The sequence below is a fragment of the Perna viridis genome, chromosome 14 (genome assembly GCF_037379345.1).
Source record: "Perna viridis isolate PV_CMFRI_1.1 ecotype Kerala chromosome 14, ASM3737934v1, whole genome shotgun sequence".
Classification (NCBI taxonomy): Eukaryota; Metazoa; Mollusca; class Bivalvia; order Mytilida; family Mytilidae; genus Perna; species Perna viridis.
This window is the reverse complement of record NC_142458.1, coordinates 32,459,739-32,531,827: the sequence shown is the minus strand read 5'-3', so window position 1 is coordinate 32,531,827 and position 72,089 is coordinate 32,459,739. Positions and strand designations below refer to the sequence as shown.

The window sequence follows — 72,089 nt, the reverse complement described above, 5'->3', positions numbered from 1 at the left end:
AATTCATTCCCCTTTATATAACTGTTGTAACGTCACATAAACGTTACCGTTAACAACGTAGTCATATTATTCACCTGAAGATTGCCACAAGGCATGAAAGTACTAGTGACTAAAATATTGTGATTACTCAATCATGTTGGATTATTATTGACAAATATATATATATATATTTTGCAAGCAACTGACAATAGGTATCAAGCCTCATGCTCATTTTCCCATAAATGTTTCTCAATAGACATTGAGTAGTTAAGGAAGAATGCCATTATTTATAATGAATTGTTCACGAAAAAACAACTGTTATTCTAATAAACACAAAAAAGAGGAAAATTTAAAACATTCTTGAATGAAAATATTTCTTTTTTCAGAACAAATGGAATTGAATCGCAATTCTACTATGATGGAAAGAAAACTACTAAAATAATTTATATTGAAATAACCAGAATGGAAAGAATGGATATACCAAAGGGACAACAACCGCATTCGTACAAAATAAAACAGTTCAAGACCGGCCAAGGATCTTCAATGAAAAACAAGGAGACTGTCACATCACAGGACAGGTTGCATCTGGTCCCAAAAACAACATTATAGGCAGGTACAGCAAAATAGTTGCCCTCATATATCCCAGGAATATGATAACGAAACAATTCATAGAGAGGCAAGAAATTGGAACAGACGCGGAATTAAAATGACGTATCTTTAACCTATTTCGTGGCAGTATTTCGTGTCACCTTTCCTAAAAAGATTTGAAGTAAATGATTGTTCTATCTACGAATATTTTCCATGGACCATATATTTTCAAATGTCATCATTATGACAACTGTCTGTCATTCATGCAATTTACCAATTGATGCATTTTATCAGATAACGTCACATATGATTTATAAAAGAGCATATATAGACGGTCTGGAATTTCCCCATTTTTTGTCCTCTTTGAAATTCAGAATTTACCTAAAATCTCCAATCGTTTACCTGTATACATAATTGTGAAAATATAACTGACGTGATGAACATGGAATCCGTTTAATGTGCATTTCCCTTCGCAGTATTTGAAGGGGTAGTCATCTATTTATACACGAATTCGCAGTATTTGAAGGGGTAGTCATCTATTTATACACGAATTCGCATTTTGTCACAAATCTCCAACCTCTATTGTAGATACGAAGGGAACAAAAACCTTTATCAGAGATGGGATTGCATTTTGTGTATGCTAGAGCTTCTTTGATATCTTTACCTACCATTTACTGGCGATCATGGTATAACTTTTCAAATTCAAGGAATGTATACAAAATATTTCAAATGACAGCCCATGAGAAATTGGGATGCTGGACCTTTGAAAACTAGTTTTTTTCAAAAGAAATCAGGTAAATGTTTCCTGCTCGTATCAGAAAAGCACACATTTTTCATGTATTGTTAAAGGTTCCTGGCCTTTGCTGCGCGATCACTACATCTATCATACGTTCAGATATCAATTTACATGATATATGTTTATTTTAATAGAGATTTTTTTATTATTAAACATTTGTAAGTTGACCTCAGTATATATTCCCTATAATACATATCTCTTAGCAAAAATACATTGGTTACTTATAAATATGTTGACTGTAGATAGAACCAGCATCGTTTTTCGGTGAGTTTTTTTCTTCAGTGAATGACCTTTTTGCAATTTTGCATACATAAATGTCCACTTCGCTACTTATATATATGGGGTCGCTTTTAATTTTTGTTATATACTTTCCATGTCCTGTGAAGAATGACTCTTCTTATATTACTATTTTTGTGCATTAACATGCAGTTGGACCAAGACTCTTGATCCCACTGTCAAATATGCAGCCGTATTAGTTTTACTGTTTATAGTGCTATACGGAGCAATGTCATGTTGGTGTGTTTAGTGAAATATGCCTAGTCAAGTTCATTCGTGATAAATCATTGTGCAAGTACGTTTTGCTTCACATATTGAGGTTGTCAGCCATGTTATTTTGTCAGTTGAATTCCGCCATTTGCAATGTTCAATATTTTAGCATCAAAAAGGAAAGAAATAGCAATCATGGGAACCAAGGTTTCAGCGGAAATCAAAAGAATGTAATCCAAGGACGAAGACCAGACAAGCAAAACAGAAACACACAACAAAGACAAAGAACATAGAAAAACCAAACAAATACATGCAAAAGAACAAAAGTAAATGAGTAATTCGGACTTGGGAACATGGACCAGGTGCGCCGGTAGGGTAAGCATCCTCTGCTATTCTAGAAATAATCGTCGAGTAGCTCTGCTCATTAAAAGTGAAGTCCGGGGTAGACGAAGGAGGAAAGGAAAACTGTGATGCCTTGACAAAATCATTTTTCATGGTGCAGATGGATACACCGTAATTTTCCACTAGTTCATGATGACGTCCAAAAAACTTATGTAGTGATGACTTCAATCTTTTAGAAACATTACCCTGTTCCAGAACCCTACTTGTTAGAAGTCAAGTGCGATACAAAAAGTCTGGGTAGTTATGACAATTCATAAAGTATGAGTTGTAATATGAAAACTCCATTCGCAGGTGCTGAAGAAATGTTGCCACAGATGAAAGAAAAGTTGGCAATACGGAATGAAAAGTCATCGCGTTTGTCGTACAATTTAGTCAATATTTTTCATTTACCTTTTGATCTCTATGTTTAGGTCATGATATAAGGCTGACACAGTGTCTGTAGTATCCTTTATCTCAAGTTCTTTTGAGTATATGCGAGATATCAAATTTCTATATCACGTCATCTATATGCGGGAAACTGAGATTAAAGGATGTAGATAAACGGTGTTCCTTCTTTTGGATCAGATCACCTTTAAAGTCATTCTCATAAGAGTGCAGGAATATGTCAGCAAGTAGATGGGCATAATTTGTTCCCATTTTAAATGCCGATTGTTTGTTGAAAAATGCGCCAACCACACTGGACACATATGTTGTCGATCAAAACTTTCATCATTTTCAAAACACTTTTGGTGTATTTGGTAGATGACTTGGAATTATTTTTTACAAATTATGAGGAATCAATACAAATTTATTACATATTTGTGTATAATGTTTTGAGTCGGGATTTTAACTGAGTATGGTGATAGAAAGATTCAGAGTTGAAAAATCATAGGTTTTAATATATTGTTTTCTGATATTAATCTTGAATTGTGGTTTTTTCGATCTTTCGAATTTTGCAGAGTAACAAACGTCTGCTTAGGACTGGAGACCCTCTTTGACAGCTGTGAGTATAGAAGTATTTGAATGGAGAGTTTTTGTAAGATCAGTCAGGCAGCTTAGCCTTGAAGTCCTTAATCACGAGGTTCTACAGTAACCTTTCATAATTGAACATTTTGGATGCGGTAGGTGAAGTTTAGGAATATCATATTAGCGGTTTTATTAAAAAGAAACATGAGTTTGAGATATTTTGGGATTGTTATTACAGGATTTAATTGTGGATGTGTAAAAACGGACCATTTACTCACAAACATATCGTCATAAAATACCGAAGTGTGAAAAATGGTACAATACACCTGATGTAAATTTGTTTTGTAAGTTGTTAGTGAATGATCCGATTTTACACATCAAAACATTTCTGGAGAAAGAAAAAAACAGTGGAAAATCCTACAGTGACTTATTTTGATAAATGCCTTGCAAACTCACTTTTTCGATATTTGTGTTGATAATAAATGTTGAAATATGAATGTTATAGAATATTGATACATAATGTTGAAATAAGAATGTTGTAAAATTTTGATTGATAATGTAAAATTAAGAAAGTTGAAGAGTATTGATAGATAATATTAAAATGAGAATGTTGTAGAATATTGACAGATAATTTTGGAATAAATGTGTTGTGGAGTATACTGTACACGTAACACATACGACAATGTTATTTATTATATATTTGTGTTGATAATAAATGTTGAAATATGAATGTTATAGAATATTGATACATAATGTTGAAATAAGAATGTTGTAAAATTTTGATTGATAATGTAAAATTAAGAAAGTTGAAGAGTATTGATAGATAATATTAAAATGAGAATGTTGTAGAATATTGACAGATAATTTTGGAATAAATGTGTTGTGGAGTATACTGTACACGTAACACATACGACAATGTTTTAAATTATTTCGTAAAACATAAATTCTCAAGTCTATTACTTCATCACTTTTTTGCGTCAGACGCGTACGGGGAAAACACAAAAAAAAATGTTATAAATAAGAATAAATAATTTTAGAAAAAATTGAACGAAAGTTTTTTTTGCAATGATATTTTATCGACATAAGTTTATCATTAATCATTGCTTAAAATAATGAACCCTCAAACCGTCCACCCGAGACCCGACAGGCTAGTCAAGGACGTTAAAAACCCTCATTATCGTTTCCGGCGTCCACATTCTCTTCTAAGCCCAGAACATCTCTTATTACTGTTTTTTAAAAAGCTTTTCAACCACTCCTTCTTGATCTTTAATGGTGATTGTACTTCCAGTTCCGGTGTAAGCAGCAATGCTTTACTGTTGTCTAGGTTGTTCAAGAAATAATTTAAAGCTGTTCTGTAATTGATCACCGGTGTGTTGGCAAACTTCTGAAAAGACAATTTTATGCCTTGTTTTCAAATCAAGTATTCATGCTCGACAATTATCATAGTTTACTTTTACTATGAACAAGTTTTAGCATATTTTCCTCAGTCAAATGTTCGATTTATTGTTTTTCAAACCATTTAATATCATATATATAATATGGCGTTATATTGAAATAAATGTATTGATTGTTAAGGTTTAACGCGGGAGCAGCAATATTTCAGCTATATTCATGCCAGGGTTACCCAATTCCACCACGGGCCTATTAATTTGACACCCAGACCCGCATGGGACGAAATAAATGTATGTACTTACATTACTATGAATTCCTGAAACCACCATTAGTATTTCTATTAGAACTTTGAGACTTAATGGTGACATTGCTTGACAGAATGATTAACCCAAATGTCGGCTTTTTTTGCTTTAATGGATTCGAAGTAAATGATTGTTCGACCCGATCGATGTTTTCCATATGTTTTCCCTGGTGTCTGTTATTTTCAATACCACTTAATGTCACGATCGTCGTTCAATCATTTCATCATTTCTGTCATTTTATCAAATGAATTAAATATTTTTGATAAAAGATCATCTACGGTGGTCTGGAATCTTCTTGTCATTTTCTTTTAATTTATATATTGATCATCTTTTGATTGTTATATTTTGAGCTGAATGGTTTGAATGTAGTAAATTGATACAATACTTTAACCCATTATAAATTTCTTTAATCACATGATGCAAAGGGTACTTGGCTTATGATTTATCTAACATGTTAACCAATAAGATGCAAATGAATAACGAAAGAGTAATCAGGGGAACCAAGGTTATAGCGGTAATCAAAAGAATGTAATCCAGGGACAAAGACCAGACATGGAAAACATATATACACAACAAAGAACATAAAGTAACTAAAATCATACATACAAAGTAACAAAAGTAAATGAGCAACTCGGACTCCACTAAAAACTGGGAGCATGGACCAGGTGCACCTGTAGGATAAACGAAGAAAGGAGGAAATAAAAGTAGTAACAAAAAAGGATTTGGTAAGAGACCTTTTAAGACGCATTTCCTCATACCCCTAATTCCGGAGTCTGGCATACAAGGAAATCAGAATAGTTAGCGTAGCGAATCATGAAATATGAACACCATATGTTTCTTTTATCAAAAATCTTAGTGCTGAGATGACCACTGTTGTCAAATTCGAGATGAAGGTCCAAAAAATATACAGAACAGACTGTTTCTGTAGTCTCCTTTATCTCGAGCACTGGGGGTATATTGAGGCTAACCATTTAATAAAAGAAGGGTTGTTGATACATTATCAATATATCTGTGTGTAAAGTTAAAGGATTTTGCTTCTTTTAAATTCTTATTCTTTACGGGGTTCTGAAAAAAGATTTTTAAGTATCCACATATGATTAATGCCACTACGAGAGTAGGTGGTATTGCAATCAGCTTGCTGTTAATCCTTCACTGCGGACAATATCTTTGTACGATGAATTATCTTTGTGGCTTTGTGGAGCAAGATGAAGATCCTACTGTAAATCTTTCTTTGTATGGATTCTTATGAAGTTTGTGAATCCAAAACAAGTAGGGTAAGTGCTCACATTTTGTTTCGATATTGACAGAAGACATGCAGGACTTGTGATTATTTAGGATTTCATCTTTATGAAAATTAGTACGTCTGTATGTGGCATTACCTTGGATGTTACTATCAACGCCCTATTCCTTAATAAGGCAATTGAGGTAATGCGCTTTATAAACAAATACAATGCTGTTTGAAGCTTTGTCCGCAGGGACGATAACATATCTAACTCTTTTATCCAAAACAACTCATCATCGGTGCGGTACGGTCTACTAGGGTTAGGGCTGTTAGTGTGACTGTAAATTTTCTCGATGAAACGATTTTGACTTTTTTTCGTTTTTGTCAAATTACCAAGATTTTACCACTATGTTGACTTTTTTTTTTATTATTATTCTAAATTTTTATTTCAATACATCATACACTGGAACATTCTAAAAAGTTTTCAAACAAGTTTTGCGAATTTTATTATACATTTTCCCCTCTTTTCTAAATGAATGTGTGGAAATGTGACTTTGTGACTTTTTATGCTGATACATATTGTGGTAATTATAATGGAAAAAATATTAATTCTTAACTAAAGATAAAGGATACTACAGACACTGTGGCGTCAGTCTTGTGTCTTGACCTACATTTAGAGATCGATGGTAAAGTTAAACTATGGACCAATCTATACGACAAACGCGATGGTTTTTCTTTCCGTATTGTCAACTTTCCTTTCGTCTGTGGCAACATCCTTTCAGCACCTGCGTGTGGATTTTTCATATCATAACTCATACGTTATGCCAGAGCTTGACGTAACAATGCAGACTTTATATCGCGCTAGAATTCTTACAATTAGGGTTCTGGAACAGGGTAATTTTGCTAAAAGATTGAAGTCATCACTACAGAAGTTTTATGGTCGTCATCATGATGTCGTGAATCGTTACGTTGTATCCATCTGCACCATGAAAACTGGTTTATTCAACGTGTCATAGTTATCCTTTCCTCGTTTGTCTACCCCGGACTTGACTTTTTATGAACAACTCGGCGGGTGTTTCTAGAAAAGGAGAGGACGCTTACCCTACCGATGCAAATGGTCCGTGCTCCCAGTTTTTTAGTGGAGCCCGAGTTGCTCATTTACTTTTGTTACTTTGAATGTATGATTTTAGTTACTTTATGTTCTTTGTTGTGTATGTATGTTTCCATGTCTGGTCTATGTCCCTGAATTACATTCATTTGATTACCGCTATAACCTTGGTTCCTTTGATTACTCTTTACTATATATCAATATTCTACAAAAATAAATGGCTGCAGGCTGTTCATTTATATTGAGCGATGATGTGGAAGCTCGTAGGTATCACATTCAACGTTGCTATGATATTGTGCGTGCATAAGCGCTTGTAAATGGAAAAAGAATTTCTTTCTGCATCGCTAGCCAATATACGATCATTTTTTACCAACCGATACGTCAGAACGCAAAATCAAAATATGGATAACTGTAATGATTATGAAGTTAAGTAAATTTTGGCGGAACATTTACATAAAATCGTAGATTTTCGGTAACTATATTAGTATTCCTTAGTGATAGTATAGTGAAAATGGAAGTAAAATTAGTATAAATTTAGTTTTTTTTCAATTTTCTAGTTATTTGGAGGAATGTCATTGAAAGGAACACAGGAGCTTGCTCCCACTATCGAATATACAGCCCCTTTAGTATATAATCACTTATGATTCTCGATAGTTATTTGATAGTAATTTAAGATAGAGTATTTATGACGTCAAGTAAAAAAAGGTGAACGTAAAATATTAATGGCAAAGTCAATGGTAATCATGATTGTATATAATCAGTGTCGTAAGCATGATCCACAAGCTTCAATCTACGCCTACAATATATGATATTATTATAAATCCTTACAGGTTGTTTCTTAATTATAGCACGTTAACAACTGCATTTAACATTGCATTTTTATCGAAATTATGAAAATAATTTATTTTTTTTCAAATGATTTGATATTGTTTAATTGAAAGATGCAAAAATAGCATGTTTTCGTGGTATGCCAGTAGGAATGCAACAAAATGTAACAACTAAACAAACAGTGGTGATATATAATAATGATTGTTCCATTTTTGTTTGATCACTAATACCAGGGCAGTTATAATAAAAAAAATAACTCGCCCATGCGTGTTGAAAACACACACACAGACAAACACACACGTATATATCAGGTCAATAAACTACTTTTCTTGATGTGGCACGACGATATGAAGAGGGCAATACATACAACTTATTTGTTGGAGGTCACGCAGCAATCTTTCATCAGCTTGTAAGGCACACTAGCGCATAATTATTTTTGAAATACATCTATATATTCAACTTCGTACCTGCTGCCAGTTCATGTTGATTCTCTCTTTTGCAATGGTGTCCAGTCAGACAATTTCTGGTTACAGAATGGCTCAACTATATGTCTGCCAATTTTATTTTTGCAATTGAAAACCATCGTGATGTGTCCGTATCTGCAACTTCCCGCTAAATCAAGCACAAGAACAGAGAATCCAGAATCGTAAAGGTATACACCTGAAACAACTACAATCCCAAGCTCTACATTTCCGTAAATATCGACGTCATTCGGCATCTATCCCGTTAATTAGTTTTACACATAATCACAACATATATTCCGGTGCAAATACGTTGTGTTTGTTTTCATCTGCTGCTGTATAATCAAACTCTGTATATCCTGTATAACAAATGAGCTAGCAGAGTGATCAGGAAGGAAGTTATTATAGGTCTGCGGAGAGATCAGGAAGGAAGTGGTTGTAGGTCTGCGGCGCAGATTGCTATACAAAAGTCAACAATCAATCATTGCGCAACAATACACGTCTCAAATACAATTAATTTATTTATTTTAGTTCTGAAATTTTCAAACGGAGAATTCACCAGAGTTGTAATGACATTTTTTTTTAGTTATAATTGCTTTATTTGATTAAATGCGACGTCTTTTATGAACATCAATTTATCTGTAGTCCGTAATACAAATATAAGTTAGCTTGACAAAGTTTTCATTTCTTCTTAAACAATATTCAAACTGTAAGGGTTACGAAGAAAAGAATTTGAATGATTTTGTTTTTGCTTTTTAAAGTTTCCTGTTTTCGTATAGCTTTGTATAGTACTTTTTTGCTATTTTGTACATCTTGGTTTTTGCGAATTCATTTTAATGTTCCCGATTAAGGATTTCAACTTGTTTGTACCTTTGGTTTATTAGTAAGAAAGGAGACAATTTTCTATCAGTCTAATTTACTCAAGTTGAATATTAATCAATCTGGTCAATGTCAATTGTCGAAACAAAAATGTCATATTTGACACCATACTTGACTTCGTAATAAATCTGCTCTAGGGAAGAAGTGCCATGGCGCTGACCTTTTCTTGCTTATTTTATTAATTGTCTGTCTAATTCCTTTGCTGTATAAAACTGTTCAGTTTGCTTTTGAATTTAAAACTTCAAGAATGTACTACATTAAACGTAATAGTGTCATTTTCTTCTTAGGATTTGTGTCAACGGTTGCGGGAATAATTAAACTAGAGGTAAGTAAACTATATATTAAGAATATCTCTCAGGGTTCGGTTTTTATCATAAAAAGAAGAATGTATGATACAAATAACTGTGTTTAACCCAATATATACTATTATGTACATTTGAACAAATTTGTGATCAGAGTGTTACACTCCTTGAGACGTTCACAAACGCACAATAAACGCTCACCAAACGCACGATAAACGAACGCTTCTACCGTGTGTTTAAACGAACGCAATACAATGTGAAAACGCACGATAAACGATGCACGAATGCTAAAATGGGAAACATGAACGTTTCAAGAAGTGTATTTTTTGTACCTTAGCAATCATGAAATTTCCTTGTTAAAGACGGTAAGTAAATAGACATAGAAATTTACACCCACTCAAAATTGCGAGAAATAAAACACTCTGAGAAAAGTTCAATATAAACAATAAAATATATTCATTATATATATATATTTTTCATAATATTGTTACCAAAATGTTTGATATAAAGATTATGATTTAGATTTAGTTTATAGTTATACATCTCTACGTATATTTGATCCATTTTTATATATTTAATAAACATTTCCAATACAGTTCTATATAAATAGACAATTGTCAACAATAACTAATCAGACATTAATCGCCAATGTTATTTCAGACAAGTAATGGAAAGGCTACCCGCATTTCCATTTGTTGCATTGAAGTGTACCGTGTTGCTATGAACCACTACAACAGTTTGGAAGAATTTCCCTTGATATCACAAACTCAAAAGCACATGTCAAACCAAGAACACAAGATCAAAACCATCCGCCTTTATTCACTTAGTTATTAGAGTACAACTCTTTACACTTTTGTCCGTCCAAAACCAGTTCACAGAACAAAGATTTAATTAACAATTAACTATGCTGAACGGATAGAATGGACAAAACATATTTAAGCATTTTATCAGGATTTATAGGTTTTATTTACCAAAAATCATAATAGTTTGATCTCTTACCAAGTACTATTATATTTGTAGGATCGTGACTACATTGAAATAGTTCCTTTTCGGGATATAATAGGAAACCTAAGGAGTGATTCAGAACATAGATTGGACAGGCCAGAACTGGAAGCTCGGCTGGGACAAGATGAAACCCATAACTATTTACGTAATTTACTGATTAACAGGAAGAGATGTTCTGGGACTTTTCGCATGTGTGCTACACAATAAAGACCAAATAACAATTTTATTTTTATTAATTACAATAAAAGGTTATTAATAGACGAACTTCGACGTCGAGGTCAATATCTCTTTCATGTGTTCCATACATTATAGATCTGAGCTGAGCTAGCTGTCTTCATTGTTTATCACATTTAATTTGTTGTATTTATGCACATAAGTTGGAACTGTAAGAATTCGGCAGTGCATTAGTAACTCTTTATTTCGATTTTTAAAATAAATATTTTGGTATACACTAAATGTGGTCGAGTAAAGTATAACCAGTTTTATTGTGTAGTTGTTGTTCTTTTATTCTTGTTTTATAGAAGATATTTAACTTAACCTAATGATGAAAAAACATTACAAATATGAAACAAAATCAACAAAACGATCGATCTGTATATATATACGGAAGAAACGCTGATCGGTTGGTGTGTATTACTCGTCACTGTTTCAATTCAGTCAATTTTCATGTTAAAATACTTCATTGATCATGTGATCAAATCAATCAATTACAATACTGGCACGATATTAAAAGAAACGGAATATGTTTGCACATGTTCTTAATTAACTGCAAAAACATTCAAACCCGATTTCGTTCGTGCATGTAAACTTTCTTGTTTGATCAGAAAAACTTGGCTTATTGCTGATGTATAGTTGTCTGGTTATTGTTAAGTCCTACCTACAATAGGTTGCAATCTGCATTTATGTTGATAACTAATGATGAATTGGTCTTTAATGGGCTATTGAAATTATAAACAATGTTCCTAGGGGAATCTACAGCAATTACTTAATGCGGGAATCTGTAACATTTTACTTCATAAACAAAGTTCTATGAATCACAAACCACAGAATCAGTTCAACTGATATCAATCTTGGAAATAGCAAATTGCATTGCTCCAATGTATAACTTTAATAAACAAATCGCTTTAGTATAATACCCGGCAGCAATAAAACATACACATATCTCGTTACCCAGGTTTCAAAACAGTCATAAAAAAGTGAAAAAAAAACCAAAATACACTTAAATAGTTATTCACTGCTACAATGCAGATTTAAAGTTCTTGTACTTAGACCCAAACACAACGGATCTCAAAATAGATCGGGAATGTTTTTGAATTACATGATGACTGTATTACTACTCAGAAAAGGAATTGTTAGCTTTTCTAAAGCATACACATTAAACGATACGAAAGAACTGTACAAGAATATGTTATTTGATTACAAAAAGCACATCTTCCCGATCCTTGATCATCAGTTCCGTCTCCGTGTTGGTTTTTCATTTTGGTTAAAGACTATAAACGATTTTGATGATGTCAATGAGTTTTTAACCTTGACCGCCGCAATTTGGATGAATTGGACCGACCCATCTTTGACTTGGAATCCAAAAGATTATGGGAATATGGAATATTTACGACTTCCGTCATCTGAAATATGGATACCATGGTTATACCTAATGAATAGCGTTGACGAAATTGAACCAATAGGGAGGGATGCAGATTTTCTTGTGACAATTTATAGCAACGGGACCATAATTGATGGACCAGGAGCAATTTTAAAATCACACTGTCCAACTGACATGTCGAGGTTTCCATTTGATGTCCAGACTTGCACATTACGATTTGTGATGTGGAGTGCAGAAAATGCATTTGAATTCATCTCAAACTACAATGACTTGTTATTGGATATTTTCAACCCAAATCCTCATTGGACCCTGGAACATCATGAGGCCTCCTGTGAGTATGATAAAGACATTGCCACATTCTCGGTGCGAATTTCTCTTCGCCGAAATCCACTGTACATTATGATTGTAATAATTCTACCAATGGTGATTCTCTGTATGCTTAATCCCCTGGTTTTCTTATACCCAATAGAATCCGGTGAAAGGATGGGACTATGTATTACAATATTATTAGCGTTTTCCTTCTTCTTGACACTTGCTGCAAACGTTGTTCCGTCATCGTCTAATCCGTTGTGTTTCCTACTTTTAGTCATGTTCCTGATAAATGGAGTCAGTGCGATGATAGTTGTGGGTGTGGTATGGACCACCTCATACTATTTTATTGATAAGATAGACAAAGACTCATTTGTGATTCGGTACTTTGGTTCCCAATCACTCACTGAAGATGATAAAGCTGAAGACGAACTTTCTTTATCGAGCATCATTGTCGGAAAGGAGATCGCTAAACGTTTAGATAGAGTATGTTTTTTCGTTTCTTACTTGAGCATATTTTTTCTTTTAATTGTTTTCGTTCTCTATGTTTTGATTTAAAAACGAATGATTCCTCTGAGGGTCAACATTGTCGAGATTAATTGGTTTAATGTGCAACAATAATGTATCACTATGAAGAAACTGTTGATGATTCGTCCAAGGATATTTCCTGAATAGTACAATTAATTACCGGATGTGTTTAAAATTCATTATTCTAAAAAAAAAAAGAAAAAAGAAAATATCTGCATATTAAAACCACATTTTGTATTATTTAATTGTTCCTTTTCGTGTAAAGTTAAATACTAATTTTATATGTTTTCCAAAGGTATCATAAAATAATTAGTTCAACCCAATGAAGTGTAATGAAGTAATAATTATTAAATTTATTGGTATCGTATTCTTTTTTATTACATATCCGAACTTTAAAAAAACTCATTTAAATCGAAATAATAGTTTTTGGGCATTGGACACTTTCAAATCGACTGCCTTTCGAATTTAAACAAAATCGCCGTCACGTTAGCAATGCCTAAATTACATTTCTACTTTCAAAATTAAGTTCGATGCATTTTAAAAATATTCAGTATTTAGTATTTTCTAGATAAATTCTTATCATCATAAATAATGATGACCATAATAAATACATACATATTAACGAGATTTTCTTTTGTATAAAAAAACTACAAATTCAACTTTAAATAAAGACCTTTTATTTTGCTAATTTGATTCTGAAATCTTTTAATTTAAAGTCTCTTTATTTCAGTTTAGTACTCTCACATATTTTTTTCTGATTTTTAAAGTGTTTTATTGACAACTATTGTAATGCCATTTGACTACATTATTATACCATATTATGTAAATGCACTTAAAATGTGTACACTCGATCTCCATATGGAGGATAACACAAGAATATAGCAGAAATCGAAAGAACGCAATCCTATGACCAAATGCAGACAGGGAAAACACACAGACACAAGAACATAAAATAACCAAAATAGTACGTACAAAGAAACAAAAGTAAATGAGCAACTCGGACTCCACTAAAAACTCGGTTCATTGATCAGGGTAAACATCCTTTCATTTTTAGAAACACCCGCCGAATTGCTCATTAAAAGTCGAGTCTGGGGTAGACGATAGAGGACAGGAAAACTGACACATTAAACAAATCAATTCTCGTGGTGCATATGGCTATACCGATCCACGAGTTCACGATGACAACCTTAAAACATCAGTAGTGATAGAAACATGACACTGTTCCAGAAGCCTAAATGTAAGAAGTCTAGCGCAGTAAAAATAAGTCTCCGTAGTTAAAGCAAGCTCCATACGCAGGTGCTGAAGGGACCTTGCCATATATGAAAGGAAAGTTGACAATATGGAGTGAAAAGTCATCGCGTGTGTGGTATAGTTTGCTATTGCTTCTGGAACAGAGTTATGTTGCTACAAGATTGAAGTCATCACTACTGAAGTTTATGGTTGTCATCATGAATTCATATGGTGTATCGCCATGAAAACTGATTTATCCAACGTGTCATAGTTTTCCTTTCCTCTTCCCCGGACTTAACTTTTTATGAGCAACTCGGCGGGTGTTTCTAGAAAAGCAGAGGACGCTTACCCAACCGGTGCATCTGGTCCATGCTCCCAGTTTTTAGTGGAGTCCGAGTTGCTCATTTGCTTTTGTTACTTTGTATGTATGATTTCAGTTACTACGTGTTCTTTGTTGTTAATGTCTGTTTTCCATGTCTGGTCTTTGTCCCTGGATTACATTCTTTGGATTACCGCTATAACTTTGATTATTCTTTCATTCGTGAATTCGATCGCACGAGCATGTCTAATAAACATATTTCAAACAAAACCGTTCGTTTTATGACATTTGTTAGCTTAAAGAGACGATATTTTCTTAACAGTGTGTGACCAGTTCTACAATGCACGGTTCAAATTCATATTTTACGACCATATTTTGTTTTCGGTATCGCCCTATCGTCGTCATTGTCCATTAAATTTCCTTTCTTGACGATAACATGAGAAAAACTAATCCGATATTTTAGAAATTTTAACATATCGTTACTATACGCCATGTCACTAGGAGCAATGCATTAAAGTTTCAAACGTATCAAATAGGTTTTACTCTAGGTATCGTAAATGAATTAAAGTTAACGGAAGCCAACGACGAGTCGTATAATTATTTTTAATCCTATGGATTTTTAAGTAGGAGAGCAAGTCATGTTGGCTATAAAATCTTATGATCAATATTGTTTTATATTTGGTAGGTCAAGTATATTATCAGATTGAAAGATGATAGGGAAATCAAGTTCGTCACTTTTGTATGGGATAATTATTTGTCAAATACCTTTTACAACCTTGTACACTGTCCCTATATCAAAATGTTTTGTTTTACATTATCTGTGAATCTTTTTATTCGATATTGGACGCAAAGACGAATGCAGATTGCAATGATTCTAATGAATCATGCACATCATTTAGTACCATCATTTTGGTATCTATTTTCTATCACAAACGTTTAAATACCATTGTATTTTTCCACATTTCGAAGCAGTTTGGTTGACAAAAGAAAAAGCTTGAATTCTGTCTCTTGCCCCTGGGCAAATATAATGTTGGAAAAACCTCAACTTCCGTCTCTCAATTTAAAACACCAAATTTTCTTAATTTTAAGACATCTCATCTTGTTACAAATATAAAGGTGATACATCTATTGTGAAAACTGTATAACATGTTATATGTCCATATCATTTTATTGTCTGATTATGCCATTTGATGCCCTGAGGGACCACGATGGATCATCATACAATTTGATTTGAAGTTGAATTTGTTCTTTGATAGGGCTTTAAGTATGACCCTTTTGTTCGGCGGTGGAATTTTGTCAACGAGAGACAAATGCCTTAGCTTATAAACACAGGTTTTGAAATTATTCTCGATCATTGAGCCGATAATTTTATCGAGCATCTATTGCGTTTTACATCATGGTACGTCTCCCTATTTCCAGTGGCAATAAAAATTTGTCCACCCCATTGCCCTTGTGTTCCATCCCTTTTTCATCATAATTTCATGTTCATCGTCTGAATATAGCTGAAATATTGCTGCTCGGACGTTAAACCCCAACAAACAAACAAACAAACATCATGGTACATAGATGAAATGAATATTTTGTCCTTGTATCAAAAGTGTTGGACAATCTTAAGTTTTTATGTGTAATTTATTTGATTCGCCACATGGTATGCGTAGATCGTCATTGTTTCCTGTGTTCACGTATAGGCACTGTTTTTGGGGGATTTTGACGCATTTGATTCCTCCAACTGCTTACGATATTTTTTCCGATAACTATAGCGTTTGAAGAGCTCCAATATGTTATAGGTTGTGGGATCGGGGAATCTGAGCACAAAGCTGTTTCTCCTAGAACACGCATTGAATTAAGGCACTTATTGTGCCTGGAAAATTAAAAGATATCACGGACATATTAAATCAAGAAAGGAGAACTTACGTTTTTAGCAGGTAAGCTGAATTTGAGTTGTATGCGACCATGTAAAAAATTCGTGTCCAGAATTCTGAATTGGTATACAGAAATATATGACAGAAATTCCTGTATCAAAATTACAAGAAAAGTCCAGAAAGACATTATATGGTGATATACGTACATGTACTAGCCATGCTACTTTTGTCTGAACATTTTAATAGTATTGTAGACTTTTTATCTAAAAGGGGAACAAACTGAGTTATTAATCAGAGTCTATTATTTCACTTTAATTGTGAGCGTGATTGGTATTGACATGTATTTCATCGGTGTATTGAGTTTTTCATATCGCAATTTCGCGGACGTTTTGTACCGTGCTGAAGTTTTTACAATTAGGCTTCTGGAAAAGGATTATGGTGCTACAAAATTAAAGTCATGACTACAAACGTTTTGGGGTCGTAATGAACTCGTGGATCGTAATGGTGTATTCATCTGCACCACGACAACAGATATGTTTTCAGTCCCACGTTTTTGTTCTTTCCTCTGTAGCATTAACCGGACGTGACTTTTTATGATGGACTCGGCGGATGTTTTTAGAAAAGCATACCTAGAGAACGTTTACCTTACCGGTGCACACGGTCCATGCTCCGAGTTTTAAGTGGTGTCCGGTTTGTATATTTATCATATTATGCACTGTATCTTTTATTTTTTACTGTTAATCATTATATATTTCTTTTCCTATCTTCTACTATTAATTTTGCAATGCATTTGCTCTTGCAGGGTTTGAGTTTCTGCGTTTCCAAAGAAGCACTAAGAGGTTACAATTATTTGCTTTTTCTAGTACAAGGAAAAAAACAAGATGTTTCAATGGAACCTGCTTACCCTTCCAGGGCATCTGATGTCACTCCCAATTTTTGCTGCAAATGCTTTAGTTGTTGTGGGAAGACTAATTTTCCTAATCCTCAGTTTTATTTGTGCTTATATTTTATTGTATTCGCTACATCGTGTTTGGAGATCGTCTCTGTGTCTTGTTTTATTTATGTTTAAGCCATATACTTGAATTTTTTGTGGCTTGATTTGTTCTATTTTGACACTTTGGTATTTTATGTCGATTTTTTTATTGGACATTTTGACAATTTTGTTAATTAAACTGTTCTAAGTTGAATGTGCTCTGGGTTTATATGGTAAAATGACTTCGTGGTTTTCTGTTAGTACAGGTCTTGAAAAAGAGTGCGTTTTGTCACCGTATTATTTATTTTTTTTAATTATTTTATGTAATTGTTTGCTAGATCTATGTGACAGATGTTTAATTATAGATAAATGCTTAAAAGTCGAAATATTGTCAAATGCAGACGATAATGACTTTGTCCTAATTACAGAAAATGAAATCGGTTTATAATTGCTGATAGATATCTTGAACCCATGGTGTTGAAGGAAATTACTAAATGTATAAATCTAACGAAACTATAACCTTACATTTAAGAAATCCATCAGTAAACTACTAGCTATGTTGTATTTTATGGAAAGCCAGAGTGGACCCCCTGAAGTTACATTTTTCCCATAGTATTTGGTGATAAAGAAATATATACTGTACCAGCTTTCAAATACCTTAGTCTGCTACTGGCATTTTAAGAATATAATGAGAAAGCAAACTTTAAGGCCGTTTATAGTTCAGCAAACCGTTTGGTTTACCCATTGTTAAGGAACACGAATAAGCACAGCACTTTGTCAAAGTTTTAAAAAAGTCTGGTCTGTTGTAAGTTATAATGCTGTCTTGTGGGCCACAAGGGTAAAGGTAAAATTTAGAGAGTATACTATAAATAGATTTTAGATATAGATAATGTTTTGAGCAAAAACAATATGAAACGATTTCATTGTAGGGTGTATATTTTAAAGATGTTATTTTAGACTGGGAAAAACGAATTTCACGTAAAAACACTTAGTAAAAATTTACTTAATTTTTAAAGGAGTAATCAAGGGAATCAAGATTCTAGCGGAAATTTAAAAGAATGCTATTCAGGGACAAAGACCAGGCATGGAAAACAGACAAACACAGCAAAGAACACAAAATAACTAAAATAATATATACAAAGTAACAAAGGTAAACGAGCAACTCGGACTCCACTAAAAACTGTTTAAGGAATCAGTCTTGTATTACATATTCCCGAGAGGGTGTACGTCAAAACATGGAAGCTAAAAAATATAGTGCGCTTCCTTTTTGCCTTTTCCTGTTTTTGTTTCTTGGCAAATGACTATCATTTTTCATTACAAGTACAGGTTAAACATCAATCTATGGCACACACAAAAATTGTTTTTGATGAAAAACAGTATTTTCATGAAAAATAATGCTTCAGAAAAGGGTCTATTTCATCAACTCAAAATGAAAGTGAAAGTAGAAAAATCTAGTTTCAATTTGACCTGTCCTGGTGTACCAAAGTTCGTCTTTTTTTCTAAAATGGACCTAAAAATTATTTTTGACATTTCCTTAATGAATAAACATGGTCAAAAGTTAGATTGAAACTCCTTGTCTATTTTTTTTTAAATCATGAAAATTTAAGGTAAACTATAGAAGTCTATGGGGCAAAGAATACAAGACTGAGACCTGAAGAATAACAATAGTGCAGAGTTTAATCTTACTTAAATATATGATTTAGATATTTATATGCTTCTACTAAATTTCGTTGTGGTGGCAGCTGTGATAATTAAGATATAAATGGCAGTGTTTAATTATGCTTGTATGTACATGTAGCAGTAAAGTAGAAGATGAGGTCCACGTTATACAATCGTGTCTATTATATGCAGATTTACGTTTTAACTTTGTTATGGAAACATGATAATGAAAGTTTTCCATTTTATGTCAAAATGATTGTCAAGACTCAACGGAACATCTTTTTATATTCTATTCTAATTATCATTAAAAAACACTTTATTGTCATGTACATGTGCGTGTTAATACCGTTGTATATGTGCACAGACTCTCAAAAATTCTTAGTTGAATGGCACTTTATGTCATATTTTTGTGATGTCAGTATTATTGGAAATTTATACTCGGTTTTACATGTGGCGAGACTTTCAATAAAAGATTGATTGATTGATTATTGGGGTTTAACGCCCGAGCAGCAATATTTCAGCCATATTCAGGCGATGAACATGAAAGGAATGATAAGATGAACATAAAATGATGATGATGAAAAGAAAAATGAAAAAAGGGATGGGACACAAGGATAATAGGGTCGACAAAGATAAAAGAGAGGGATGGGTAGGGTCGGGCAATTTAGCCTCCTCTAGAGGAGCGCAAAGGTTCCTACTCCTATCGAATACTACAAAAGGGTGTTTAACGTGCGAAGAACGTGGCATCTTTCCCGACACAGTACACCACTATGGTTTGCGGTCAGGTTTTCCGTATTATAGCCTTATGGCCTGACAACTCCAGCATGTAAAACGCCAGGTGTACCCCATTCCACCACCTGGGGCATACATCGCAGTTGCTCTGTGGGCAGAGCGCATAGCCCCCAGCTGGGTTTCTGAGCACTATTCAGTCGCCTTTTACAAGCTTAGCGCTGCTGCAGGCCTATTCTTTTGACACCCGAACCTGCACGGAGCATAAAAGATTGAACTAAACTGCATAAAAGTTATATAATTCTGTAATATAGCATGATTTGAGTTGACAAGATAAAGAATTAATGCCACAATTATTGGGATTTTAAAATAAGGGTTTAAACATCATCGTTCACGCTATGGACTGAAATGTTAAAAAAATCAGTTAGAACAATTAACATTCATGCATATGAAGACGACCATTTATTCGTAATCAGGTTAGAGACTAAGATTCTCTAGTTAACCGTAGTCAGGCTAGAGACTCAGTTTCTCTAGTTATCCGTAGTCAGGATAGAGTCTAAGTTTCTCTAGTTATCCGTAGTCAGGTTAGAGACCAAATTTCTCTAAGTATCCGTAGTCAGGTTAGAGACTGAGTTTCTCTAGTTATCCGTAGTCAGGTTAGAGACCAAATTTCTCTAAGTATCCGTAGTCAGGTTAGAGACTAAGTTTCTCTAAGTATCCGTAGTCAGGATTGAGACTCAGTTTCTCTAGTTATCCGTAGTCAGGTTAGAGACTATGTTTCTCTAGTTATCCGTAGTCAGGTTATAGACCGAGTTTCTCTAGTTATTCGTAGTCAGGTTATAGACCGAGTTTCTCTAGTTATCCGTAGTCAGGTTATAGACCGAGTTTCTCTAGTTATCCGTAGTCAGGTTATAGACCGAGTTTCTCTAGTTATCCGTAGTCAGGTTATAGACTAAGTTTCTCTAGTTATTCGTAGTCAGGTTATAGACTAAGTTTCTCTAGTTATCCGTAGTCAAGTTAGAGACCACATTTCTCTAAGTATCTGGTTTTTTTTCTCTATATCAAAACACATTGACAACCGCTCGTTGGGCAAATCGTTTAGATCAATATTTTTTTATTATTTGTAGATTAAAAAATCACTTCTTAAATTCAAAGGAAAAGACAGGATTACATCACAACAATATTTAAAGGTCCGGTAGACTGTAAGAGAGATTATAGATGTAAATTTCTCATGGATCTAGTTGTGTAATGGTTGCTTCATTTTGTACTGTAGAAATAGGCCTGCGAAAGGAGATAAGTTTATTTCGTATGAATACTTCAGTACACATTTTTTGGGGGGAACGGTTTTTTTTTTATGGTGGACACCAGTAACCAGTAGTCGACTTCCCAAAAAGTCGTAAAAAAGATGGTATTGTGCATCGGAAATCCTGTTCAATGATAGTATGGAAACCTCTGCCTGTCGCAGGGTGAGCAGTAAATTTCTCACAATTTGACAATTTTGTCTTATATCTTTCATACCCACTCCTTATGCAAATGGTTTGAGTCAATATTTTATTAAAATATTTGTAGATTAAATCTTTATTTCTAAATTTCTAATGAAGTGAAAATATATGACATCAGAACAACATTCATTTAAAGACGGCTAACTGTCGTGATTAATACTGTTCCTTGTATGTACCATGCATGCATTGATTCTTCATGTTGGCTCTTCCTTCTCTTGCCATTATTTGTACTAAACTGGAAACGCTTTTGTCAAAATCAAAAGCACTAACAAAATGCATATTTTCTAAACCTTATGAATTGACCTTTGACTTAAGATGTTATTTCAAAAATTGAATAATAAAAGCAGTCTGTGTCGCTCAAATTACCACAGTGCATCCTTTGTATTTCGTAGCTACATAATTTGTTCACAAGTTGGCAGCAGTTTATTGGATCAATTCTTTTTATGGTCCGAGCTGCCGCCATGCGATATATAGTGTAAAGAAGCTGTTTGATATGTTCTATAAAATAATTGATATTTTCAATGCAATTTGTACCAAAAGAAAACCAAATTAATTCGAGAAATAAAATTTACAAGTGTCATTATCAAAGTTTGGACCCTTATTTTTATCAGAAAGAACATCAATTATAACGTTGCAGCATAGAAGCTCACTGTTCACTCCTTGTGGTTGCAGTAAATGGAAAGTCCTTGACGTGGGTCGAAATAACACGGATCAATTCAACCTGAACCCGCTTAAATTTTAATGTTATTTGACTATTTTTACGCTTTAATTTATAATTAAGTATCTGTTTATCAAAGAATCATGCTGGTATTAATGGGAATAATAGGATAATGAATTGAAAAGAGTGAATAACCAAATCATCATCACGAGTATTGAGGAACGCATAGATTTAACGAGTGTGTGGAACTTGTTCCGCGCACGAGTTAAATCCTCAAGCGTTCTTGGTGCAAGTGATCTTATTTTGGTTATTTACGATAACCAATTAATTATACTATTTATTTTTTAGATTTTTTTACATAATTTATCGATATTTTTAATATGAATTTTAAATTCTGTGATTGGTATCAAAGATGTGACGTTTTGGCGGGAGAGAGTCCGAGAGTATAATCATACGTACCTAATTTATTTAACAGTGTGAATAATCGAAATTTATTACACTGGGAACATTGAATAAAACTCTGCTATCAATATAATATTGCTATATATTGAATCTTACTGCTCACCGTCCTTGAACGGTGAGCTATAATTACAGCATTTCAGGATAGCATACATGTATGTATATGAGGCTTTAAAATCTGCACGTGTGTAAAATAAAATTAGTTGTGTTAGAAAATACGTCTGTTGATTTACATGTTTATAATGCTGTTTGCAATTGAAAAAATATATACTCTGCAATAAGGAATGGCTGCTGTACATTTATTTTGCCTGATACTAAAACGAAAATTAAACGCCAATCTGTTGACCGGTCCATAAAGATAATATCAATATATTTCATCGTAACATGTGAAAAGCCGTGAAGCCGTGATATTTAATCAAAACAAATAGGATCTGGTAATTAAACTGGGTTTAAACTTCTTTAAATGGATTTAATTCAAAATATTTTTATTTCTTTTAGGAATTGAAATCATCACATTGTGTGAATATATTATTTGATTGAGCAGTTTTGTTGTAGATAAATACAAATTTGGTTGGTATCTGGCGACTCTTAAAGCCATTACGGACTCGTTAGACCAAAGTATTGAATGTCTGAACATTTCGAAGAAGAAATAACTCTTTTAGGAAAATGTGAAAGAATCTATGGAATAATAGTTAATAGCCTTAAACATTAGTCTATGACAAAGTCATTTGATAGTACATACAATACGTCACCTCATACCAACTGTAGATAAATCAAAACCAAGGGAAGGAATCAAGAGAAAATAACCAACAATGAAGATATGGCTTGTCGTGGCAATTGTTGTGGCTATCGATATATCTTTAGTAACACCACAGACCGCAACAGATATGAAAAATCTATTGACACAACTGTTCACTACACAGAGCTACAACTTTGACGTCCGTCCACAAACCGACCAGTCAACAGCCACTGATATTTTTCTGGACTTTTTCCTGTTCGGTATTACAGGATTTGATCCCGTAGAGCAGAAGTTAACGACAACAGCCTACCTTGAAATTATCTGGACTGACGAAATGTTGACCTGGACACCGTCTTCTTACGGTGGTATTGAGGAAATAAAGATACCACAGAGTAACATCTGGCTTCCGGATATTGCGCTCCATAACGGATTTCAGGATTTATCTGGGTTGGGATCCAAGTTTATTAAAGTCAAAGTTTTTTCCGACGGAACGGTCATATGGACTCCATTCCATGTCTTCGAATCCACCTGTAAACTTGATTCGACGTATTATCCGTTCGAAAAACAAGTGTGCAGTATTGATTTTATTGCTTGGACTTCGGACAATGACGACTTGCATCTCGTCCTCGGAAACGAAGGCATTGTTTTGGAGGGGGAGAGTAGCAATGGTCAATGGAAACTTGTCGACTCTGTGTCCTATTCCTTCTCAGATTCTGGTGAATCGAAAGTTCGGTTCATGTTGATGATTCAGCGTAAACCGCTATTTTTCATCATTAACATAATTTTCCCCATTGTATTACTATCATTCTTAAATATCTTCACATTCCAGATTCCAACTGATATTGGAGAAAGACTTGGATACACAGTAACTGTTTGGTTATCATTTGCTGTTTTCCTTACAATCATAAGCGCTTCCCTTCCACAAAGCTCTGACACACTGCCTATTCTGTCTGTCTATATTATTGTTCAGATATTTATAGGAACCATTGGCGTTCTTATGTCGACTTGGGAAGCTAGAGTAGTACAATATGGCGACGACATACCAGTTAATCGATTATTAAAAAAACTCTCTGAATGGAAGAAAAAGATTGACAATTGTCATTGTTGTAAAAAAAGAAACACAGTTGCGTTAGTTAAAGCTAAAAATGATATTGAGAATGATAATGATTGTAACAAGAACACTCATGACTCGGTGAAGGATAAAACGCAAGATATAACTTGGAAAGAAGGAGTTACGGCCCTTGACTTCTTTAGTTTCTGGACTTTTCTGACAATATTGATTGTGTCGACGATTGTATTATTTTTGGTGTCAACAATAGGAGGGATGTACTCCGTCACCGAGGCCGATTTAAAACTGGAAATTTAGTGAAAGGGCTATAAATATCCTACAGTTCTTCCTGCCGACATAAAAAATGAATTACACGAACTAAACAATGTTTGCTTGGAAAATTTTTGTACAATGTGCCTTTAAATGGTATAGCATAAAAAGGAGAGAAAAACAAACAGTGATTTATTTTGTCAGATAAAGGTCAATGACATCCATATTCAAGGCAAAAAAAATTTCAATTCTTTGTAAAGATTTCGTATAAGTAGGAACGGTAACGAGTATCAGATTACCGAGTGATCGAGTACAATTAAAGTACTATAATACGTATTTTTATTATTTTAAACATATTTATATTAAAAAAATAAGTGCACTCATGCTTTTCTTACTTATTAGGTTTGCATCATGGAGTGGTTATTGATGTACTTTTCTTTTTTCAAAAGAATATTTCCCTGTAAAATTGTTCCTTACTTTATCTTCCCTGTATCAATTTGATCCAATGGAGCAGTGTGGATAGAGTCGCCACATTCTGAGACGTATGTATAAAAACGTCTCAAAATGTGACGACTATTCGCTACACTGCTTCATTGGATCAAATAACGTAAGCGTAAGGGTCTGAAAAATTCCCAACGGTGTAGGAACTGTCAAATTTGCGAAGCAAATTATTGGTCGTTCCCTCTGCGGGACTCGAAGTCGTACCACCGTGATATCTATGGCAACACCGCCTGCACAAAGGAAAGGTAGCAGTCGTATTGTCAGAAGAGAAATCGAAATACGCATTCGATCAATTAGCGGTTGCATGTATTGAAAATGGTGCACATCTTATACGTAAATATGATGTACGTTTTTGCAAGTGGTTGCGATTAGTATCATCAAAGTACTTCGGAGCGGATTTCTCCAACAATAATTGTATTCCTGCAGGTATATCTACATATGATCCCAAACACCCCTTTGAGCGGTTAAGAAGGGGTCCTAAAGGACCAACAATTTGATTTCTATTGGGCAAAGGGGTTAGGATCAAATTTTATCCTAGCCCCGACCCCCCCCCCCAAACACGCACGCACACACACACAGACATAAAAATTCAAATGATGCTCTCTTATGAGGTTTTAACTAAGTTGGATAACATGTATTTTCCTTTTAAGTCATCTGATAGTAATTCTATCTCTTCATGTACTTCTTCTTACAAAGCCAAACCTTCCTTAAAAACTTTATCAAAATTCGTTGTGTAGTGGACTGATTGATTGATTGAAACATCTTATGGCAGATATTTCATTCACTTCAGGATAATCAAACAGACCCTTTGTATTACAAGGGTAGTTCAACACGTTTAGCCGAATTTTGCAATAGCCCGAAGGCACATGTAGGAGTACCACCCAACACATTATTCTGACACCAAGCCAACCAGTAGCCACTCTTTCTCCTTGAATATCGCATGTTTGGCAGAGAAGTTTAGTGCGACTTGACCAGGGATCAAACCCAAGACCTCCCGCATTCGAAATTAGCGCGCCACCCTGAGATCACCGAGGCATTCCAGTAGGAGTTTCAGGTACAAAAATGTGCACAGACAAACGGATGAAAAGACAGACAAGGTTGATTCCTATAAACCCCAAAACTTTGCGTGCGGGTTTATGATAAAACAGTTTTAACCATTATAAAAATAATTTAAGTTAAATTACATAATCAAGAGGAATTACCATTTGGTTTTTCACAACCACCAACTTCTTTTGCAGGCTTCCTTAATTAAAATTAAAGCATATCTACATGATGCATACACTTTCTGAAAAAATATTAAAATCAATTGAGAGGCTAAGAAGTTGTATGAAGGCATATTCATGTAGACAGACGAACGGACAACAAAATGAAAGGGTGGTTTAAAGGGAAGTACGGACGATTCATATATGACCCCCTAAAAATTGTTTGTGAAGTCAGAACCAGATCTCAAATGTACGGTACGGTTCCATTACAGAAAATTAAAGTACATGTACAAAACAATGAGTCAGACCAGAGGATAAACCCGGTCAGGGAAGAAACTTAACCACCTCTAAAATAAAAATGTTTATATGCCTTATTTGAAGAAAGAAAATAACACAAATGTCTAAAATTAAACACAAACAGTTGTATAAGAGTAATCAAGGGAACCAAGGTTATAGCGGTAATCAGAAGAATGCAATCCAGGGACAAAGACCAGACATGGAAAACAGACATACACAACAAAGAACATAAAGTAACTAAAATCATACATACAAAGTAACAAAAGCAAATGAGCAACTCGGACGCCACTAAAAACTGGGAGCATGGACCAGGTGCACCGGTAGAGTAAGCGTCCTCTGCCTTTCTAGAAACACCCGGCGAGTTGCTCATGAAAGTCAAGTCCAGGGTAGACAAACAAGGAAAGGAAAACTATGAACCATTGAATAAATCAGTTTTCATGGTGCAGATGGATACACCATAACGATCCACGAGTTCATGATGACGACCATAAAAGTTCTGTAGTGATGACTTCAATCTTGTAGCAACATACCCCTGTTCCAGAAGCCTATTAGTTTGAGTTCTAGCGCGATACAAAAAGTCTGCGTAGTTTCGGCAAGCTCTGGTATGACGTATGAGTTGTGATATGAACACTCCATATGCAGGTGCTGAAGAGATGTTGCCACAGATGAAAGGAATGTTGACAATTCTGAATGAAAAGTTATCACGTTTGTCATAAAGTTTGGTCAGTAGTTTTCCTTTACCATCGATTTCTAAGTGTAGGTCAAGATATGAGGCTGACCTTACAGTGTCTGTAGTATCCTTTATCTCAAGTTCTTTGAGGTAGATGAGATGTATCAAATCCCCGAAATTAGGATTATTTAAAGATAATACGTCATCTATATAGCGGAAACTGAGATTAAAGGATCTAGCCAAACGATATTCTTTCTTTCGGATCAAATCAGCTATAGTCAGCCTCGTAAGAGTAAAGGAATAGGTCAGCAAGTAGAGGACCACAATTTGTTCCCATTGGAATGCCGACTGTTTGTTGAAAAACACGTCCACCACACTGGACAAATATGTTGTCGATTAAAATTTCCAGCATATTGTAAACATCTTCCTCTGTATATATGGAAGATGATTTAGAATTATTTCTTACTAAGTATGAGGAATCTCTACCAAGAAATATATATTTGTATCTAGGTGTACCATCTTTTTTGGAAAAACAACGATGGATAATGTTTTTAAGTCGGGATTTTAACTGAGTATGGGGAATAGAAGTATACAGTGTTGACAAATCATAGGTTTCAATGTTATTATATTCAGATAATAGTCTTGAACTGATATAACTAATCCATTGATATTTTATAACAATTAAATAATAAATTCACTACTTTAAATACAACAACAGATCAAGCTTTTTAAGTTGCATAATGAAATAATCCCACAATTCCTGCCGAGATTTAAAAACGAGCTACAGTCTTTAATTTCTATGGATTTTCAAAAATACAATGACGTTGCGTACGTTCTTGGTGTCACATTCGATTGAGCCGGGGCTGGTTATGAAAACCGAAATATTGCTATTAGAATGTGGAGTTATCAAAGGCAATATAGATATTAAAATGTTAAAAAATGGTTGTTGTTTTAGGATTACAATCATAAATCTTTGAAAGATGCCGTTGATTGACGAGGGAAAGCATTACAAGAACGTCCATTGTCATATGTGGACGGGTAACATTTAGAAATGCTTGCTTCCTATTTCACCAAAATATCTAAGTTGTTTCTTGGCGTATTTTGATAAAAAAAAACACCCTTTTTTTTGGAAAGAGCAGTTTGTGCTGCAGACGATGTCATATTTTTCATAACAAGATCAAAGCGTATTACAATATCACAAATATATCCCCTTTGATGCGGACATTGTAAAAATGGAAAGAAAACGATTCGAAGACAAAATGTTAGACATTTTTTAAAGTTATTCGAACAGCTGTTTTTTAATCGGGATTTTGTTTGTTTGTGTGTTGGGGTTTAACGACCGAGCAGCAATATTTCAGCTATATTCAGGCGATGAACATTAAGGGGATGATAAAATGAACATGAAATGACGATGAAATGAAAAATGGGATGGGACACAAGGATAATGGAGTCGACAAATTTTGATTGCCACACGAAATTGGGAGAGGTGGGTAGGGTCGGACAATTTAACCTCCTGTGGCGGAGCCCTGTGGTTCCTACTCCGGGAGAATACCACAGTAGGGTTCTTTAACGTGCGAGGAACGTGGCATCTTTCCCAACACGGTGCACCACTATGGTTTGCGGTCAGGGTTTCCGTATTATAGCTGACAACCCCAGCATGTAACACGCCAGGGGTACCCCATTTCACCACCTGGGGCGCACAACCCAGTTGCTCTGTGGGCAGAGCGCCCTAGCCCTTGGCTAGGGTTCTGAGCACTATTTAGTCGCCTTTTAGGACAAGCTTAACGCAGCTGCAAGCCTATTCTTTTGACACCCGGACCTGCACGTGTCCGGGACTTTTATTAATTATACTGACAATTTATTACATAACCCCAATGAAATTATATATAAAATGTTCAAGAAGTCTTTTTGTTAAAAGCCTTTTTGTCCGAATTTCAATCATGTCACAAATCTTATTTTTTTTCGACGTTGGCCATTAGCTACTTTCTTGCTTATGGTTGTACAAATATAACAAAGAATAGTATTTTTACCAAAGTATATTCACGCTTAAAGGACTGTATAAATATTCAGAATATCATGTTTATTCTACATTTTATTTATTCATGCGAAATTCGAACAAATTCTTCAAAAAGGCAAATGGTGTTAAGTCGATTTATATCTATAATCGTCTAAATAATAGTCAACAATCACTCTTACGGGGTGATGTATCGTTAAAAACGATGCGAAACATAACAATAAATTAAATAAACGTCTAAATATGTTTAACATCACCAGAAGATGGTAAAATGTAAATTGAATATTTCGGATAACTGATATCCTTCCTCAGCATAAAACTCATAAAACTATATGAGCATAAAACTCACAAAACTTAACGAGCATAAAACTCACAAAGTTCAAGATCAAAACAGATTCAGAAGCTGAATTGCGTACGCTGTGGGTAATTGTACCTTTATCAAAGGCTCACATAAGCAACCGTGTCTAACAAAAATGTCACAAAATGTACAAATTTTAGATGTTGTTACATTTTGGTTAGAGACAGACAAAATGCTACACTTAGATACATGTTCAACAAAGTATCATTATTTTTAGAATATACTATCTGCAGCATATATGCATGTAAAATTCAAAATTTCAGAGTTATTAGTTCACTTAAAGCTAATGAAAAAAGCTTTTGAAAAAGACTGGGTAGCACGCAACGTGTAGAAAACGTCGGGAAAAAGACAACGTGACATCACAACATACGTGCGAATTTATCTACTATTAGACAATAAAACTCATTATTTTTTATTCTGGTGTGGCCTTTTTGACCCCTTATAACTCGGAAACTGTAAGAGATATCCGAAATCTGATTGAAAAATGCAGGTAGGATTGTTAATGAGAAATCCAATAAAGAATCCAATGAGATAAAAAGTTTCGAAATCGGACAAAATAAAATGTTTTTAGGCGTTGCCCAACGTTGACCCCCTATAACTTGAAAACGGTCCAAAACACATAAAATCTGCTGTGCATTTGTTTAGCAGAATTAAATAAAGATCACATTAATAATAGAATATTTGAAATAAAAAAAACCCCAATCTACATGGGTTTTAATAAAATACATATTTTACCCTTTTTGGTCCCTTTTTCTAAAGCGGCAGGGGCAACAAAGTCCAAATTAAATAGGAATCTTCTATGTTGGCAAAATCATATCAACATTTCAAAACAATTCGTCAACCACAACTAAAGTTTTCGCACGGAAACGAAGTGGCTCCAGACCACGACGACGCGTACGACGACTGCGCCATAACATTATACGACCGCAAGTTTTTTTTCGTCGTATAATAAAAACGGGAGATTTCGCTCTCATATTTTCTCAAAGAGGGAGATTTGCCAAGGTTTTGTTTTCTCGTAATGTTTAGCAATCTTCTATGTTTAGCAACAGACCTTATAAAATCCCGAAACGAGTGCATATATTCAGAAATATCAACATACATCCACATTAGAGATATAAAACCAAACAGGAAAGATTCACTTTATACGCTTGTACAATATGATTACCGGGAAAGGGGGGGCTGGGTGCTACTGACATTTTTGCTGATAGATTTGTTGGCTTTCTGTTTTAGTGAGGGTGTTTTACTTTTTTTTGCAATTTGTTTACCTAATTCCTAACATTTTTCTCATAGGATAAAATGTCCTTCAAATCATTTTAAATGGTTGATGCCAAACTATTTACCATATCAAGATGTAATCTGTTCATTTCAATTGACCAAAATGTACGAAAAATTAATATCGAATCGGACAACTAAATAATAAAACATGTCGTGTGTGTTATTTTATGTAAAACATTAATTATGCACACTTCTTTGTACATGTACCAATTATAGAACGGAGTACGTCGCAATACAAAAAAGGCGTCAAATTTTGCCGATTTCGCTACGTAAATATCATATCATTGCTTCGATTAATCTGACAGTGAACAGTGTTTTGTTTTGTTTTAAATTTCTAGATTTAAATCAATTTGGTAATATGCTTTAAAATATTACCAAATTTTATAAACATTTATATAAATTTTATAGAAATTTATAAAAATAGAAATGGAACTTACGTCAATAGATATGAACAATTCACCAAAGTTTCATTTAAGTTGGTGAAAGTGTTTTTGAGTTATTGTCCGAAAACATTAGAAAAATAAGGCAGATCAAACGACCAGCACAAAGAACCTGTTTTGGCCTCATCACATTTCCTCATGATTTCAGGGCTTCTGTGTCCCGGGACCTACACACACAAAGTGAACACAGGAGTCCAGACATTAATGATGCTTTTTCAAATTGTCCTGCTGTTTGCTGCCCTTGAGTTATTGCCAGTCCGTAAAGACAATAAAAATACAGAAGTGTGTGAGTCTGTGGGCTGTTCCTGAAAAGTTTGGGAGCCATAGCTAAGAGGTTTCTGGGCTGTTCCTGAAAAGTTCGGGAGTCATAGCTAAGAGGTTTGTGGGCTGTCCCGGAGAAGTTTGTAGACCATTGCTGAGAAGTCTGTGGGCTCTTGCTACATGAACCATGCATACAGAATGGCAAACTGTACTTACAAATGAAGTTTTCTCCATGGTATGAAACAATATATTTGTCAAATCAATTTAAATAGCACCATACAACAATAATACAATATCACATATAATAAATTCCATGTATAAATATACAACCATCAACATTACAAAAATATATACTCACAATAACATCGTTCTTGTGTGCTGTTCAAGCATCAACCATTTCATTTATGAGAGTGGGAATAAGAATTCTAAATTTCTACTTTTTTTTATTCTTTTATTCAGCCGTAGACTTAAATAAAAAATGATTCAATATTTTTCTCTCATAATTCAGATTTTCAAATAAAAATTTTAACACTGCCCGTTGTTGAAAAAAATTTCTTGCTCAACAGAAAATGCCAGCCTCCCCTCCTCCCTGGAAAGAAAATTGTCCATGTCTAACAAAGTAAACAACAACTGTTAAACTGTTTGATAATGAGATCAACTTAATTAAAAATGCTGAGAGGGTAAACAGTTAAAATTATTTTCACATGATTTTATCCTTATCTTTCCTTAATTTATCTAATATATATTATGACAGAGTTCACACAAATTTCATGTCAATTTTTCACATGAAAGTCATTTGATATGAGTTTTTTCATGAACATCATGTCAATTCATATGTATTTGATATGCAACTACATAATTTGTAACAGAGTTATACAACTGGAAAAAAATCTTGAACAGTTGAGGGAAGTATCGTATTCAAGAATGATTTACCATGAAAATTTGGGGCAAGTATCACAGACAAGAGTAACTAACCATAAACATTTCGTACACGTATGGACATAATATTTCAGGTATTAATATATATCAGATACAACATAGGATTATCACACATAGGAACAATCAACTTAAAATCAAATCACTTTCAAAGCTGAAAATTGAATGAAATTAAATTACAGCTTTCTTAATCAAAAACTTCATTTTCATCATTTCTCTATAAATTGCCTGCCAAAAAACATATTTTTATGGTCGTCATCATGAACTCGTGGATCATTATGGTGAATCCATCAGCACCATAAAAACTGATTTATTCAATGGGTCATAGTTTTCCTTTCCTCGTTTGTCTACCCCGGACTTGACTTTTTATGAGCGAGTCGGCGGGTGTTTCTAGAAAAGCAGAGGACGCTTTCCCTACCGGTGCACCTGGTCCATACTCCCAGTTTTTAATGGAGTCCAAGTTGCTCATTTGCTTTTGTTACCTTGTATGTATGATTTTAGTTACTTTATGTTCTTTGTTGTGTATGTCTGTTTACCATGTCTGGTCTTAGTCCCTGGATTACATTCTTTTGATTACCACTATAACCTTGGTTCCCTTGATTACTTTTTCATGTTGCTTACAGATGCTTTGCACATGCAGGTGTTTAAAAGAACATATAAAAACATATGTTACATTTTTATGATCCAATGGTGTGTATGGGTCAAAGAGGTCATGCATAAGTACACTGATGAGCAGAGTTGTTATTGTCAATAAAATAAAGTGCTATCAAAAAAATAGGCAAACTTGAAGAAAAATGAATCATGCGAAGAAAAAAACACAAATTCCACAATGTGGGCATATACTTTATGGTCTATTGAAGACGAATTGATAATTGGTTAATTAGAGGATGCAGATAAGCATGCATGTCAAAAGTAACAATAGAATGATAGAAAGGGAAAAGTGAATTATCTCCCTTTGATGATGAAATTGCAATGCATTTCATATCATTTATACTTCAAATTACTGACATTTATAAAAGAAATGAATGCCATTTCTGCATTTCAGACATGAATTTAATAAAATTTCATGAATAAATTTGTGTGTTTTTTTTCCTTTTCCCCACAGTATTCTCATCATGGCTGATTCTTACAAAGAATAACACTTAAAGGCATCATAATATATGTGCTATGTCATTTTGTTTGTAATCTGTTGAAGATATAGTCCCCATTTCTGAGCCATTGAAAAACATCACCAGCTTTATTGAAACTCTTGATCCATTTATACACAGCACTAGCTAAATTTGTGGTCCCCATTGCAGGTTAAAGTCGTAAAGAAGACAGAAAACAAAGTAAATCAATTTAAACAATTACGTGGTAAAATATCTGTTAAAAAACACTAAATCTACGAAATTCGTGAAATGTTTGCTTACAGCACATAAATACTTTTCATAAATTACAAAATTCAGTACTTCTGGATATTTACATGAAAAAGATGAAAAAAATGATATGTTTGCTTACTTTTTCATCATTTCAGATGCAATTTGCTGTTAAATTTACCTCACATACATTGTTGTCAGTTTCTGATGTAATTCTGACTCCCAGCATTCACTGCATACATTTCACTAACTAATGTTGATTTCTATGGGGAATACCCATCAATTATAACAAAATATTTTACAAATTTGGACCATTAAGATCATCTTTATATGGTAGTAGCACAGCCCATAGACAGGAATTTGTAGAGGGGTTCTTTAGACTCACAGAGTGAGTCCTGCACTTTGCACCACTAGATGCTATCAATTTTAATAGTCATAAATCAAACAAAACTTAGACTTTAATAGTGCTTATTTCTTGTAAAGGGGGGATTCTTGGAGACACCCCCCTTGGATATGGGTGTGTGCCATAAGCAAATTTTGGCTCAATATATTGTTTACTTCGACTAAATATCTTATTCTCAATTCTGAGAGTTTAGAAAAACCAAATTTTACAAAACCCTTCATCTAACATTTACCATTATTCATTATTTAAATCTTTATATGGTAATGAATCAAGTTTTTAAGATTTTGCTCACAATGTCTCATTATCAAAATCTTTGATTTTATAATGAAGAATTGAAGTCTTACAAAAATTATTAATCCTTAAATTTCATTTGTATATACAGACAGATAAATGAGTTTGGGTGGAAGGTAAAGGCACCACATTGTTCATGCTGGGCTATAATTATAGACAAATATGTGGTTCACATATGTGTATACCTATTTCAATATTATTACATATTAAAAAAATACAAATGTATTTCTGTGATTCACACATGTGTATATATGTACCAACTTTATACTGCAATTGTTCTATTTGAAGAACAAAAATGCACTGACAGTATATTTACGGTCAATGACAGTATCAGTGAAAGAAATTAGCAGTAGACCTACAGACATAGTCTATGTAAAATCAAACAGGTCTATGATGAAATTGGCTCTATTGCCTTTGAAAACTACAGTGTGGTCTACATTAAATTATGATCAGTCTATGTTGACCAAAAATTAAGTTTCTAACACTGCAGTATATAAAATTTTAGCTACACCTACTTTCCTACCCTTGCATGAACTACCTGTTTAATCATATTGTCACTATAGAGGGCCACAAGTGGCTAATAAACACACCATATAAAAATGAACTGGATTTAAATAATGATAAGGATTGCAGTGTATAAGACAATATCAGTACACTGACTATAATAAAAACATTACGCAAATTTGGCAAGAATCGGGGAAAAAAACCTCAAATTTTACCCTGAATCTGTATATTGTTATTGCTTCAAGTCAATATACTGTTATTGTCTACTTAATATCTTTGCATGATTACTACATAACTCCTGCTTTTCAAGCAGAGGATATAATAACATCTGTATTAACAGTATCAAATTTAAATCACAGTCTACAAGTCCACAAGTACTTGTTCAACAATCATAATATAGAGCCTTAATAGTGTTTAACTCCATTTCCATTCTGTACTTTATGGGCCCCATTAGTCTCCCCAGGTAGCTGAGATTTTTTCCTTCCAATAAAATTGTCCATAAAATTTGCTGCACCAAAAAACCTTACAACTTCATGGAATGCTTCCACTGGAATCAATCTGTAAAACAGAGTTATCTCTCTTTTAACAATATTAAGCTGTTAATTGCAGCTTGACTTGCAAAGGTACTCATCTTGTTCCCTTAGAGATAAGACATGACTATCCATATATCATTGGTAGAAATAATAAGTGCATCAGCAATATATGTTCTGGTCTCAGTCTTATATTCCTTGCCCCACAGGCTTCTACAGTATACCTTAAATTTTCATGATTTTTAAAAAAATAGACAAGGAGTTTAAATCTAACTTCTGACTATGTTTTTCAATTGAGGAACTGCCAAAAATACTTTTTAGGTCCATTTTAGAATAAAAAGGCACAAACTTTGGTACACCAGGACAGGTCAAACTAAAAATTGACATTTTCCACTTTCACTTTTATTTTGAGTTCATAATATAGAACCCTTTTCTGAAGCATTTTTTTTCCTCAAAAACAAGCTTTTTGTGTCATTGCTTAATATTTACCCTGTACTTTAATGAAAAATTATAGTCATTTGCCAAGAAAGAAAACAGGAAAAGGCAAAAAGGAAGTACACTATATTTTTTAGCCTCCATGTTTTAATGTACACCCCTTCGGGAATATGTAATACAAGACTGATACCTTCTGAAACATGAATAGGTAAAGATCGTTCTGTAGGAGGTGACATATGCAAATTAGAAAGTCATTGTTCAAACACATACATATTGTTGGTTATAGGAAGTCACACAAATACCCCTTGGTATATTCATATATATTTTTTCCAAGTAAAATATCATGAATATGACAGTCATGAATTAATTTGATTCTAATACGGTAATTTAAAGATTTTACTACAAAATAGGCCTATAGCATAAGAGACAGCCATTTTGAGTATGATGCATATGGTGATGTCACCAGTATGAGCCTCAGATTTGTTGTGACTTTAATGTGGTGCTTTATTGAGTATTTTAGTATGGTCCACAACGTTTTCCTTTGATCATTGCTGTACGCAACAATAATATTGAACTTCATTTAAATCATATCTATATTAATAATTGAATCAGCTTGGTGGTAGAACCAAATTATCGACTACAACTGGAGGTGATCACATACTTGTAAAGAATGATACTGTTATATAAATTGTTTCACAGTTTTGTAGTAACATAGCAACATTTAACAGAAAAGTGAGTAAATTTCAGTATTAAATCATGGAAACTCAATTTTATAAATTGTATGGCACAAAATAGTGGCCAATTCTGTAGTGAACTTGATAATTAAGACAGTCATATATTTATCAACATTTAACCATGATTGTGGTCTGATAGCATTTAAGGCCATTATATCAAAATATACAATTAACACCTGAATATAATTGGCACATGTTTTAATACCTATATCATTAGGTCAGGTGGGTTAAATATGTAATTACAGGCTTTTAAAGAGGTGAAAAATACAAAGCATTATGATAACTTATTTCATAGTTCTTTTTCCCATGTGACCTCCACACAGATATTGAAAAGTTCCAGAATTTCCAGAAATGAACATTTAAGCAAATACCATTTTATTAGTGAGCTGGGATCTTATTTAAAAAAAAAATATATGTTCCATTCCAAATTTTGGAAAACAATTCTTTTTTTTATTCATTGAAAATAAAATAAAAAATAATGAATCTATATTGTATCTGTTACTTAACAAGGCAGATTTTCAAATAGAAATATTTACTTTGGTTATTGTAGAAATAAAATTGAAAATTCATTGCATGCACATAAAAAAGTTCTTATCCAAGATCAAATCCTAGGCACCCCCCATAATAAAAATGGTCAGTGCCTTGATGAATATTTTCACCCAACTGACAGTGCAACACAAAGAAATATCTGACTCCCAAGAGTACCTATTTCATACAAAGCTAAGTGAAGTTAGACAGCACTGAAATCTTACTAGAATAATTATAATCTTGCTAAATTTCTTACCATGACTGACTTCTTTCTCAATTCTAAAATTAATTTTTTGATAAATCAAAAACACCTCTTGCTGCTAATCTTTTGCATTATAAATGTCATATAACAAGAATGCAGTAAGATTCAACTTGTGCTCAGAACAAGTTCCTCACACTCCTTACATTTAGACGTTGTTCGGCACTCATGATCATATTTTGGTAGTTATTTGCTCTTTCTAATTAATTTTCCTATTATAAAACCTATGATTACTTACGTCTTCAAAAAACAAAAGAAATAAATACTTCTAGGGATACAAATAAGTTGTTGGTTGGTCAGGATGGCACTCATTATTTTGCCTACTGTATAATCTACCTTCAATGGAGGCAAAATTCGTGGAAACCTGGAAAATATAAATATAACAAATTATAATAAACCACAATACAGTACATGGGGGATATCTGAACGTATAATCGATCACAATACAGTACATCGGGGATCTCTGAACGTATTTCTTAAATATTTTGATTTAATTAAGAGATATGTCCGTGACAATCTCTGTACCAAGAAAGGTACATAGTGGCCATTTACATTTGTCCAGTTTTCCAGGTTTGTATTATTTGATATCTGCACCAGGAGAAGGATTTATTCATCATGTCATAGTTTTCCTTTCCTCTTTTGTCTAACCTGGATGTGACATTTTATGATCAATTTGTTGTGTGTTAGGATGCTTACCCTACCTGTGCACATGATCCACACTCCCAGTTTTTAGTGGAGTCCAGGTTACTCATTTAATTTTATTTCATTGTGCTATTTTTGGTTATTTCATGTTTTGTGTTTCCATGTCTAGACTTTATCCTTGGAAGAGTAATCAAGGGAACCAAGGTTATAGCGGTAATCAAAAGAATGTAATCCAAGAACAAAGACCAGACATGGAAAACAGACATACACAACAAAGAACATAAAGTAACTAAAATCATACATAGTAAGTAACAAAAGTAAATGAGCAACTCAGACTCCGCCAAAAACTGGGAGCATGGACCAGGTGCACTGGTAGGGTAAGCATCCTCTGCTTTTCTAGAAACGCCTAGAGAGATAAATACTAAATACTTAGAAAGAGAATCCACTCGCTGGTGTATGTACATGTTAGTGTATATACTTAGTTAAAGAATCCAGTCGCCGGTGTATGTACATGTATATACTTAGTTAAAGTATCCACCAGCTGGTATTTGTACATGTATATATACATAGCTAAAGAATCCACCAGCTGGTGTATGTACATGTATATACTTAGTTAAAGAATCCACCCACTGGCGTATGTACGTGTATATACTTAGGTAAAGAATCCACCAGCTGGTGTATGTACATGTATATACTTAGGTAAAGAATCCACTCACTGGTGTATGTACGTGTATATACTTAGGTGAAGAATCCACCAGCTGGTGTATGTACATGTATATACTTAGTTTAAGAGTCCACTCACTGGTATATGTACATGTATATACTTAGTTTAAGAATATGTATGTACATGTATATACTTAGTTAAAGGATCCGCTAGCTGGTGTATGTACATGTATATACTTAGTTAAAGGATCCACGAGCTGGTGTATGTACATGTATATACTTAATTTAAAAATCCATTCATTGGTGTATGTACATGTATATACTTAGTTTAAGAATATGTGTCCAATCATCCAGACAAACAACACATAAGAACACAGAAACAACATTCAATAGGAAGACTATATATGGTCAAATTGTTTTTGTCTCAGAATCAACCAGTATTCTATAAATGATACTTCCAACAGAGACTTAGGTAACCACTAAACACATCACAAAATGTCAGTAACTATTAAAAAGAACTTAACTATATCACACTTTAAGTTCTCTAATTCCATATTATTTTCCTTGAAATAATTTAAAATGTGTTTCTGGTGATCATTTTTTAAATTTAAATTCTGTCCATTATGTTTACAAAAACAAGCAACATTCAATTTTTTTTTGCAAAAGTGGCCGTGTTTTTTCTTGGATAAAAATTTCCAATACTCTTACCTAAAGAACAATTAAATCAATTCTGTACACTGTATCTGAGAAGAACATTTTTTAAAGTAGTAATATTAAAAATAGCAACAAGACGTCGTAAAAGGGCAATAACTCCAACATGACTTTTCTTCTAAGGAAATATACAATTAATTCATCAAAATTTTCACACAAACATTTAAAATGCAATTAAATTTAGATACACAAACAAATTTAACCACCTCAGTAGTTTCAGGGTAGGGTACAAGCCTTAAGAACAAAAGGTTATGGGTTCAATCGCTGGCCGGGTCACACACCTCGGTAGTCTCAGGGCAAAGTGCAAGCCTTAAGAACAGAAGTTTATGGGTTCAATCCCTGGCTGGGTCACACCAAAGAGTTGAATTAAATTCGTAGTCACTGCTTCTCTGCCAAACATACAGTATTTAAGAGGATAGAGAGATGATTGGTTGGAGACATAATAATGTGTCAGAGTGGGGTTACATGCTTACCAGCATGTTGTTGCTTCTGTGAGCTAAAACAAATAAAAATCCTTATCAGTGTGTCAGGGACTGTTCATTCTTGACCTGATATGGATGAAATATCAGCCAAGGGACATATCAAACAATAATCAACCAATCAAAAGCTTTCAGTTCAATAACTAACTGTAAATTATTTCTTTTTTGTCTTCCCATAATATTTTAACTCTGAAAAGGTATACCAAACAGTCATATAAAAAAATGATGAATTAACTGATCCATCAAGATGTCGTTCTAACAAATACATGTATCATCAGAATACAAATGTACCTCAAACTATTCTTGTATGTGGACAGACAAGCTAACAAAGAAAAAACACAAGGATGAGCAGAGACTGTACAGAGATCTGCCCCTGGTACCATTAAATGAACAGAAATATACTAATTTCTATATCTAACCCAACAACAATACTACATTATACCAATATGCAGCCAATGATATCTGAAAAGTTATTTAACATATTTGAACAATATGAATTTCAGTCTATTATATAACCAGTATTCATAATAGATTTTAACTATCAACTTTAAATGTACAAATGCAGTTCAAAACTAGGTTACAAAGTAGGTAACTTAATCTAAAGAACAAAACACAAGGACACAGATGATACAGATAAGTTACTTCTAAAGCATGTGAATATCTGCACAACAAATTATGTCTTAAATGTTTTCATTTATCCTCAAGTTTTTGGGTTATTACTGACAAGGTAGGCTGCAAGTAGGTACATCTCTCCAATAGGCAGCTTACAAAATGTTCTTAGATTTCATGGAAAGGGGAAAAACCTGTCATGATGATCAAGTTATCATATTTCACTTGACTGGGTATAAAAGATCTCATACTTGCAAAATACTTCAATTTGGCCTCAAAATGACAAAATTCAAAAAACTAAATACTAAAAGTTTGAAGAGTGAACTTTCGTTGAACTTGAAATGCAATTCATTTGTGAAAAAGAACTATAATCTATGTTTTCTCCTCAAAAAATCTTTCTGACCTCTAGTAACACATAAAGAAAGGATCACAATGACCCAGATTTCTATGAGATTGATATTGATTTATTGCACCTTAAAAATGATCTAAAACAGATATTATACCCCTATGAAGAGATTATATTCCTTTATATGCATGAAGCTGACAGTGAAAAATTAGTTCAATCATGACAACTCTAACACATATTAGTAAATCAACTCAAAGAAAATTAGGCCATCATTTTAGAATTAAGTTACTACCTTATATATATCATTAATTAGTCTGTGCCTTTGTGCCTTTAGCCACTAGCCTGAAGCTGAAGTTTTGTACAATAACAATTGGGCTAGTAGAATGTCTTTTACGGCTAGTCCAACCTGCTACCTAATACTTTAGGCTCCATATACAATGTAATTACTTTTTCATTTTGGGCTACTTAATTTTCATTCAGGCTAGTAATTTTTTCTGGTAGAAATAGTACTAGCCCAGTGGGCTTGTTGGTAATAATGTATTTGGCACAGGCTATCATTAATAGTGTAAATATGTTACTTTCTGGGTGTCACAAAACTGTAAAAAAAATCATCAGTCAATGAATATCTTTTACTTGTATAATTTATGAAAATTGGAATTTCATGACATCACAAACAGAATGTTCTCTGACTAATGTAATTTTTTACATTTTGTGATGCCAAACACCAAATATTAAGCATCATTATTTGTTATTTTATTAGTTTACCTGGTTGAAAATCTGTCAAATAAAAAAAAAAATCATCTGTGAATTGTTTACTTCATCCATTGGTGGTAAGTTAACAAAATGGTATATTAGTATATCAATGCTAGTAACTTTTTAAATTTCTATAAGACTGGTTTGCTATTCATCACATTGGACTATTCACCAAATACACCTCCCTATTTCATTAAAAAATTTAACTAAAATTAGGATTTTGGTGTCTTCAGGTGTTACTGTAGACCTGTGGTTCAAAGAAATCAAAATGCACAGACATAAACCCGACCTGGATGTGTGCCCTCCTGTTTTTTGGTGAAAAAATTGTTACAATGAAAGAGTATCATTGAAGTGTGACATTGCACATCCCCTCTTTTGCCAGTCAGCGTGCCCTCCTGTCCTTAAATTCCTGTATCTGTTCTTGATGGACAAAGAATATCAGTTAACTAGGAAGTAAGTGTGTTGTTTATGGAGACATCAACCTTTGGATTTGAAATAGAATATATTGGTAATACATAAAATGAAAATAGCAACCCTCAAATCAAAATTTAGATGACAACAAATCTTCAAATACATTACAGTTTTCTCCATTCTAATACAACTGTCAAAAATACCTCATTGAACATCCTTGGAACATTCCTGTTTCAACATACGATGGACAAACTAACGTTGTGTGTATCCCATCATGCCCTCCAAATACAAGTTCATAATTCAGCACCTCTGTGAACCCTACGACCCCAAACTTGGAAGCACAGTATTCTGTCAGCTTGTTAATTCCTACAAGTCCTGTAGAGCTGGCAATATTTACAATGTGACCATGGTTTCTTCTTATCATTGATGGCAGAAAAAACTTCACTGTCTGAAAGAAAAAGCTTCATCAGTTAATATATTTTCTCCATTTTTAACCGAAAATTAAACATCTCTCAACTGATATTCACAAGTATGGATTTTTTGTTCTCAGCAGAATGGTTTGAATTTAATAAAGACACAAAGATTGGGAAATTTCAAACTTTAATCGCCAAAGATTTTGATTGTTTTAAAAAATGAGAGAATTAGACATTTACATTACAAATCATGAATTACCATATTTTTCCTATATTGCTAGTTGAAAGAGTAATCAAAGGAACAAGAATCTAGAGGATATCAAAAGAATGTAATCCAGGAACAAAGACCAGACATGGAAAACAGACATACACAACAAAGAACATAAAATAACCAAAATAATACATACAAAGTAACAAAAGTAAATGAGCGACTCAGACTCCGCTGGTAGAGTAAGCGTCCTCTGCTTTTCTAGAAACACCCGCTGGGTTGTTCATAAAAAGTCAATTCCTGGGTAAATGAAAGAAGAAAGAAAAACTAATGACACGTTGAACAAATCAGTTTTCAACGCTGATAGATACACCGTAACGATCCATGTGTTCATTATGCTGATAGATACACCGTAACAATCCATGATGACCATAAACTTCAGTAGTGATAACTTCAACCTAGTGGAAACATAACCCTGTTCCTGCAGACCCCTAATTGTAAGTCTAGCACAGTACAAAAAGTCTGCCTAGTTACAGCAAGCTCTGGAATAACGTTCAATATGTGAGCTGTGACATGAAAACTCCATACGCAGGTGCTGAAGGGATGTTGCCATAGATGAAAGGTAAGTTGACAATATAAAATAAAAAAGTCATTGCCTTTGTCATATAGTTTGGCAAATGGTTTTTCTTTACCATCGATTCTCTAACTGTAGGTCAAGATATGAGGTCGATTTTACAGTGTCAGTAGTGTCATATATCTCAAGTTTTTTTGGGTAGATGTGATGTATCAAATCCCCGAAACTAGGATTGTTTAATGATTATTTGTCATCTAATTAGCGGAAACTGAGATTAAAGGATCTAGCTAAACGATGTTCCTTCTTCTAGATCAGATCAGCTATAAAGTCAACCACAAGAGTGATGTGAAAGAATTGGTGCTGAATATATCTCATTAACCTATTTGTTTTGGAGAACTCTGATAATACATTTGTTTACTATGTAGGAAGCTATATATGTATTTGATGCGTTTATTTTATCATTTGAAAAATTAACAAGGCCTGTAAATTTACGAAATATTGAAAAAAAAAACTGGAAATGTAACTCATTGAGGTTTCTTCACACCAAATGGTAAAGTAGAAGCATAAATGGTTAGGCATCACTACAAAATACTGATTACTTAATAAGTAAATATGGGCTTGATAAAATACTGCTAGTTCCTGAATTTCAAAGGAAAACAAATGGATCCATTAAGAAAAGACTTTCTTTTAATCTTTATTATTTTTTTCCAAAATATTAAAAAACAAACTAACTTTTTCCAACCAGAACTAAAGTCATATATATTGTATGGAAGTGTGGATTGCTTATTTCTTGTTTGATGTTATTGTTTCTATTTATGTATTAAACATGATGGTTTCATACAATTTCTCTGTAAATTACCCAGCTATAATTACTTCATTAGAATGACACATTTTCTTGGGTACAATCTTAATCTTCTTGCACACAAGGAAACAGGAATACAATATATTATGAAATTTTAATAACTTCCTTTATTTAACCCTATTAATGCAGGGTTTCAATCAAGACAAGATCTAATGAAAACACCTTCTAATACATGTAATCACAATATAATCAATGTAGATGTAAAGATTTTCTTTAATTAATTAGCAGTGACATATAGTAATATTCAATTTAATTAAAATGTAAGACAAATCCCTTTGACACATCATCAAAGGTTTGCATGATAAGTGATGATAAAGCTGTGATTTTTAACAAGATTTCATTGACAAATATTGGTATTTTCACTGGCTGCAGACAATTGTCATAAATCACCTGCTCATTCTGTTCTATAGTAAATTAGTTGACACCTGATATGATATGAATTGATTAAACTACAAAAGAAGTCAGGGGTCCAAATTAACTACATCAGGGGTTTCATTATTTTTTGCAATGTAGGTACTTTTGGTTTTGTAGGAGGTACTTTTTATCATTTTGTTTAATAAAAATGTATGAAATCTTAAAATTCTGGAGGTACCTTTCAGTAGTTTAGAAGGTAAATGTACCTAGTACTGCCTCTTAATAAAAAGCCTGCTATCTTGATCTAGTCCTAGACTTTTCCTAATTTCAAGTCAATGGTCCACTTGAGGAAAACCATAAGGAAAACTACATTGTTTTAGTGTCAATGAATAGGGTTAAAGGTCCTTGACCTTTGTCAACGAATTTTTTAATGACTTACGAAGTTGAAGGTCATTAACCTATCAAGTCACCACTACTTTGAACCCAAGGAGGTAAAAGCCTAAAATGTCTTAACTATACTAGATCAAATTGAATGATTCTACAGAATGATAATGTAATTAAATTATGTGGAATCTTTGAGTGGCTTCAGCTCTGACAAAAGCCACACAAAAAGTGGTAAAAAATAATAAAATGTTATAATCCTTGACTGCATGTATCAAGGCTAGTCATGCTTTAAAATCACATTATTTCAAAGAAAGTCCAAGTTTGGGTTAATTTTGATGTAAAACCCATAGATAATTTACAATGTAAATATAATAAATGATTCATGAAACAATACATGATGCTGAACTAATTTTATACCTGAAGGCATGGAGTTTACATGTATGCGTGGGATACTGAAGTTCATGTTTCAGATTTAATACATTTTATACATTTTCTGATTTTTTTAATAATAGTATTAATACATTTTAAGTATTTTCAGTAAATCACTTCAGTTACAGTTTCCCTTGCTCTGATTTTACATTGTTTATCACTATATTTTTGTTATTTCACACTGGCTGAACACCCATTATATTATATGTCTGGTCAGTACTGGACAGATTACCTGTTATAACACACCTGTCCAAATATCTAGACAGGTGCATACAAGTAATGTATTAATTACAGGTACAAACATGTATGCATACTATTATCAGGTGAAATGAAACAACTAATGAGATTCCAATGTAAGCCATGTTCCCTATTTGTGAAAGTCCTTGTATTGACATATAAAATAATAGATACTTGGAGAATTCTTGTATGAACTGGCAATAAAATGGTTGCCTTTAATATATATGGCTACATAAATTTATGAGAATCTAATGAAAACAAGACAAAAGCAAGAGTCTCTCAAGAGCCTGAATCACTAACCCGGTTTAAGAGGTTTAAAAAGTTGAATACATTCAAAACCTAAAAATGGTCAAATTAGCACAGATGATTATTGTCAAGGTACTGAACATTTTTTAAAAACATTCTAATTATGTTAACTGAATAACATTCTAAAAGAAAAAAATATTAAAAAATATAATCAACAGGTTTTTGTTTACATACAAATGTACTTTTACATATATGTTTTTTTTTTAGATTTACATTAATCATCAATCTGCTATTGTTTTGTTAACAACAAGCAAAAACAGGAAAAATGGACAAAATGACAGTTTCTGGGGACATAATTCCAATAAGTGTCAACAGATCTTCTGAAATTTGCACCAAACATAAATATTGGAGTACTGAACATTTTATCAATTTACAATTATCATCAATATGCTTTCATTTTCTAAATGATAGGCAAGAAATAGTAAAAATGTCCAAAAAATGAAAATTTCAAGAACCATAACTCTAAGAAGGGTTATCAGATTTTTTCTGAAATTTGCACCCAAAAGAGATATTGAAACAGGTAAAATAAGCAAAGAAAGGACAATAACTTGGTCAATCTATTATCTTAAAATTTTCAGGGGTGATTCATGTGGATCTCTTAAAGCCAAAGAGCTCAGTTGATATCAGATTGCTTCTATCTGTTATGGTTTTTGAAATACAAATGTATAAACAAAAATATATGGTGATACCCCTATGTTCTATTATTAGTAACAATGGCCATGTTTTTGGGCAAGGGACCATAATAGATACAGTTTTGGAAGTAGACATGCAAGGATGATTGTACCCAAGTTTCATCAAATTCTGTTCAGTGGTTTCGTCGGAGATGATTTTTAAATAAAAGTTGACAATGGATGACAGACCAAGACTACCACCATGATGACAACAAGTGATGATAACATGGCCGTTTGAACCAGACAAACTAATGAAGTGTCATAACTATGCAGTAAAAGAAAGAATAATATTAAATCTAGGGAAGGATCACTTTACAAACCAATAGCTAGAGACTCTTAACTCAAATGTACAAAAAAAAATACTCATATTTCAAAAATTTGGTACAATATATACCAACAGGGGTTAAGTAAAAGAAATTGGGAAGACTGTTTATCAAAGAATGATAGAAGGAAATTAACGGTAAGAGAAAATGCCCAGGAAACTTGGTATGGTGAAATAAAGAGTAATTAACTCATGGCAACTGAGATTTTAGCGGAAATCAAAAAAATGTAAGCCAGGGACAAAGATCTGACACGGAAAACAGACATACACAACAAAGAACATAAAAAATGGAAATTCAAGGGTTTTGTAAAAATAAAGTCTGGAAATCTGGTCATTTTTTAATGATGAATAGACTAAGATTCAACTACAGTCACTTTGTGGAAGAAGCATTTAAACCTTGAACCCAAAAGTCCAAATTATAATGTGTATCAATTGTTTTCTTATAAAAAGTGAAATATTGTACTGTTAATACTCATTATCTGACTTTTTTAAGATCATATTTAGTATTAACGTTAATTGTGTTGAGAAACGTATCGATTTAACGTAGTCCTTTTTCACCCATTTTCATTTAGACCACTTCTGGAAGTTGTAAAAATAAGAAAGACAAAGAAATGATTAATTTAGTTTAAAAAGTAACAATGTATTCTGATTGGGTAAAACAAATTTCATTTACAATAGACACCTTGTAGACATGATTAATGGAATTTGGATTAGAATTTTCAATAGAATACTGAATTTGTCTTAAAATTTTATCAAGATATATACCTCATATCTACACTCCTTGAGACGTTTAGGTTTCCCGCATGCACAATACCCAAACGCACGATAAACGCTCACCAAATGCATGATAAATGAACGCTTCTATCGTGCGTTTGAACGAATGCTCCTATCATGCATTCAAACGCATGAAAGACAAACGATGAAAAATAATAATATTGACATATAATGAAGACAGAAAATAATAAAAAATAACATTAATGAAATTATATAAATGAATAATAGCAAAAAACATAAAAATAACAGTTAAATGAAGGAAATAATCAAAGTACAAAAATAAATGAACGCTTCTATAGTGTATTTAATAAAAGCTTGTATCGTGCATTTATCGTGCGTTTAAACAATGTTCGTATCATGCATTTAAATGAACGCTCCTATCGTGCGTTTAAAGGAACGCTTCTATTGTGCATTTATCATGCGTTTAAACGAACGCTCGTATTGTGAGTTTAAATGAACGCTTGTATCATGCGTTTAAACAAACGCTTCTATCGTGCATTTATTGTGCATTTAAACGAACGCAAAATGCACAATAAACGATACACGAACGCTAAAATGAGAAACGTGAAAGTCTCGAGGAGACAGAGACATGCTGTACCATTATACAACAACATTCTTGTTTTCATTCGTCAATGGTCGTTTGGACTTTTTTTGGGATTGAAGAGGATTAGGTCATGTGATCATCCAATCAACAACAAATATGCAGTATTACTATCTACTTTACACACCTAACTTAAAGCAGACAAGACATCTATGTTGAACAAAAAGCATGACAAAATTCATTCAGTTTCCTACTACAAAATACTTGCTGAGCTGAAAATATGGGAGACAAAGAGTACAAAGTCATGTTATCCTTGTAAATATAACATTATACATATAGCTCAGTCTTAAAGTGATGAGAACTCAGGGAATAGTTATAAAATAGTAAATTAAAATAAAATGAAGTAAAATGCATCAACACATTTTATGGTGTTCAATCAATATTACAAATCAAGTTAGTTAAAGAGTGAAGGATTCAGTCTGTCTCAAGACAATAATTTGTAAGTCAGAGTAAAGGATTCCGTCTGTCTCAAGACAATAATTTCCAGTAAGCAAAATTGCTTTGATCTGTCTCATACAGTCATAACTAAAGTCTTTCAATATTACACTGCTAGTAGGTAATTAACTTATCTACTGTCACGTTGTTTAGCACATAATTTAACAGTATGGGAGTTCAAAGATACAATCTTAGGCCAAGTAAATTTATAATCCTAGAAATGAGTTTGAAAATTCTGAAAATAGCAACATAATTTTGCCATAAAAAGCAATGCAAGGTTATAATTAAAATCTGTGACGTTATCCATGCGAACAGTTCATATTAAACAAGACTAAATTTACTGCCATTCCAAAAATGGGTTATTGCATGAATACTGGGCAATATTTTTTTCCTACCAGAGATCAACTTGTATGACATCAGAATACACTAAACTTGTTTCAAGGATGTTCACAGGTCAGTATTTAAGAATAAAAAGCATTACAAAGGGTAGTGAAATCTTTTAAGATCTTTCATGCTAGAACAATATAAGAATTTTGGCAGGAAAAGGATTTCTCATAGATTTTCCATAGGTTCTGTCTTAAAAGGCTTCATCTATTAACTTCATAACTTCTATTATCTTCATAAAAACTTCCCAAATTACAAGATTGTTTCCTTGAATATACTTAAATACATGTATATGTAGCTTGTAACCATCAGTTAGTTATTCAAACTTTTGATTATAATGGCCTTAAATGGTTGTCATACTTGCTGCTGAAGAATCCACATAGAAAATGTAAATATCTCATCAATACCATCTAAGGATCAAAACTTAGTGGTTAAGACCTGGGAAAGTTAACTTGAACCATTTACTTACCCAGAATTGACCAAGGAGATTCACATTGAATACTTTCTCAACCATATGATCTGGTGTGTTTATAAGTTTGGTTCCTGACACAATACCAGCATTATTAACCAGTATAGTCACATCACCTACGTCTTCTTTCACCTTTCTTCCTACTCTCTTCACTTCTTCCTTTACACTGAAAATATACAGTAAATGAAAGTTCATTTTTGCCTTCAATAATGTATGTCCACTCCATTTCCAAAGTTCAAAGGGGGTACATTCATGTAATTTTCAAAAAATTCAGTGCATCATAAATTCCTGATAAAACAATTAAGTCTTATCATGTCTTACATGTAACTACATGTACCTACATAGTTGCATGAAATATTGTCTTTATTTGACGCTGCACATACATGTATGAAATGTGTCAAACAGACAGACTGGGCTAACACAATATGTCTACCCACCAAGGTTGGAGCTATGAGACACGATTCAAACTTTATTTTCATTAATATTTCTTTCATTTTTATTTAGTTTTGGAATGAAACGTTAAAACATATAACTAGTCAGTAATTTGGTGTTTCTTTTTCAAAAGTGCCCCTTCCTTTTGAGTCTACAAACAACATAATAAAGCAATCTGGAACCAAAAATGAAGTGGGGCACACTGCGCATTTGGGGAATTTTGCATAATTTTTTGATAATTTTGCTTAGGGAAGCTGCCTGTATTCAGAGGTAAAATCAAGGTAACAAAACCACAGCTTAGTATGCATTCTTTCAGGATGTATTGGGGTTTAAAATGAAATTGGCCCTGTCAAAAATGTGCAACATGTTAAAAGTCTTCTTACAAGGTAATATTTTGGAATTTACAAAATGAGAAAAATATAATTTGTTAAAATTCCCTTAACAGGGTTAGGTTAGGAAAGGAAAACTTACTAACCCCCTTAGTCATGATGACAAATCCCTGTAGTCTTTAAACAATACTATAATTTACTCTCTTTACGTTACATTTTTAGCAACTCTAAACTGAGGCACCCTCCATCTGATTAAACAGCAAATGTTCTGATGACCTAGCTAGTTATACTTAGCTTGGCTAATGATTTTGAAAATCGGCAGGTCTCTATTTCTGTTCTTAAAATCTATAAGGTTTGTTGTACATGTAATTATGTGGTCAAAATAATATATCGTAAGATGTATATATTCAATTAGGATGTTGTGAAAAAATTTTCTCTATGACCTTTACTTTTGTCCTACATGTATGACCATTTGAAAATCACATATAAGATATTTCTAAAGACTGGCACATGTGATGGAATGAGTGGTTAAAAGATTATTTTTTATTAATTGTCATCTAGGTTTGTGAGTTTCAGTGCCAAAAGTATGTATTATTCAATATACCAGGCAAACAATTCACCATTTGGTCAAATTTATTATTTACAGAACAATGCTCTGGCTGCTTGATATTAAAGCTTCCCAATGGAGACAATGATAAACAGTCAACATAAATTTGTTAAGTATTAATTTCTAGTGGAAATAACCTGTGGGCATATAGAATCACATTACTGTCTGCTCATTCAAGGACAGAGAAAATTTATATATTGGAAAACACAGCTTGTGACATGTCTAGGAGAAGCTTCAATTCAATTGAAATTAAAATTAACAACAAAAAGTAGAATTCTCAAGCTACCAGCCCCCTAAATCAAAACTTTTGATGAAATGGAAACAATTAAGGCTATAAACAAAATATGTATGTTTACCGTTACACGACCAACCTTATGCATGTGGTGAATAATTATATGAAAGAATTAAACAAAATACCAACCGTATTTTTATTTAAAATGTAAAAGTATTTTATATGTATAGGACTACTGAATACATGTACACTGTATGTAACTGGTGACAAGGACAAAATCCTTTGCCTTTAAATAAATCTCTTTCTTCATATTTAATGTTATATAATTCATTATTGCAATTTTAGTACACAGCATGCCATTAGATTTTGTATCTGGAGGTTAAAACATTTCCTAACCTTGAAGTTTGGGGGTACAGAGGATACAAATCATACATCTACATGTATATATATGATTTTTATTGTTTGTGAAAAATGTACTGCAGCATGTGAATGGGCATGCTGCTCAATGTGAAAGTTTGATACAAATCAAGGCAATATACTTTATTGGACAAGCACAGATAATAAAAGTTGTAGCACTATACAGACATGTATATGACAATGAACCTATATGTAGCTATATTTATACAAATACATTGTAGTTTTATTAACTCCAACTCAGTTACAATAAGTGTTTACATTCATATATAAAAGTATGTGGTCAACTGTGGCGATTACAGAGGATTTCTGAACTACTTAACATTTAAATGGCTCTACTGATTGTGGAACTATATCTTGCAGATAATGAATATTGTCTACTGAAGCTCCACTTGAGTTCGTATTGTCCTTATTCTCAAAGGTACATGTACATTAACACTTTTTATAAACACTATATATTTTACTTTTTTTATGACTATGCAACACAAGTTTTATACATCTTATATTTCTAGGTAGGTAAATTTAATTATGAAAATATTTACTAAATATAATGTTCTATTGTTACATCTACCCTCAGTTTTTTTTTTATTTTACCCATGACTTAAACAGACTGTAAATTTTACTTTTTAATCTATATAGAAATAAGTCATTAATATGAGGTGTAATTTTAAAAAAGATAATTAAAAAACTTTACCATGTGACACAGGTGCTCCCTAGAAGTGGAATATACAAAGACAAGAAGATATTAACACATGGTGAAACTGAGCTGTAAAGCTTCCACAATGCAAATGCATGAGATTTAAGGAAAATTTGGAAAGACCTGGTGAATGTTAAAAAAAAACAGGAAAATAATATTTCTAAGGAAAGTAATTGCTGGATCAGCTTAAAAATGTGTGAGTCTTGTACAATAAAGATTTAACAGGCCAGAAGAAAATATTCAATACCAAAATGAAAACCATGACAATTTGAATTTGAAAATTATAACATATGTGAAAATGAATGTCTCTAGTTGATTCCAGTGTATAATGATTATTATATTTATTACTACTAGATCCATGTGCAGGTCTGGGTGTTAAAAGAATAGACCTGCAGCAGTGCTAAGTTTGTTGTAAAAGGCGACTAAATAGTGCTCAGAACCGTAGCCAGGGGCTAGGGCGCTCTGCCCACAGAGCAACTGGGATGTGTGCCCCAGGTGGTGGAATGGGGTACCCCTGGCGTGTTACATGCTGGGGTTGTCAGGCTATAATACGGAAAACCTGACCACAAACAATAGTGGTGCACCGTGTTGGGAAAGATGCCACATTCCTCGCACATTAAAAAACCCTACTGTGGTATTCTCCCGGAGTAGGAACCATAGGGCTCCGCCACAGGAGGCTAAATTGCCCGACCCTACCCACCTCTCCCTATTTCCAGTGGCAATCAAAATTTGTCGACCCCATTGTCCTTGTGTCCCATCCCTTTTTCATTCATCATCATTTCATGTTCATTTTATCACCAATTTCATGTTCATCGTCTGAATATAGCTGAAATATTGCTGCTCGGATGTTAAACCCCAACAAACAAACAAACAAACAATACTACTAGAAGAAACTGATAGATAAATTTCCTATTTTGCCCACAAAAAATTCTAAGCTCAATGGACTGGGAAATGTACTGTATACCTCTTACCCAACATCACACTGGTAAAGATGATATTTTGCATCACATTTCTTCAACAATTTTCCAGTTTCTTCATTTGCTTCTACATCAATATCCCACAGAACAAGAATTGCTCCTAACTTTCCAAATTCAAGCGATAACTGTCTTCCCATACCCGAACCACTTCCAGTTATTAAAACGATTTCCCCTTCAACTGATTTTTTGGGGGGAGGCACAAAAAATCTCAGCACTGACAACATGAAAGCAACAAGAAAAGTTTTTAAAGTTTGCAAAAAATCAATGAATATAGTCATTTTCGTCTCTTCTCCGCGCACGACTTGTCGTGACAACGGCGTATTGTCATTTGCAACACAATCCCCCATCCTTCTGGCTTAAGGCAGGTTTAATATCTGTCAATCATAACTAAGTTGATCTATCAAGTCGCTCGCACCATTGAAAAAAATATATACCGAATTTTCTTTTTCGATAAATTTATTTGCAAGTTTAAAAATCGAGAAATTTAGTTGTTTGCGACATTTATTTTTTTTAAATTCAATCACTGATACTCTATTAGTAAACATAACGATTGTTATGAAAATGAAGACCGGAAGCGGCCTTTTTCAATTTGGCAGACATGGCGGACAAGTATGTTTCACATTGGTGAAAATCTATCCATTGCAATCTTTGATCTTAGATCTGGCAAATATGAATGATTGTGGCCTTAAACTGTTCAATTAGTATCATAGTCTTGTTGTTATTTGGTTTTAAGTTGATACGTACACAAATGCGACGAAAAACGACCTTCAATTGAGGGTAACATCCCATTTCCCCTAGCTCAAGATACTGATATACGATAACTCAACAGTAAATGTAGGTTTATATATGGTTATAATTGGGGTTCAAACCCCCAGAGTAATTCAACTGACGGTCATGTTCCCATGTTTTGATTTATTAGCGCTAAATGTAAGAAGTATTAAAAGCAACTTCACACTTGTTTATCTCAACATGCCACTTCATGTGAGGTATGAACATTTGTATATGTAGTTTGCAAGAAAATTAAATATTTGTGTTATTTGACAAAATATTGGAAGTTTGAACACAGGAAGAAAGTTTTATTTCTATCTTCAGGAAAACAAAATCGCCAAAGGTGCCTGAAACTTTACTCAAAAAGAGGAAAAGGAATGATGAGGTCAGAGCTAAGAAGACCAAAGCTGCTGCTCTTGCTAAGAAGGTTAATAAATTATCTCAATATATCTAACATTGACATGATTTACAAAAGCTTTTTGAAATTGTCACTGCCAAAAAAAAAAACACCTTGTCAACAATTTGTTTAGGGTACATAGAAGTCAGTCTGTATCTGTGGGTAGTTCTATAACATAAAACCACGCATTTTATGTTATCTTTCATGTTTTCATTGGATATTTTCATTTTTTGTTTATAGTCAAAATGCAGGGTTTTATCATTGGACCTTAATTTCAAGGTGTAAAAATGAACTTTAAATTCTGACATAGAACTGATGTGGGGATTTTTGATCCGTCGAAAAACGTATCCGCTGTTGCTAAAAATAGAATGTAGGGGTCAGACAGTTTTTCGCATATATCTCCAAAACCGTTAGGTTTAGCCGAATTCTGACATGAGGTAAAAGTGTTCAGCATGATGAGATCTATCTGGTCAAATTTTCATTTTGATATGTGAAGCCATGGAGTTATTGCCCTTTTTCGACGTTTTTTTGCTTTTTTGAATGTCATTTCTTTCAAAAATCCTCTCCTCTGACACCACCTGACCAATTGGGATCAAACTTGGTATGAAAGTTTCTTGGGATATCGTGCATAGAACTGATTTGAGGATTTTTGATCCATTGAAAAACATGGCTGCTGTTACTATAAATAGAACATAGGGGTCAGACAGTAGTTTTTTGCATTTATCTCCAAAACTGTTAGGTTTAGCCAAATTCTGTCATGGGATAAAATAATTCAGCATGAAGAGATCTATCTGGTCAAATTTTGGTGAAATTTGTTGACCCATGTTGGAGTTAATGCCCTTTTTGGATGTTTTTTGCTGTTTTTAATGTTATTTTAAAAAATCTTCTCCTCAGAAAATATAATACAGAATTCAATGAAAGTTGACATTTTTGTTTTATAGGGTATCCTTAACAAAATGACAGATTTTTTGATTGCTGAAAAAACATGGCAGCCGTCTCTAAAAATAGAACAATGGGGTCAGCAGATTTTTGCATACATCTCCAAATCTGTTAAGTTTAGCCAATAGCTTTCAATTGCTGAAATGATCCTTATTATAAGGCTTACAAATGTGTCCAATGAATCATATGGAGTCAAAATTGTCTGACAACTTGTTAGAGTTATTGCCCTTAAAAGGCAAAAATTTAACCAGATGAGCGATTCAGATTCCTGGGAGCCTCTTGTTTTAATTTTATTATACTATTTATATACTCACTGCATGATTTTCAAATGTACATTGCTGTCAACCAAATTTTAATTTCTCCACTATTCACAGTGGAGTCAGTTGTGTCCTCCAATGTGACTCCACCAAAGTGAAAACCGGGATAAAATTGCTCCATTTCAATAGTTTTCAATATTTATTTCTGCCAATTACTTTGATGTTATAAAACTGCTAGAACCATTAAATATACTTTGGTATAAAGGCAGGAGAAGTTAATTACAGACAATTTCTGAAATGGTGACTCCACTGTGGAGACTCTGTGACTCCACTTAAAATATCTCCACTGTGGAGAGTGGAGAAATTAAAATTTGTGTTGACAGTAGTGTATTTTATCTTTGACAAAATGATATAAATAAATTTCTTTGCACCATTAAAAATCCTAAATATTTGCTGATCGCTATTTCGGAAATGTGCTTCTCGGTACTTATCGATTCTGGTGTTTATAGAATTTTACATGTGCAGATTTAAAAGCAAATTTGGATGTTTTTAATGGAATTTCTGCATCTGGTAAGAAATGTATTTTACAGCCACGGCTTTTAACTTTGTACTTCAATCATTCTTAAATATTTTTATTTGATATTACATTATATCCGACAAAACATCCCACAGGTCAATTCGCCGGAACATTACTCCTGCAAAATGGTGTCCGATGTTAAAACCTCACATGTTGACTATGAACAAAAAATGAAAATATCCGATGAAAACATGAAAGATAAACATAAAATGCATGGTTTTATGGTATAGAACTATATCTGTGGGATGCTCCTAAACAGTTCAAGGGATTATTATGAAATTTCAATGGATTGTAATGCGTCTTACATAGATGTGTGTGAAGGAATATGATTGTTTAAGGACTCTAAAGGGAGATTATTTATCTGAATGGCCCCATACGGGTCTAGTTGTTGAAAGAATAGGCCTGCAGCTGTCATATAAGGAGACTAAATAGTGCTCAGAACCCTGGTTGGGGACACAGAGCAACTACAATGCGTGCCTCAGATGGTGGAATGGGGTACCTCTGGCATGCTACATGCTGGAGTCATTGGGCAACAACACTGAAAACCTTACCGCAAACTGTAGTAGTGCAGCATGCTGGGAAAGATGCAACATTCCTTGCTGTGTAGGAGTATGAACTATTGGGCTTTGTTGCTGGAGGCATAAGTGCCTACCCCTCTCCCTATTTCCTGTCTTAAGCAAAATTTGTTGACCCTGCAGTCTGTATTATCCTTGTGTCCAATCCCAATGTTCATTTTATCATCTGTTTCATGTTCATCACTTGGATATACATGTAGCTGAATTATTGCTGTTTTGACGTTGATCACCAATCACTCTAACTTCATGAACATTTTTTAGTCAAAATTTCCTCTGACCCTGTAACCTTACCTTTTTTTTTATATGGATATTGATATGTTGGTTTGGAGTCAGGACGATGTGTCATACATGTACAAAAAGTGTGCGTTGAGCTTGTTACTTATGTAATGGTAGCAGACAAGTTTTGGGAAATGAGAATCTAGTGGAATAATTAACAATTCCCGATAGGAAATCTCATTATGTGTTGAATTAACTATAAAGACTTACATGTACATGTAAGATACTGCCTTAGGTTTCACTCTATCCTACATGTATTTAATTATTATACCCTCACTCAACTAGTCGGTGATAATATATTGCTATTATCTTGGTACCCAATGGATTGATTGATTTCTAATCATATACATGTAGTGTACATGTAGATTGGGTATATGTTGCAAACAATTTTGGTTGCTTTTCTATATCAATTTTCTGTACAAGTGGGGTATGCTTAGCACCACAGCATGTGCAACCCCATTTTCTACCTTCCCATGACTAATTTCTACATACCACAGAAAATCGGAAGTAAGAATTCTGAAGTATTGAATTATCCTAATTAAAGCAAGCCACAGGAAGCCATTAGATCAAGTGGTAATGTTGAGCAATGGTCTGAATCGTGGTCGAACTGCATCAGTTTTCCTAAAGCTCTTCTACAAATTAACAATGATGATATCAACACAGACCTGTACTGAATGTTTGTGAAGTTAATGTTATCTGAGTCAGGAAGATGAGCTTATTGAAACCACTTTTGAATTATTGATCAAGAATCAGGGGTCTGTTGTTCAACTTGTCATTAATCTTAATTAGTAATAAAAATACCTTAATCAATTGATGAAGATTAATTATGTAATTAACTTGTTGTTCAACTTGTCATTAATTTTAATGAATCATTAAAAATGCTTATCATGTCATTAAATTTAATTCACCCACTGGACCTAAATTAAAACTTTAATGACACAATTAAAACACCATTTACACAGATTGTGATGATGATTCAGGGTCAAAATCATGTTTTTAGCAGAACTTGGGTAAAGAGTTATGTCCCGTTGACCTTGAAACAATGTAAACAAAGTTTGAAAAGTTGCAAGTATTACTTTTAGTAAGTTGAAGTGAATGTAATCTCAATTACATTTACTTAGCCACCACAATATGAAATGATATTGTGTTGAATGCAAAACTATGAAAAAGTTAAAGTTTATAGAAAACCATTCAGAAATGAGTCTTGGTACATTTTTGACTTCATTTTACTTTATAACTTGTTTTTGTCACATAAAAATGTGATATTTAAAAAGGATTTGCTACATTATCAGTATTTGGTTATATTAAAGTAACAGGAAGTGCAAGCAGTTGATGTCTAAAGTGCATTATGGGATGCAATTGCATTTTAATCATGCAGTTAAAATTTAAAACAATGATTAACAAATGCAATGATTAAATTAAATTGAACAACAAATTTTAATCATTTAATTTACTAATCACTCGATTAAGTTTTAATGACTCATTAAAATTAATCACACAATAATTTTAATGACAAATTGAACAACAGACCCCAGAATATTAATGCAGGGGTACAAATTAAGAAAGACAAGCTGGTAGCCCAGGCCATATTTTTGTTTAAATTTTCCTATATGTTCGACTAAATTTTACCAGAACATTTTGGTAGGCTAGCTAAAAATTTAGTAGCCATGGGCTACTGAGCAACTGTTAATTTTTGTTCCTGTAATGTTATCTGAGTATCTAGAACCCAGACATTAATGGTACATGTATCTGGGTTTGGAAGATGAGCTTTATTGAACTACTTTTGAAGGAGAACTCAGATATTAATACTATCATGGTCGGGAAGATGAGCTAAAAACAAAAAAACATTTTCGAAGGATTTATCTTGAACCAGGGTACTTTTTACTTTCACATCCATATTTCATTCTACTCATCTTACTAAAATGACAACAAAAATATTTTTATTGAAATGAAAGAGTAATCAAGGGAACCAAGGTTATAGCGGTAATCAAAAGAATGTAATCCAGGGACAAAGGCCAGACATGGAAAACAGACATACACTACAAAGAAAATAAAGTAACTAAAATCATACATACAAAGTAACAAAAGCAAATGAGCAACTCGCACTCAAAACTGGGAGCATGGACCAGGTGCACCAGATCAATTATTTTTCCCTGTACACACAATGTACTTGCTTGTATTGTCTAGTGTCAACTTTTTCTATAGCAAGTGTGTCTAATTTCTGGTTTGTACTATTTTATGATCAATTGCAATAGTGAAATTGGAGAAAACTGAATGTTTAACTTGATTATATTCCATTCTCATAGGAGAAATGAGAAGGCTGTTACAAATGTAAATTTTCTATCTTGATGAAGGGATAAACCATCACAAAGGCCATAAAAACTGAAAATTGTATTGTCTCTTCACTACTGGATGATTTTCTAAAATAGCAGACAGAGAATTTTAAAATACAAGGGGTTACCTTAGTATTGAAAGAAAGATACAAATGTACATTGTATGCACTAATTATGGCTGCATCCTGTTTGCTTCTAGTAGAGAATATAAAACTTCCTAAATTTACTAATGAACCTTGGAAATTAGGTTAGGCTTTATAGTCAAACCCCATTTTCTTCCGCTTTTTTTATCAGAATTTTACCATTATAATTTTTTTTACTGTGTGTTTACTTCTGATTTTACCAATTTCCGCTTTGTTGACCTCATAAAATCAGGTCAGTCAGTAGTGACCTGACTGGTGCCTCTCATTTAACATAAAATTATACAATCAGTCTTCAAAATTGACACCAGCTCAACAGCCATGGCTGGTTAAAATGATGGTGGGCTTGCAGAATTTGACAAAAAAGCCAATGATTGCTATATCAGTTCATTAATATTTGTTAAGCCTAGGCTAGGCTTGTTATCAGAAATTTGTATGGCAAAGACAATTATTGTCATTACCTTCATATTTTTTCATATATTTAATTTTATGTTCAAACTAATATGTTTACTGCACTGTGGAAACATCAATTTCATGAATTTAGCTCTTTTTGAAATTTTGTAGAAACAAGCAGAGAACAAGAAAGTCATTTTCAAAAGAGCAGAGAAATATGTGAAGGAGTACAGAGCAAAGGAACGTGATGAGATCCGTCTCAAACGTCAGGCTAAAAAATACAACAACTTCTATGTTCCTGCAGAATCTAGACTTGCATTCGTCATGAGAATCAGAGGGTAAAATGTTAAACTAGAAAATTGAAGAGACCGCAAGTGTATCATCCCCTAAACCCTATAAAAATTGTAAATATTTGCGGAGATCACCAAAAGGTCTTCAATAAGTGTAAACAAAATGTTCTGTAAGCTCTGAAAGGCCCCAATGTAGAATGATGGCACCTTTTTACAATTAAATTATGTCAAGTAATGTCAAAGAAACACATTAATGACCAGCATGTCCTGACTGGGGAGTGGTTATCTGTAGTTCTGAGAGAAATATCATGAAGTAATGACAGAATAAATGTGTACAAATGGCACATTTATTAAAATAAAAAATGTTAATACAGTACAATTTAAGTATTGTTATGTGTCTTCCCAAATTTTATTTACGTCTTGTGACTTGTGCCCTCTTACATGGGTACACTATTTCAAGGGTGAGTTTCTGCTTTTTAATTCTATACCTCTTTATTTTACTAAACATTTGCTTTTGACATATCCAATTTTCTCTTCCCTTCAGTTCTTTATATTATCATTTCTGGTATAAACTGGCAGTATTTACCTTTAAAGTTTGCAAAAGCAAGACTTTCGGAAGAATTCTAAATTCTAGAATTACCAATGAATACAATATAGTTAATGCTATCCAAAAAAAAATAACAAACAAGCAAGATAAAGTTCTGTTAGAAACAACCAACTGTACTTTATTTCAGTATCAATGGAGTTCATCCCAAACCCAGAAAGGTAATGCAGCTGTTCAGACTCAGACAGATCAACAATGGTGCATTTGTCAAGCTCAACAAGGCTACCATTAACATGTTGAGAATTGCTGAACCTTACATCACATGGGGGTAAGACTATACCTGCCTATGAGTGTCCTGCTTTAGATAATGCTAAACCTATTAATTTTCCTTATTTTACAAATGGAAATGCATTTATATGCCCCAGTCTTTTAGTCCGTCAGCAATAGACAGTTTAACATATTTTCTCCTAGACAGTCCCTTTCAGATAAGGAACAGATTTTAGTTTGGAAGAGTAATCAAGGGAACCAAGGTTATAGCGATAATCAAAAGAATGTAATCCAGGGACAAAGACCAGACATGGAAAACAGACATACACAATAAAGAACTTGAAGTAACTAAAATAATACAAAGTAACAAAAGCAAATGGGCAACTCAGACTCAACTTAAAACTAGGAGCATAGATCAGGTGCACTAGTAGGGTAAGCTTTGATGAATTACAGATCAGATTCAAGTTTTGATGTTATTTAGGACACAAGATTTTGTGTACATGTACCTTGGATTTTAAACACAGAAAATTTCATGACCTTTCATTCATGTAAGTAAACGTGAACCTCTAATTTAAATATTTATATTTGGTTTATGTTCTTGTTTAATGCTTTACAGATACCCAAACTTGAAGAGTGTACGAGAGCTGGTTTACAAGAGAGGATACGGCAAAGTTAATGGACAGAGAATACCTTTAACAGATAACTCAATCATTGAGAAATGTCTAGGTAAACATTGCATGTTTTTCATCATTGTAAGTTTGGAAAAGATGTGTGTTTCTAGCAATGTTTATTTCACCAATTTTTCTGCAGAGGACTTGGCCAAGTTTCTTAATATTTTGTTAATGGATAAATACCCACTTACAAGTGCTTTAACTAGGCCCAACATTTAAATATGTCACAAATTTATTCTTCATTTAGCCAATCACGGGAACCACTGGACTGATGGTGGTACATGTATACACTTAAAATGAAATTAATATGAAATACAAACTCATTTGAAAACTTGTGACAAAACAGTTATTACACCCCCGCTGTCAAGGAGGAGGGATTTACTGTTTTACCCTTGTTAGTTTTTCCATCGATAAAAATTTCTTTCATCACTGTTTTCTCAGCAATTACTCGTCACAGTGGCTTCAGCTAAAAAAAATTAACACATCCTATTTAAGTTCTACTAACAGTTTGCTTGAAACAATTCAGTGTCAGAAACTTAATTTGTGTTGAATATTTAATCATAATCCGAATTGATATCTGTATTAAGCTTAAAAGTCATGTCAAGCCAATGCTATAGTATTTTTAATAGATTCTAAAGAAAAAAATCAGACATGTGAATACTTGGCCTTATTTCTCTTCAGAATCCTCACATCCATTGTTCTGTATAAAAATATTTGTATTACTCCACCCCTTATTATTCCTCCCACAAACAAAGTTTGTGGGGTATATAGAAATCACCCTGTCTGTCCACATTCCTTGTAAGCACAACTGCTCTAAATCCCACCAGAGATTATATTTTCTAGGAAGGTTTGGTATGAAGTATAGATGTGCATGACAGAATATAAATATTGTTTGCAGTCTCCAAAGGGGGACAATCAAAATTAAATGTTTAACATGTTCAGATCTCACTACCCACTTCTAACGTTTACTTAACATTGTAAAGAAGTAATTTTCAAAGTTTCACTGTGAATTCCCAGGACAAATGACATCTTAAAATTGCATATCATTGCAAAGCTTGGAAAATAAGGCTTTCAAAATTGTTTTGCTAATGGTACGATGATCGTAGAAATTCTTCACAAAATTTACTTGAAAAAATAATACTGAAAATCCACACTTTCACCTTTTCTGCTGACATCATGGAGTTTAATTACACATGCGAACAATCTAAAAACACTTTTGTAGTAAATTACAAATATGATTTTATACAACACATTCTCTGCTTTATTTTGACTACTTTTGATCAGAATATACACAGATAATGCACTTACAATGCATAGGTCTAGGTTCAGTTTGTTTTTGGTACTACATAGGGAATGGCTATCTGATCCAGAAGTGGTTAGTGAGACCTTAAAACATTGTAAGTGCAACTCCTCCTAAACTGCTCAAGGGATTTTGATGACATTTTATAGGAAGGTTGGTTATATGTATATGTGCATGAAGGTATATTATTACTGTCGGAGGACTCCAAAAGGGAGATAATCCGAATTATATGTTTTACATGTTATAACCTCCTACGCACAACTTCTAAACCACTCAGAGATTTTGATGAAATTTATAGGAAGATTTGGGTATGGTATGTAGAATATAAATACTGTGGGCAGACTCCAAAGGGAGATAAACAAGATTAAAGTCGTAAGTGCAGCTCTCCTAAACCCCTCAAGGGATTTTGATGAAAGTTTATAGAAAGGTTTGGTTTGATATGTATATAGGCATGAAGAAACACAATTACTGGCAGAGGATTCCAAAGGGAGATAATCCATATTAATGGCTTCACGTTTTAACCTTGTAAGCATAACTCCTAAACCACTAGGAACCAACAAGGAATGTTGATGTTATTTTATAAGATGGTTGGGTGTCTTAAGTTGAATTGCTTTTAGGAATATAATTACTGTTGTATAAGGCGATCAATTCCAATTAAAGGTTTTAACATTTGAGTCAATTTGAAACGGGGGGGGGAGGTATTCTCTTTGTGAGCTTGCTCACAGTATTTTTAGTTTATTCCTGAGATCCTTTCAAAAGTAGTAAAGCATGAAGTTTACATAAAAAAAAAAAAAGCAAAAACAGAAGAGATTGTCAAAGCAACTTGGAGTAATTGTTACTTACCAAAACTGAAGATTGCTACAATACTAAATGAAATTCTGGCACTGAATACTTGTATTTCTTTTTTGGGGTGTTTTTTGCATGTTACTGGAAATAGTTTCTTTTTTTATACCTTATCTGTCACAACCATATTATTATGTATAACATGACTCTGTCTATGTATAGAACATGCAATTATTATAGTGAAGCAAATTGGAATTAAATAGAGTGATGTTGGTTGGCTTTCCCAAGTGGAAATTGTCATCATTAATGCTTTTACAGTCTAGTTTTATAAAGATCTGCTAGTAAAAGTATATATGTAATAAGTACTATTTTTAAAATGTACATGATAAAGTATATGTACATTCAATTCTAAAGGGATATACTTTACCATTATGTGTCCCTCCACACCCCACTTTGACGGTGAGGTATGTTTTTGTCTTATCTGTCCATGATCACAATTTTCCAAGTGCAATTACTTTGAAACTTTAAAGTTACAATGTTTAGACAAGATATCTGGTTGTGCTTTTTATGGTCCACAAACCTTCATAGCACTTAATTTTGGGATGAGGGAGACATACACAAAAAAAACCTTTAATTTTGGTTGAAATGTTTACCTTGGAACTACGTTTTAAATACAAATGTAGATTAGCATGATATATAGATTCTTTTAACAACTAATCATTCTTAAATCTCATTTACAGGTAAATATGGAATTATCTGTATGGAAGATTTGATTCACGAAATAGTCACAGTTGGACCTAACTTCAAGAGGGCCTCCAACTTCCTGTGGCCCTTCAAATTGAATACACCAAATGGTGGATGGCGAAGGAAGTATAACCACTTTTATGACGGAGGAGACTTCGGTTGCCGAGAGGACCAAATCAATCCTCTCTTGAGAAAGATGGTTTAAAAGTGCCGAAGGACCTAAGTTATTGAAGTGGAAAATAAAGAAAAAAACAAACTTAATTTGTTAGTTCTTGAATTTTGTACTACTGGTACAATTTTCATGTACTTTTAATTTTTGTCCCCCTCTGGTCACATGGCTGGAAATAGCTTGACAGGTTTTGTTTTAATTTTGTTGGGTCATTAGTCCCCATTTTTAGTTGATCATATTGTGAAGCCAAATTGATATTTACAGGAGTTATGGGACTTGTGCACTTCAATTTCTTTTTGTGTGGCAGGGGACATACGACTGAGTTGCTTGTATTTAAAAAAAAACAGATTTGTGAGATCATTTACAATAACAATAGTATTCACTGGATTACAGTCGAACTTCACTCGCTCGAACACCTGGGATTTCTCGAACACAATTCAAAGTACCAAAATATTCTTCCATACAATCAATATAAATAACCTTGGATTTCTCGAACACTCGAACTGACTAGTCGGTCCGTTCAGAAATAAATCTTAGAGAATAACCCTCACTAACTCGAACTCGTCAGGCATTTTGTCAGCTTGGGTAATAAAAGGTGTGAAAAACTGAAACCCTATCATTAATCAGTGTCACTTTAGTTAATTACAGGTAATATTTAAGTCATCACTAATTAGGTAGTTTTGATCTTAATATAACACTGATTGAAGTTCGAGAATGTTCCGAAGTCGGTATGATGAAAGAAAATCGAATGAAAACAAATTATTGACCAAGGATTTCGAACTCTGAACGTTTTTTAAAGTGAACACATTATTTTTAGTGTCCTCAAATCAACATAATCTTCCAAAAGCGAATGAAAAAGATCTACGAACTAACACACCTTCGTAGGGAGTAAGCAATTTCTAACGATAAAGTCGAACTCGGACCGGCAACGAAGAAAAAATCCGGAATTATATGAACTTCAGTTTCTCGAACTCCCGATAACTCTAACACAGTTCAATGGTCCCTTGGAGTGAGCTACCGACTGTATATGCCAAACACTGAACTTGGATTTTAAGTGCATCCAGTTTTGTGTCTTTGTATCGTGAATGTTTTGTCCTTGCCTATTTAAGAGGATTTAATAAAAGTTTGTAGTAAATCAATTGAAGCAATAAATTATTTGTCACCTTTTTTTCTTCAAAGATGGGGGGGGGGGGGGGGGTTATGGCATATGTGTCTGTTTTATCATTCCTTTTGACTGAATCATGTCATGGAACCCTGTTTATCGTGTCGCATTGTACAGATGAAAGCTTGAGTCATAATGAAGGTTAATAACAATATTGCAAAACTGATATCAAGGTAAAACTGGAAAGTTACAGTTGGAGCGTCGCGTTCGGTGGAGGTAGAAAAGTAGTAATTTTTTTGTTCACCGGAAAGATCAGTCCATCACTGATTCTTTCGCGGTGGCGCTAGTATGGTCTTGGCAGTTGATCTTTGTTTACATCGTGCGGCTCTGATAATTGTGTTGTTTTGTCATAAATTATGAGAATTTAGATCCAGATAAACCGAATTGTATAAGAAAACATATTTTTCGAGGCGACTGACATACTGTCCACATTTTTCTATGCCCACTTTCTTAAAAAATTACCTGGATAGTGAGGCGCTTTGTCGGCGAGAGTTGAGGAAAAAAATATGGCTGGTAAATACCACTGTCCGAAATAACTGACACAAATGCATCCATAGGATTGTTTTTACAAAGTACGACCACAAGTAGGACGGCAAGATGTGTAAGTAGTCTCTCAATTCCAGAAACGCCCATCAACTCCAAGCATGACCGAAATATTACTAACATTTTGATGGCTGGGCACGAGCTCTTTTTTTTTTCTTTGATATAAATCAGACAACTGAGTGCTGACAGTAGTATCTTTGGTATTTAACTAGTTTCCGTCTTCCTTTGTACACAAAAGCGTGGATATTTGAGGTTCTGTTGGCTGACGTGTGTACTCAATTCTAACAAATATACAGTCTTCTTTAATATCATAGAAATCCAGGACAAACATTCAGCTTGTATTTATTTTATTTTGCTAATGTATTTCTAGCGTTATTGCTGTTCTATTAACATGTTTTATGCACATGAACATGCATTAACATACTATTTAAAATAAAATCTGACAGATGGGATTATTGTAATTACATTTTTTCAGAAAAAGTAGCTATGTGTTGTTTGTTTTTCCTTAATGGTGAGAACTCGAAATCACTCAAACCAGCGACGGACATGCTATAAAAAAGGAACTGTCATGAAAAAAAATCTGGTTATAGAACTGTTCACCAATTAACAATATATATCACAGTAATCAAGATAACACTGGTTATAGAAAAGGAAATACAAGTTTATTTTTACATTTGTATACCATCACAATCTTAATATATTATCAGTTATTTTCATTAAACAACCAGTTTAAATAGAACATAAAATTAACAGAAGTAAGCTATAAGAAAAAACCTGTCAAAAATTTGTAGATTTTTTTTATTTCAAAATATTTTGGACAAGACATCACCACTTAAAAATATGCATATGTAGTCATTTGTTAAAACAATGAAATTACAAATATATTGAAGTCTCGTGTATAAAAATTCAATACTCGCCATGATGTATTTCCTCGTTTCTAACATGAATATTTAAGAACAAGATAAAACAAAAGTTAATTTAAGGAAATTATTAGCATCTCCAATTTTAAATTGAAAAGAAGCAGTCTTAGTTCGCTCAGGTTCCACATGCTAAGATTTGATACAATATAATTTGGTTGTATTTTCGGCTTCAGAATAGAAATCTGTGTCAGTTGGTTTTTGTTAATCACACAAGTCAATATTTTAAGTTTCTGACATTGAGACGCTTCTTATCATGTATGAATGCTGTTTTTCAAATACAAATGTACATGTATGTACAAGTCAAACTTAATTATTTGTGTTTTTTTTTTTACATCTATGTCGTCTTTGTCAACCTGAGGTTACTGGTATTGATGCTACATGCCAACATATCAAAATAATTGTTGAAGAGTAGCTATCCCTCTCACAAAGAGAATTCACTTTCCTGCCAGAATAAACATACTCTGTCTAAATATTTCACCAATTTGACAGTTACACATTACATTTTATATTATGGCAAGCCAAAGTGGACAAAATCAATATTTTGTAATATTAGGATATGAATTTCTAATATTACAAAATCATTTTTTAATATTAGATAAGATTTTTTTAATCTTAGAAATTCAATTTGTAATATTAAAAATTCATTTTCTAATATTACAAATTCCTGATTTAGTAATATTATAACATATTGCAAATTGAATTTGTAATATTAGAAAATCAGTCACATTTTCTAATATTAAAAAATCGTCACTGAATACGACAAATCCATTTTCTAATATTAGAAAATCAATTTCTAATATTCAAAAAACAGTTTTTTAATATAAGAAATTCAATTGAATTTTTAATATTAAAAAGTGTTTTGTGATATAAGAAATCCAATTTGTAATATTAGAAGATTCATTCATTCATTCATTCTTTCATTCCTCAAAATAGAGATTACATGAATTGCAATTACCTAATTACAAATTAATTAAGACACAAATAGGAAATATTAAATAATAATAATAATGAACTGTATTACTAATTCATATCTACATACAAGTAAAGTGAGCAAGATATGTTCGTGTACTGGTGACATTACATTGCATTAGCTACAAAAATGTATAGCAACAACGTAAGCATCTTAAATATTCACCTGTTGACTTTACAATATGGATGTAGCAGAGTCGTCTGAATTCATCTACATCGGAATCACAGGGTTCAGTGGAAGTTATTCTACCGAGGAGAATTCGGACAAGCGATTCATCATCATACTCGCTTAGTTCTACGTACAGCTCTAGAGGAAAATGTTCAATTATAAGGTCCATCCAAACATTAAACTACTCTGAAGTACTTGTACAGTTTTTGGTAGCATGGACAAGCATATCGGTGAATATTTGATCACATAATTTACATGATTGTTCGATTAGGTTTGGTACAGAGGAAATATATTTAGAAATAATGTGAGCGGTACGCAAATCAAAACAGTTCGTAGGGTTCTTCCAGATGTCAGTAACAGCAATGGAATTGTTGATTTCTCTGAATCGACTAAAGCCACTGTGTGAGTCTATACATGTTTTCCAGTCATTATCATGTTTTGTAGGAACCGCATTTACCACCATGTGTTTCCACTGTAATTTACCAGGAAAGTCACCGTCTCTGATAAAGATCGCAAGGGATTCGTACAGGTTATGCTTGATTAAGATATCTAAAATATCTGGGATAAAGCCTATGCGATTTCGATTGTCTGTTAGGCATGTAAAAAAGTCTGTGTAGGAAGATAGTTTTCGACCAGCAGCTATTATCCAACTTGCAAGGTTTGCCGAAGAAATAAAGTTTGCGTTTTTCGATTTCACTTGTTATGCTGCGTAACCCAACCATACTTTCGCAAATGTCCGATCGTGTGAGTGTGCTGAACTTTTGTGCATGTTTGACAACAAAATGTTGAAATCTATTTAGAAGTGCTAGCTTGGTATTCGTTAAATTGTTCCATATTTCACAACCGTATAGAACGGTGGGTATAACAACAGATCTATATAATTTTATAAACACTGACGGATTTGTATTTCCACATCTGATATTGGCAATTGCAAAATTAGTGTTTCTACCTTTCCTACAAACGTTCGTTGTCCTTGAGAGAGACTTAAATTTACCATTGAGTTCAATCCCTAAATGCACATGGCTTTCTAAAATTGGAATTATTTCCTGGCTAACTGTCCATTCTGATTTTACGAACGATTTAGAAAATTGTATCACACACGATTTCTTGCCATTGAACTGAAACCGCCACTTATTCGCATATACGGCGCACACATCAAGCATTCATTGTAATGCTTTAGGTGTTGTGGCAATGCATGTAATATCGTCAGCAAGCGAAGGGGCACAACATTTCATACTATTTACACCTGTTATTTGATTAGAATTACACAGCTCATTGATTAAATCATTAATAAACACAAGGTATAAAAAACCAGATAACACACCACCTTGGCTTACACCTTCATTTACTTCAAAATACTTCGATTTGCATTGATTTACAATAACCGAACTTTGTGTATTACTATATAACATATTTATACAGGACCAAGCTTTACCTTTAACACCTAAGTTACAAAGTTTGACCATAAGTGCTTTGCGCCATACCGTACCAAAGGCTTTTCTACTGTCTAGGAATGCGGCAAATACTTTACTGTGTTGTTCAGTGTTATTATAAATTGTTTCAAGAAGACAAAAGGACGAAGTCAGACAACCCAAACCTTTCTGAAACCCGTGTTGCAGTGGATTTGAAAACGTTCCTGGTATTATCACGAATGTTTGTATACGTTGGAGTAGGAGTTTTTCCAATGTTTTTAACACACTGGACAAGGGACAAACGGGTCGGTAACTGTCAGGGTGTGACTTAGGCTTGCCACCACCTTTAAATAACGGAACCAAAAGACCCTTTCGCCAATCACTGTGTACTTCACATTTAGATATCATGGTATTTAGAAAAACTGTGAGGCATTCAATTAGTTTCGGTCCGCCAAAAATTAAATGTTCATTTTGAACCAAGTCATTTCCACTAGCTTTTCTACGTTTTAATTATTTGATAACCGCCGCAACATCTTCACCAGTTATGATACCACCGGGTAAGTATTGTTCTTTAACAACGTCACACACAGTTTCAATGTCGTCACACATTTTATTCACTTCACGGAATGTTGATTCGTCAAACATAGAAGTATCGGACGGTGTATATTAGTATTTGAAGTAACTGGCAAACGCATTACAAAACGATTCGGGGGTATTATGAACAGTATTATTAAAGTTTATCTCATGGCACACCTTTGTCGCTTTATAAATTTCCAAAACAACCTTATATCACATTCAGCTGCATTGTTTATATCATCGTATGTCTCTTCCATATATTGATTTTAATATTAAAAAATGTTTTGTGATATAAGAAATCCAATTTGTAATATTAGAAGATGAATTTGTAATATTAAAAAATCATTTTAATATTAGAAAATGCTCATTTTTGTCCTCTTTGGCTTGCCATATTATATAGAACTAATGTATTTTGATATCTTGTATTTATTACAAATATGGCCCTACAATAGAAGGAACAAATATCCAAGAAAGTCCTTTACAGAAAATTATTTCTTTTTCTTATGTACTACCTTCCGAAAATTTATGTCTGTGTAATGTCTGTGTATCTTTAAATCCCATATATTAGAAGAAAAGGTATCTATTGACTGATAAAATGTAATTATGCAGTAGTTTTATTTGCATAATAATGAAAATTATAAAAGAAAGACAAATTTCTACAGTACAGTTGGATGTCAACAAGTGCTCATATTCTGTGTGTGTGTGTGTTTGTTGGTTTTTGGAGAATATTTAGTTCATGCTTTGAAAGTTCTGATTTGGCCATGCAGATGGACAAGAATTAAAAAGCATCATTCATTTAAACTGAGGATGGGCAAACTCTGACATCTAAATGTATAATGAAGAAATACTCTGGAGGAAGAAAAAAGGTCCTCATTAATTTTGTAAATCTCTGGATCTACAGTTCCAGTAAAACCTACTACCCACATTTTCTTTTTAAAAGTGCATTTTTCATGATTTTCATATATTATTTGTAATGCAGACCTAACTTTCCAAAATATTAGACGCTTGTTTAATAATTTAACTGGACAAAACAACCAGCGTTTTTAAGGGATTCACAGCGATCACCGCAAAAGACCTCCCCCCAAATTTATAAAAAGAAATAAATGTTCACGTCAATATGTCCAAGAGTAAAGAAAAAATCATGAAACACATGATAAGCTATTGGGCTACGGGTTTGGTATCATTTGTACATGTACGTCACACTCACAGCATGTATCTTTCTTCATAGCTTCAAATCGTTAGTAACATCGTCTAGAGGATCCAAAAATCAGCCTGCTTAATGTTCGTCAATCATATTGAAGGCGTGGAATATACCATTACTTCATCTTTTCTTTGCAATCGCTTCAAAACAGCTGCAAAATGTCGATTTTTTCTCCTCAACTTTCATATTTTCAACCACTTTATTTACTACACTTCACATGGAATGATGGGTAGTATTGTGTATTTTTGAACTCGTGGATCGTTATGGTGTATCCATCACCACCATGAAAACTGATTTATTCAACGGGTCATGGTTTTCCTTTCCTCGTTTGTCTACCCCGGACTTGACTTTTTATTAGCAACTCGGCGGATGTTTCTAGAAAAGCAGAGGACGCTTACCCTACCGGTGCACCTGGT

General features: G+C 33.4%; 3 protein-coding genes and 2 long non-coding RNA genes across 7 annotated transcripts; 3 read left to right on the top strand and 2 right to left on the bottom strand.

Annotated features, from left to right (window-relative positions):
• Positions 1-3,951: 3,951 nt before the first annotated feature.
• Positions 3,952-8,970, bottom strand: LOC148599025 (uncharacterized). 2 transcript variants are annotated; one of them, XR_015918524.1, is made up of 2 exons: positions 8,516-8,970; positions 3,952-4,580 (listed from the first exon to the last, which is right to left on the bottom strand). It is a non-coding gene; the product is annotated as an uncharacterized LOC148599025 (long non-coding RNA). The 2 variants fall into 2 exon arrangements; XR_015918523.1 differs by lacking the exon at positions 8,516-8,970 and adding an exon at positions 4,891-5,008.
• A 612-nt stretch (positions 8,971-9,582) lies between these two features.
• Positions 9,583-11,180, top strand: LOC148599024 (uncharacterized). The gene is made up of 2 exons (XR_015918534.1): positions 9,583-9,713; positions 10,711-11,180. It is a non-coding gene; the product is annotated as an uncharacterized LOC148599024 (long non-coding RNA).
• An 11,893-nt stretch (positions 11,181-23,073) lies between these two features.
• LOC148599023 (neuronal acetylcholine receptor subunit beta-3-like) lies at positions 23,074-24,628 on the top strand. Its single transcript, XM_088560276.1, has one exon. It carries the CDS (start codon positions 23,336-23,338, stop codon positions 24,626-24,628), a length of 1,293 nt encoding a protein of 430 aa, XP_088416402.1. The 5' UTR covers positions 23,074-23,335.
• A 7,203-nt stretch (positions 24,629-31,831) lies between these two features.
• On the bottom strand, positions 31,832-53,701 carry LOC148599022 (epidermal retinol dehydrogenase 2-like). 2 transcript variants are annotated; one of them, XM_088559953.1, is made up of 6 exons: positions 53,293-53,701; positions 49,611-49,776; positions 42,391-42,635; positions 41,789-41,800; positions 37,812-37,937; positions 31,832-35,645 (listed from the first exon to the last, which is right to left on the bottom strand). In XM_088559953.1, the coding sequence occupies exons 1-6, from the start codon at positions 53,643-53,645 to the stop codon at positions 35,492-35,494; spliced, it is 1,056 nt and encodes a 351-aa protein (XP_088416079.1). In that variant the 5' UTR covers positions 53,646-53,701; the 3' UTR covers positions 31,832-35,491. The 2 variants fall into 2 exon arrangements, with proteins under 2 accessions (XP_088416079.1, XP_088416080.1); XM_088559954.1 differs by lacking the exon at positions 41,789-41,800.
• Positions 53,702-53,851: 150 nt separating this feature from the next.
• LOC148599021 (large ribosomal subunit protein uL30-like) lies at positions 53,852-64,808 on the top strand. The gene is made up of 6 exons (XM_088559956.1): positions 53,852-53,907; positions 54,391-54,493; positions 60,125-60,291; positions 60,978-61,115; positions 61,671-61,780; positions 64,549-64,808. Exons 1-6 carry the CDS (start codon positions 53,897-53,899, stop codon positions 64,755-64,757), a joined length of 738 nt encoding a protein of 245 aa, XP_088416082.1. The 5' UTR covers positions 53,852-53,896; the 3' UTR covers positions 64,758-64,808.
• Positions 64,809-72,089: the final 7,281 nt, after the last annotated feature.

Bases quoted from the DNA above. Each gene is read 5' to 3' on its own strand.
- LOC148599021 (XM_088559956.1), top strand. The intron at 61,116-61,670 runs GTAAGACTATAC...AATGCTTTACAG, and splicing joins GAACCTTACATCACATGGGG to ATACCCAAACTTGAAGAGTG. The intron at 61,781-64,548 runs GTAAACATTGCA...TCTCATTTACAG, and splicing joins AATCATTGAGAAATGTCTAG to GTAAATATGGAATTATCTGT.
- LOC148599023 (XM_088560276.1), top strand. From the start codon at position 23,336: ATGAAGATATGGCTTGTCGTGGCAATTGTTGTGGCTATCGATATATCT.
- LOC148599022 (XM_088559953.1), bottom strand. From the start codon at position 53,645: ATGGGGGATTGTGTTGCAAATGACAATACGCCGTTGTCACGACAAGTC. The intron at 49,777-53,292 runs GTAAGAGGTATA...GTATATTTTCAG, and splicing joins CTTTACCAGTGTGATGTTGG to TGTAAAGGAAGAAGTGAAGA. The intron at 42,636-49,610 runs GTAAGTAAATGG...TTTTTCTTTCAG, and splicing joins ATCTCCTTGGTCAATTCTGG to ACAGTGAAGTTTTTTCTGCC.